The 72,089-nt window shown below is 32.0% G+C and overlaps 1 protein-coding gene and 2 long non-coding RNA genes across 4 annotated transcripts in view; 2 read left to right on the forward strand and 1 right to left on the reverse strand.

Moving 5' to 3' along the window:
- Positions 1-11,435, reverse strand: part of LOC134686045 (uncharacterized) — a 21,437-nt gene extending 10,002 nt beyond the window's left edge. Inside the window, exon 1 of the long non-coding RNA XR_010101513.1 lies at positions 11,362-11,435. This is a non-coding gene — a long non-coding RNA (uncharacterized LOC134686045). The remainder of the gene's footprint in view (positions 1-11,361) is intronic.
- A 5,860-nt stretch (positions 11,436-17,295) lies between these two features.
- Positions 17,296-51,089, forward strand: LOC134686893 (ribosomal protein S6 kinase 2 beta-like). Its single transcript, XM_063546728.1, has 21 exons — positions 17,296-17,443; positions 18,663-18,698; positions 19,194-19,313; positions 19,750-19,831; positions 20,582-20,662; positions 20,995-21,074; positions 26,866-26,972; positions 27,477-27,657; positions 28,235-28,305; positions 28,706-28,794; positions 29,579-29,746; positions 31,098-31,228; positions 33,658-33,708; positions 35,529-35,603; positions 36,332-36,421; positions 36,870-37,028; positions 37,896-38,057; positions 40,708-40,784; positions 41,201-41,318; positions 44,887-45,021; positions 45,510-51,089. The coding sequence occupies exons 1-21, from the start codon at positions 17,384-17,386 to the stop codon at positions 45,633-45,635; spliced, it is 2,199 nt and encodes a 732-aa protein (XP_063402798.1). The 5' UTR covers positions 17,296-17,383; the 3' UTR covers positions 45,636-51,089.
- Positions 51,090-54,729: 3,640 nt separating this feature from the next.
- Positions 54,730-68,415, forward strand: LOC134686894 (uncharacterized). 2 transcript variants are annotated; one of them, XR_010101686.1, is made up of 4 exons: positions 54,730-54,853; positions 65,960-66,009; positions 67,570-67,619; positions 68,088-68,414. It is a non-coding gene; the product is annotated as an uncharacterized LOC134686894 (long non-coding RNA). The 2 variants fall into 2 exon arrangements; XR_010101687.1 differs by lacking the exon at positions 54,730-54,853 and adding an exon at positions 63,477-63,498 and having other exon boundaries at positions 68,088-68,415.
- The last annotated feature ends 3,674 nt before the right edge of the window (positions 68,416-72,089 follow it).

Raw genomic sequence — 72,089 nt, forward strand, 5'->3', positions numbered from 1 at the left:
TTCTCACTTTTCTGACCTTAACATTATATAATATTCAAATGGCTTCATCCAAGCTGGACATGCAGAGAGTGAATTTCTGAAGTCGTATCAGCTTAGGGTTTGTTTTCCTATCATATCCTCTCAAATGTTTTCAAATGGTAAAATTCACTACTGTAGAATTGCTGACTAAAACAATTATTAGATGAAATAGGTGATAATTAATACTTCAAAGACTTGCTTAAATTCGGGGGCTCTTATGGATAGTAAGCCCGGTAAATTGTAACAAACCCCTGTGTTTGATCGTTTTAAGATCATTATTTGTTTGTGGGGCCATAAAAATAAAATAAAATGGAAATACCAACCTACCTACCCTATTTTTATAAAGTATGTAACCTTAAATAGACATATATATATTTTCTTTGGCCTTACAGTCATGGTTAAAATAAATATCAATAAACAGTAACTTAATTATCAAAGTAAATTTACAGCTACACATCTCAAGAGAATTATCACTTCCTTAACATATTAATTTTCAAGCAGTGTAAGGGAGGATATTAATTTTCAAGCAGTGTAAGGGAGGTAATCAAGTAATCAAATATAACTGTATTCTTTAAATTTCAATTGACCTCCCTTACACTGCTTTTAAATTGTCTAAATTGTCATTTAACCAGAAAAACTCTTTTTTTCCTCCTTTTTTGCCCCTCATTTATTGAAACCACCCTTGGAGCAAGAACCCCAAAACTATTTCAGCCTTTGCTTTGAAGTAAGAAACCTTGTAGTATATTTTCATAGAGATCCATACACTTAAACACAAATTATTGTCTGTAAACTAAAAAATGCTTCTTTTTGGCCCCTTATTCCTTAATGTTCAGGGATATAAACCCCAACCGGACACTAAGCCTTCCCTTCACTATATGGAACCTTGTGGTATAATATCAGAGTGATCCATACAGTTAAACATAAGTTATTGTTCCAAAACTTTAAAATGAGACATCTCTCAATCAAAGTCACAATTTGTAAAAGAACAAGAGTGCACACGCTGAAATGTCTCGCCTTCTTTACTAATCATTAATATTATGTTGATAGTCCTGAAGTATAAAGCTTTATTACAACTGTCACATAAACTTAACATTAACCAAGATAAATAAAGATAAATTAACTAAATAAAGACCAATGAACCATGAGAATGAGGTCAAGCAGACATATACAGCTAACAATGCTTCCATACAACAATTATAGTTGACCTATTACTTATAGTAAATTAAATTATATAAGTGTCTAAGAATGTAACTTTAACACTAATGAGTGTTATAAAATTAGTTGTTTTATTTTATATATTATTCACGCAATATTTCGCTAAACAAATTGGCTTCATCTAGCTGGCGTGTGCATCTATCTAGGTGAAATCGGATGCATGACAAAAAAATACCTTTGTAGCTTAAGCTACACAAAATTTGTGTAAAAGTTTAACATATATTGATTGATGGGGTATATCAAACATATAAATTATAAAGTACATGTATTTCTATACAACAAATATTGTTGACCTATTGCATAGTATCAAACAAGAATGTGTCCATAGTACATGCCCCATCCCTCTATAATTTTCTATGTTCAGTGTACTGTGGAAATGGGATAAAATTTCTAATTTGGCATTTAAATTTAAAAGATCATATCATAGGGAACATGTTTACCAAGTTTCAAGTTGATTGGACTTTAACTTTATCAAAAACTTTATCAAACTAACTACATCGATCAAAAACTTTAACCTGAGGTGGGACGAACAGACACAGGGACAGTTGGACGCATTCACAAGACCAGAAAACATAATGCCAATAAACATGATAAATAGGGCATAAAAAGACCAAAACGCAAAAACTTAATTTTGACCACTGAGTTACGATGAAAATGAGGTCAAAGTCAGATGACACTTGCCAGCTAGACATGTACACCCTGCAATCATTCCATACAACAAATGTAGTAGACCTATTGCATACAGTATAAGAAAAATAGACCAAATCACAAAAACTTAACTTTGACCACTGAACGATGAAAATAAGGTCAAGGTCAGATGACACCAACCAGTTGGACATGTACACCTTTAAATACAATCATTCCATACACCAAAATATAGTAGACCTGTTGCATACAGTATAAGAAAAACAGACAAAATCACAAAAACTTTATTTTGACCACTGATCAATGAAAATGAGGTCAAGGTCAGTTGACACCCACCAGTCGGTTGATCTACCTGTACAAGCTCAGGTACAAGTGATTAGCGATCTTAATTCGGATATCCCTCAGGCGTTGGATTATACTATAAAAAAAAGCCTGAGGGTGATGCAATTACATGCATTTGATTGTAATTGCTAAAAATATGGCGTCAGGCTATAAAAACGATCACAGTTTTTAACGATAGCTAAGACAATTGAACAATGGCGCGAGTCATTTGACGATGGCGCGAGTCATTTGACGATGGCGCAAGATATTTGAACGATGGCGGGGCGCCATTGTTAAACAGGCCATGAAGATCCCTGGTCATGAAGTCATATTTGTTTTGAATTGCTCGGGATTTATCATAACACACATTGAATTCAAACGAAAGTTAATGTCCGGTGAAGATGTTGAACAGAAGCAGGTTTTCTGCTTCTTTTGAAAAGCTGGGGGAAAGTTCTGATGATAACAAGACCCAACCAGTTTTATTAGGAAGAGTCCATCGAACGCAGGGGCGTGTATGCATACCTTAAAAAGAACATTGCAATCAAAGATCAAGTTTCGTCAAAAACAAAATCAGTTGGAAAAAGTGAAAGGCCAAATCAATTATAACATGATAAAGCACCAGAAACCTAAAGTTCTAATAAAAGACAACTAAACCTAGATTTATGTAAATTGAATAAAACAAAAACTTTCATGTATAATTAAAGAACCTTAGTGAGCACGCTCACATACCCCACGTCCCGTCATTGTCATTGGAGAAATTAAATAAGTGAAAGAAAAAAAAATTGTATAAGAAAAATTAATTTCCTGCTAATATGCACATCTAAATAGTGTGTCCTTATTATCTACAAAATTTCAAGAAATTCTGTTGTGTGGTTTGAAAGGAGTTGCGATGACAAACTGTTGCAGTAGTACATTTAAGTAAATAAGTTCAAAGGGCGTAACTCCTAGAAAAAAAATTGAATCGCAATTTCCTGACTATATGCACAACTACATAGTATGTCCTTATTATCTGAAAAGGTTTCATGAAATTCTGTTGTGTGGTTTGAGAGAAGTTGCGATGACAAACTGTTGCAGTAGTACATTATAGCAAATAAGTTCAAAGGGGCGTAACTCCTAGAAAAAAAATTGAATCGCAATTTCCCTTCGATATGCACAACTACATAGTATGTCCTTACTATCTGAAAAGGTTTCATGAAATTCTGTTGTGTGGTTTGAGAGGAGTTGCGATGACAGACTGTTGCAGTAGTTCATTATAGTAAATAAGTTCAAAGGGGCGTAACTCCTAGAAAAAAAATTGAATCGCAATTTCCCGTCGATATGCACAACTACATAGTATGTCCTTATTATCTGAAAAGGTTTCGTGAAATTCTGTTTTGTGGTTTGAGAGGAGTTGTGATGACAAACTGTTGCAGTAGTACATTAAAGCAAATAAGTTCAAAGGGGCGTAACTCCTAGAAAAAAAATTGAATCAAAATTTCCCGTCGAAATGCACAACTACATAGTATGTCCTTATTATCTGAAAAGGTTTCGTGAAATTCTGTTGTGTGGTTTGAGAGGAGTTGCGATGACAAACTGTTGCAGTAGTACATTATAGTAAATATGTTCAAAGGGGCGCAACTCCTAGAAAAAAAATTGAATCGCAATTTCCCGTCGATATGCACAACTACATAGTATGTCCTTACTATCTGAAAAGGTTTCGTGAAATTCTGTTGTGTGGTTTGAGAGGAGTTGTGATGACAAGAAACAGGACTGACGGACGGACGGACGGACAAAAAACATTATACCCTCCGCAACTCGTTGCGTGGGGTATAATTAGAGTTCCTACACTATTTTCATTTCATTTTACAGTTAATTTATGAATACACATATACAGGCACTGTCACTGGTCTCAGAATTTATTATGTAAAGGTACAAGACGAGTTCCTGTGAATACACATATCCGTTTTTGTGAGAAATCACAAAACTGGCAGAAGGTTTAAAACAAGACACACATTGAACCTACAATTGCTCCTCAGTGAATAAACCAAATAAAACAGCTAGCAAATAACCCTAAACCAAAAAAACAGCTGAACAAAGAAAGAAACATATATTTAAGATGGAAAAAAATCTGGGGTTGATATTGTCTAAATATTCAATATTGTGTTGAGTGAAAAACCCAATTTGATATTAACATGAGGGGTGAACTGGAATTGATAATGCAATTAAAAAAACTTTATCACCAAATTATATAAGAAAATGGTGGGTAAAAACCCCAATTTTTGAATCCTTATCTGAGGCTCTGAACCCAACAACAGAATGTTCAATTCATCTGAAATTTTCAGGGCAGATAGATCTTGACCTGATAAACAATTTAACCCCGTGTCAAATTTGCTCTAAATGCTAGATAAAACTCAATGATGATTGTGGCCAAGTTTGGTTAATTTGACCCAGTAGTTTCAGAGGAGAAGTTTTTTGTAAAAGCTTACAACAGACAACGACAGACGCCAAGTGATGGAAAAAGCTCAATTGGCCCTGTTGGCCAGGTGAGCTAAAAAAAATTAAAAATCTGTTTTAAAAAAAAAATGTGCGGGCGGGTCCGTCGTACAAGAAATCAAATTGGTGTGGCCTAACCATCCCCTTGTAGTATGGAAACTTTTGGTATAATTTCAGAAATTCATACACCAGTACACTTAAGGCAAAAATAAAATATATATATGTGTGTTTATGGTTACCAGACCTACCCTATTTTTTAGTGCTGATCCTAAGTCATTTTGTTTTCCTTTATAAAGTGATAAATAAACTGAACTCATGTCAAAAGTGAAGATAGTGTTGCCAATAATATAAATCAATGATTGCCCGATACATCCCAATGTTCACAATCGTGAATATGATAGCTGTATTGAAATTTGTGATGAAATGAACATTAGCCGCCATTATTTTCCCCCAACAAATGTCAAACAGAAATAATCCAATTATAAAAAATATGGGTAAACTCGTCCTATGATCAACTCAAACCATGGCAAGACAAAACCGCACAACTCAAAATCATGTTGTAAAAAAAGAAATTAAAAAAAAAAATTAAAAAAAAAAATTGGAAATACCAACCTACCAACCCTATTTTTGTAAAGTATGTAACCTTAAACAGACATCTTTTTTTTGGCCTAAACAGAAGTTATTGTCTGGAAACTGAAAAAAGCTTATCTGGGCCCCTTGTTTGACCCTTATTCCTAAACAGTTGGTACCAAAAACCCCAAAATCAACACCTGAACCTTCCTTTTGTGGTTTAATTAAAACCTTGTGTTAAAATTTTATAGATTTCTATTTATTAATTCTAAAGCTATCTTCAAACAATGCTGACCACAATGTGATACCAATATCTGACAATTTGTTTTGAAATCTATGCAGTCATATAAACTAGAGCCTGTGTCGCTCACCTTGGTCTATTACAATTATCTCTATCTTGGCCCAGTAGTTTCAGTGGAAAAAGTTAGTAAAAATTTACAAATTTTATGAAAATTGTTAAAAATTGACTATAAGGGGCAATTACTCCTTAGGGGGTCAATTGACCATTTCTGTCAGGTTCAATTATTTGTAAATCATACTTTGCTGTACATTATAGCTGTTTACAGTTTATCTTTATCTATAATAATATTCAAGATAATAACCAAAAACGGCACAATTTCTTTAAAATTACTAATTAAGGGACAACAACCCAACAACGGGTTGTTTGATTCCTCTGAAAATTTCAGGGCAGATAGATCTTCACCTGACAAACAATTTTAACCAGTCAGATTTGCTTTTAATGCTTTGGTTTTAGAGTTATAAGCCAAAAACTGTATTTTACCCCATATTCTATTTTTAGCCTTGGCATCCATCTTGGTTGGGTGGCCGGGTCACTAGATCCATTTTTTAAACTAGATACCCCAAAGATGATTATGGCCAAGTTTGGATTAATTTGGCCCAGTAGTTTCAGGAGAAGATTTTTGTAAAAGATTACTGAGATTTACAAAAATGGTCAAAAATTGACTATATATATATATATAAAGGGCAATAACTCCTAAAGGGGTCAACTGACCATTTCGGTCATGTTGACTTTTTTGTAAATCTTACTTTGACCTTTTAGGCCAGGTGAGCTAAAAAGTGTCCATATTAATAATCAAAAGAGCAGATTGCTCTAAGGGATACCATTGTCATTGTTTTCATTGATACATGTAATAGTATTATTTTTAAAAAATAATTGAACTGCACATGAAAAATGCTCTTAAAATGTTATTTACTTCTGAATAGTTATTTAACTTTAAAAATAGCCAATCCTTGATACAAGGGAAGTGTATGAACAATCTGTTTTATTTTTGCTCTATCAATTCCAAGTTTACTTTCATCAGCAGTCACTGAGAGTGAGAGAAGGTATTTCACTTCGTACCCCTATTTTCCTACATGAATTCTAAGTGGAACCCCATTCCTAACTCTTTCAATATTTAATTTCCTATGGGTCAGTGGGCACGACTCCTTTCCATACACATCCTCTGTTAAATTGCAATTGGTTTTAATATAATACGATGTCTATTGACAGAACAAGTTAATTTTTCTCAAAGTATTGTCTTTTAAAAGTTTGACGAAAGTTACTTATGTAAGGGAGACAACTTATAGCGATAACATGGAAGACTCCGTTTTGGCTGAAGGGGTGTTCTAGTTACACCTTTATGTTGTGGACTACATTAATTTAAATTCAAATGATGCATATGCTAGTATATATGATTTAAAATTATGCAACAACAATAACCCTCAATAGCAGACATACATAGAAAGGATTCCACGAGTTTCAAATTAATCAATGGAGTGGGGAATCCAGAGCAACCATTCAATCTGATACCCCTTCAAGTCAAGAAAACTGTATGCATGCACATACTTACAACCCTAGACTTGTAATTTGTAGCAAGGACATATATTAAATGTTAATTAAACGACCTCCATTTCTTTATGGAAGTACAATATCAAATATCAGTTTCATAACGGTGACATAAGAAAACTCCAAACTTTCAGTTCTTATATAACAGAAATAGATTTATCGATTGGAATTCAGAGAACTCTCGCATGTTATCAAAACTTGGGAATTCCCTCAACATGTTTCTAAATTTATAAAAACCCTACATATAAATATTGCTTGATGCTGAATTTCCGTGTTGTTAAAAACATGCATACAATGATAATGTCAAGGGGAATATCGAAACATGAAGATTATGAGAAGGAGATTATAGGACAGTTGTTTAAATTCAATCCTTTTGTTTTTTATACCTTTTAAAGCAAAACAATCACAAAAAACTGAGATGTTCCTTGATGTTTAGTCAATGGTATAAGTCTACAGATTGCTTTAAAAAAAGCAATTGTATCTCAAAAATGATGCCCCATGCATGCATGCACACACAATCATTATTTGCACTGCATAAAATAATGCTGTCTATCAAGCTTTGAAACACCAAACTACAAAAAGGGTACGTATATACTCCTTAAAGGTGTCACAACATCAAATTAAAAGTCCCTATCTGTTTAACCAAATTTTGCAATTTTCACAGCTTTCTAAATATTTTACCTGAAGTTTAACTTCATAGAAACTAGGTATATCCTGAATGTTCAAGTGTCACCTTTCTGCATGCCAATTTTCAAAATACATTCAAAATCATATAAGAAAGAAGAGAGCTCCCGAAAGGAGGTACCACTTAAAATAACCCATGGTTTTCTTGAAATCTTAAATTAGTATACAATGGAGCGCATTAGTCCTCAATTTAAAATGCAAACTACTAGACAGGTAAAATTTGGCTCAAAATGGTCTTAATATAATTCTCTTTCAACAAAAGTTTCATTTCTGCAAATTTGTTGGTTAGTTTAGGTGAACAGTGACATCAAATGCACTAGTTTTTGTCTGAGTAGGCCTACTTTCACATACGCTCAAGATTTGAGGGAGTAATTGGTGGTATGACACCTAAAGGAGGCTCACGGGTTTTTCAGATTTCAGAAAAAAAATAAACATTTATTTTTCATTACAAATTGTTACTTTATCATGTGGTACAAAAATCATTCCAAAAAATCAATTCCTGTTGGCCCTAGGTGACTTTTAAAATGTAGATATCATTGAAAAAAATCGAAATTATCTCCCTTTGGTGAAAAAATGCCTTTTTTTGGCATTTAAATTGAAATATCTTTTTTAACTCATCTGTGACCTATATTTTTTAATATTGTTTTCAAATAAGCTGTATATAAACTAAATAATTGCAAAAATTTAAGCTATTTCTGTAATTTAGTTCTTTTTTTTTATTTCAATATTACTGCTTTTTCTCCAATTAAATGTAGACCCCATTTTGTTATTTCATTTTTCTCTTAAGTATAAGATAAAGTTCATTTATAGAAAATATAGCGAAATCTTATATTAGATAAAAAAAAAAAAAAAGACCTGCAAGGCCCCTTAAAGGAAGTGAAAAACAGACCAAAAACACAAGTTAATAGTAACATGGTGAATTGTCTCGCCTTATTTAATAATAACTATTGATTGTATGTTGATAATCCTATAAATAAATCCTTACAAATATCACATTAACTTAACATGATCCAAGAAAATGAAAGCAAGGTCAAACTAGAGGCTCTAAAGAGCCTGTGTCGCTCACCTTGGTCTATGTGAATATTAAACAAAGGAAGCAGATGGATTCATGACAAAATTGTGTTTTGGTGATGGTGATGTGTTTGTACATCTTACTTTACTAAACAGTCTGCTTACAATTATCTCTATCTATAATGAACTTGGCCCAGTAGTTTCAGTGGAAAATGTTAATAAAAATTTACAAATTTTATTAAAATTGTTTAAAATTGACTATAAAGGAGAATAACTCCTTAGGGGGTCAATTAACCATTTCGGTCATTATGACTTATTTGTAAATCTTACTTTGCTGAACATTATTGCTGTTTACAGTTTATCTCTATCTATAATAATATTCAAGATAATAACCAAAATAAGAAAAATTTCCTTAAAATTACCGATTCAGGGACAGCAACCCAACAACAGGTTGTGTGATTTATCTGACAATTTCAGGGCGGATAGATGTTGACCTGATAAACAAATGTATCCCATGTCAGATTTGCTCTAAATGCTTTGGTTTTTGAGATATAAGCCAAAAACTGCATTTTACCCCTATGTTCTATTGTTAGCTGTGGCGGCCATCTTGATTTGACGGACGGGTCACCAGACACATTTTTTAAACTAGATACCCCAAAGATGATTGTGGCCAAGTTTGGATTAATTTGGCCCAGTAGTTTCAGAGGAGATTTTTGTAAATGATAACCAAGATTTACGAAAAATTGTTAAAAATTGACAATAAAGGGCAATAACTCCTAAAGGGGTCAACTAACCATTTCGGTTACTTGAATTATTTGTAAATCTTACTTTGCTGAACATTATTGCTGTTTACAGTTTATCTCTATCTATAATAATATTCAAGATAATAACCAAAAACAGCAAAATTTCCTTAAAATTACCAATTCAGGGGCAGCAACCCAACAACGGGTTCTCTGATTCATCTGAAAATTTGAGGGCAGATAGATCTTGACCTGATAAACAGTTTTACCCCTTGTCAGATTTGCTCTAAATGCTTTGGTTTTTGAGTTATAAGCAAAAAAACTGCATTTTACCCCTATGTTCTATTTTTAGCCATGGAGGCCATCTTGGTTGGTTGGACGGGTCACAGGACACATTTTTCAAACTAGATACCCCAATGATGATTGTGGCCAAGTTTGGTTTAATTTGGCCCAGTAGTTTTAGAGGAGAAGATTTTTGTAAAAGTTAACAACTATGACAGACGATGGACGACGGACACAAAGCGATGGGAAAAGCTCACTTGGCCCTTTGGGCCAGGTGAGCTAATGAAGCAAATGAGAAATACATATTACACCTTACAATCAATCATTGTACCGGTATATATAAACCGAATGTATAGTTGACACACTTATTATAGTTTCTTAGTAAACTAAAAATAGACCAATGAACCATGAAAATGAGGTCAAGGTCAGTTGAACCTTGCCAGACAGATACTACATGTACACTGAAGTTCAGAACAATCAATAGATGCATTAAACATAGGTGACTTATCTGCTTAAAGTATCTAAGAAGACAAACTTAACCATGAAAAACAGACCAACACACAAAAACTTAACACTGAGATTTATGAACCATTAAAAAGAGATCATGGTAAAATAAACATCAAATAATTCCATACACCAAATATAATTGACCTATGTCAAATAGGATACATCAAAATAGACAATAACTGAGGGACGGGGCCAAATAATCTCCATGGCAATAAAATGTGCCAATACTAATACAACTGCATACCAAATAGCTTTGACCCACCACTAGTGGTTCACCATAAACTTGACTGGGCCAAATCACAAACTAATACATTGTTGACACCGTCATTGCTGACGCCAGAAACAGCATACCTATGTCTCACTTTTTGACTCTGTCAAGCAAGACAAAAATGAATGATCTATTGACTGTTGGTGGCTGCTTAACGTATAGTGGCAAATAGTTCATGCATGTTGAATATTTAGAATGAAAACAAGTCAACAAATACAACAGACATTGTCTCAAAAAGAGGCCATCCGGGATGATGGTCATGGTCAGTAACAGATCCAGAGGTAGGGTTCAGGAGTTGGAACCCCCCTTCTGTTTGGACAATCAATGCATTTGAATGGGGACATAAAGTTGTCCCCCCCCAAAAAAAATCCCTTTATCCTGTGTTGGGACCTATTTATAAAACTGCGAAATTTTCAGGATAAATTCGAATTAACCATATTAGATAAAACAACTCTTCTATGGCATAATAATTCAAATCGATTCGCACATGCATACCGGTCAACTCGAATCGAAAATCCAGAGTTCAGTCGAATTCTTTGGTTGAACCAGAAACTTAATACGATAGCATTTAATATATATTAAAAGATGAAATCTTCTCTTCTTATCTTTATTATAAAATATGTTTAAACTGTTTTTATAAAGTGAATTACAAAAAGTTTTCTACGAAACTGAAATTAACATTCCGATACTGTGTAACTTTTAAAACTTGACTATTTATACTGCGTAACAAAATATACTAGGCCATATATTATTTACAAATCTAAAGAAAGAATACAACCTACCTTTTAGACGAAACTTTCAAATCAAATGTGTTAACAGCCGTTCAGAGCACCATTTTTATACCAAAATGGATCCTTCCGCCAATTGTAGCCCACAATGCACGTGGTTCGATGAAGCGTGAAGGAAATGTCTTGGGGGGTTTACCGAATAGAGAATAATTAATAATTTTAATTGGCAAAAAAATAAAAGATAGAGAAAAATGGGCAAGCATTGTAGAAAAAAGAGAATAATGGATTGTTAAAAAGGATTCCGCTAAATATAAACTGAACGCTAAGAAAATGGAAAATTAATTAAAGAATTGGTAAAATTTGTAAAATTAAATAATTTGATGAAAATATACCGATTACAGAAAAGAACATGAATAGCTGCAATTTCACCAAAAAATAATCAGGAAGCAGAATAAAGAATAAGGTAAAATTATACTGATAACAAAAAAGAGTAATATTCAGCCGGAATACGGCTATCAATTAACTATAGTTATAATGAGCGAATGTTTACAAAAAGGGTAAACTGGCAAAATCATAATGAAGGACCCGGCTTATTTAATGGCGGGTCAGGAAATTGTCATAAGGGGGCCCACTGACTACAAAAGTGGATGCATTTTTCTTGAAAAAAAAGGCAGCGGGGACTCAAACAAAAAAGTAGGATGTTGTTTATGTTAAAAAAAAAAGTCAGAATAAACTGATTGATTGATTGATTGTTGGTTGCTTTACGCCGCATTAGCACAACATTGATAAACTGAGACTAGGACAACATTTTCCAGCCTAGCCCCCTCCCCAATACAAATCGATTGATTGCTCCGTAGATTAGTATTAGCTAGCATACTGTAATTTCTGATAAAAAAAAATAGTTGAACTTTTTATAAAGCAAAGAGTATATATGTTTTCCGCATCAACACCAAAAATATCGCCAGAAAGAAGTTTCATAAAGATAAAAAATTTAATAGCGTTTGTTTGAGCTTTATATTTCATCGTGTACAGGGTTGTCACAAAAGGAACGAATGCTTATTGTTCAAATGTAAGAGCTAGATAAATTATTCCTAATAACTGTGTCTGGACGGCGGATTTTTCACTAGTATTAAATGTCTATGGTGAAAGAATTTACTAGTATACTGTTAATTTGAGTCCAATATGTCAGTATTTATGTCCTCGGAACAATTTTCCTGGGAATTCATGTCCAGGTCATCAATATTCCTAAGTTAAAACGTCAAGGGCGGACCCTGAACCCCGGTGTCTGGGGGAGGGGGCAACATGAAACCAAAAAAAATATTATGCGAGTGTGAGTAGGTTTTTCTCGAGGCGGGGTGTCAGATTATCGTTTCTATATTTTGATATCTTTTATTTTTTTCCTATTTCACTTTATTCTTTGTTTTCCTTTCAATTGATCTTTATTATATTCGTCCTAAACATGCATCAAATATTTGCCACTGGATGTTAAACAACCAACCAAGAAATCGATATTTTTATCCCTTCTTCATTATCTTATCATGAATGTTTTGCCTCGCTTCCAGACCTACTGTTTTGCATATTTTTTTCTAATATCTGTAAAACTCCTTCATATCCTTATTCGTTGACCTATTCACATAATGTATTGAAATAAGAAAAATAAACAAATATAACTGTATGCTTGGCCTTTTAGTGAAATGTATAAGTCCCGGATGCTGTTACAAGGTAGATCTAATGAAATTGAAATAGAATTTTATTAATGATTATATATTGGAAAATTTTAATTTATTTTTCATGGACCAGGGGAAAAGGGGGATACAGAAATTGTCGATTTACCTTGAAAGTAAAAGGTGAGGAAATACGACAATCTCTTTAAAAACAAATTCCTGCGCCCCCTGTAAATCCGCCACTGAAAACGTTCATGTCCTCCTTCGTCAAAATGATCTCCAAATTACGACCAGTGAAGTCGGAAAAATGGAAGCCATTATAAGGACAAGACGCTACAAATTTTGCTCTTGGAAACCGACTTTATCCACAAAGCGGCTATAACAATCCTTGCATTTACGTTGTACTATTTTAAAAGACATTACTTATATCTACTAATTATTGAGCACTAATTAATTTACTTTTCTGACTTAAGTCAACTTCATTTTTTCTTATCCAATCGGTTCTCAGATGTAATTTTTGAAAGTTCAAAAACATAAAAAAAATCAAATAAAATATTTCGTGGGATGAATGGCAGACTGAACATTTTCTGAAAAAAGTTTTTTAAGTCGTGCATTTTTTAAGATCCACGTCAAAAGTCTGTCAGTCCAAATTTGTTATTCGAACACACCTTCTGTATCATCATGACTCATTGGAAAGGTATTTCACTTGACCAACATATTTCATTTTTAGTACTGTACATTTGTACAGATATTAAATCAACCTGTAGCCTAAATATATTAAACTAATAGAATCTGGAGCGAGACATTTTTGCTTTATACGTTTCCAAGACAAATCTCAAACACGCCCGAACATAAAAGGGTGCATTCGACTCTCCCTTTTAATGAAATTATTGCCCATTTTTAACTAAAAAATGTACCCGAGGGCAGAAATGCAAATTTAAGGATGTATTCCTCTGCAGTTACAGTCTCATTGAATCTTTTTCTATTTTTTTTTTATCTAAACTTGTAATATAAGTGGAAATTATCAATCAACTTATCAAAGTTTCATCTGTGGTATTTTTTTAAACAATCAAAGTACTGAAGTACTGAACATCGGATGACCGCAAGTTTTTGTGAATGGTCAAAAGCACATGTCACAAAAACAAATTACATCTCTATACCTGAAACCGAGGTCAATGTACAGAACTATATTTGTTCTAGTGCAAGTTCGTACGTGGATAATTAATAAATGACAGCAAATTCTACCGCACCTTAATAACTATTGTATTTTAGTGATACAAATCAATACACCTGGAACAGTAATACAAATATAATAATATTCCCAGAGTATGCATTTGGTTGTTATAATATATTAAATTAAAATTAAGGTTGCATGTATATATAATTTTCATCTGTATGTCACTCTATTCTACTATTCTAGTTATAGTGCAGTGCAAGTGCTTGATGGAAGTCTTCTGTAAAAAACAATCGTTTTTTCTCAAAGATTGGATATTAGAAGCCATTCATATTTTACCGCAAAAACAATAACAAAGTTACCAGTCCTTGTCGGGAGTCTTGATCGAGATATTCTTCCACAAGCTTTAAACCTTTTTTTGGTACGTGTGCTTTTGGTAATGTTGGTCCTCAATGCTCTTCAACTTCGTAATTTATTTGGCCTTTTTATTTTTTTTGGAGTCGAGCATCACTGGTGAGTCTTTTGTAGACGAAACACGCGTCTTGCGTATATATACTAAATTTAGTCCTGGTATCTATGATGAGTTTATTTAGATAGTATGAATGATTTTTTACCTTTGTATATACACATAACGACAACACATTTTCAATTTACAAAATATCAAATATGAGTTGAGAAATGAACCAATGGCAACCACTAAACAAGTTCATAATGAATATGGCAGAGGTTGATATTATAACGAAGATGTGGTATGATTGCCAATGATACAAGTCTTGAAAGATACCAAATGACACAACGTAGGTCAACATACAGCCCTCAACAATAAGCAAAACTCATACCACATAGTCGGCTATAAAAGAATCAGAAATCACAAATGTAAAACCATTTAAAGGAGAAAACTAAAAGCCTAATAAATGTAAAAAATTAAGTGAACGATCACAGTAACAAACGACAACCACTGACTTACAGGCTCCTGACTTTTTGTTTTTTAATATAAAAAAAAAATATAGGAGTATTCATTGAAAAAATGAATTTGAAACAAGCGATACGTAATGCTGTTTTGCACCAGACAATGACCGCGGATCTATTATCTTTATGAATCGGTTGAAAACTTCGAACCAAAACTGGTTTGCCGTTTGTTATTCTCAAACCCAAACTGGTTCCAGAAACTATTCAAACCATGTCCAAGGGTGGTTTGTGGTTTCGGTTTAGGGTTTACAATGGAGGCATCGTTGATGCTGTGTAGTGGTCGCAAAATTTTTTATGCAGAGTCTATGGTCAAATTGATCTTTTTAGTGGATTTTCAATACTAGTGTTCTAGTATCATCTTTTTGTTTTTCGTGTTTTTTAACTTCACATAGTTTTATATAGATAATTAATGTTAATTCTCAATACTACATGTATTTGTTTGGACATTTACTTGTTTCTGTTATTGCTATTTTTCTCAGTCTGTAATTTTTATTTATTGTAAAATGGAAAATACTGAGATGACGATTAATGTTTATAAGATAACAATCAGATAAAAAAAAGTGTAAGCATTACTAGAATTCATAACTGAAATAAATTGAAATAGCCTATGAGAACAAAAGCTTATGAAATTGTTAGAATTGTTAAAATTTGTGATTAAGTCATCATTTCTAAGTCAGTGATTTTTGGTATTTATGTTGTTGCATTAAGATAAGCACAACTCATTGTGAAATATAAAAAAAATTGTTCCATTCTCGAATTGGTATGAACACTGAAACATTTGACAGGTACCATGTTGAAGTTTTAAATTGTGATTAGGTATGGTGAACTACCATTGATAATGCATTGATATTTTATACAGTGTGCCCATCTCAGAGATTGTTATAATTTGACTGTGTGTGTCTGTCAGTATCTTACCAATAATTATGAAGAGAACAATTTACAAAATATCAAATATGAGTTGAGACATGAACCAACGGCAACCACTAAACAAGTTCATAATGAATATGGCAGAGGTTGATATTATAACGAAGATGTGGTATGATTGCCAATGATACAAGTCTTGAAAGATACCAAATGACACAGCATAGGTCAACATACAGCCCTCAACAATAAGCAAAACTCATACCACATAGTCGGCTATAAAAGAATCAGAAATCACAAATGTAAAACCATTTAAAGGAGAAAACTAAAAGCCTAATAAATGTAAAAAATAAAGTGAACGAACACAGTAAAAAACGACAACCACTGACTTACATGCTCCTGACTTGGGACAGGCACATACATACAGAAAGTGGCGGGTTTAAACATGTACATAGCACTCAATCCTCCCTAAAGCTGAAACAGTAGTGTGGTAGTATAAAAAGAAAAGAAACCAGCCAACTAACATTAAGGCAATAGACTCAAAGCATACAAATAAAAGTATTTGCAATTATAAGAAGTTTGTTCAAAGCTAGCTGCAAGTGGTACTGAAATAAACATTGTTCCCCAGATTGAAGCGTCTGCTGTACGTTGTATCCTAACATATACATTCATATACAATAAAAGACTTTGAAAAGTCGTAGTGCAAAAAACAAAATTTTGCATAAGAAATAGTAAGGATCGAGCCCCACTTAGGACTAGAAGACTTTCTAGGACCCCCAGAGAAAAATGATTTTGAGAACTTTCTGATATCTTGGCTTTATACAAAAAAAAAATCTCTTCGGTTACTTGAAAAAAAATGGATAAACTATATAAGATGACCTCAGTTTAAACTTTTGATCAGTCATTTTCACAGGCACTTGTCTCAGTTTCATGTTATCGAACATAACACAATTTTATTTGATCTTCTATAGAATATCTTCAGAAGAGGCCCAAGTTATTTTTTTTGGATTCTTCACCAAAAGACATTCTGGAGATGTACAGAAGAGACCAACCGTGATGCCCAAGTAGTTCAGTTTGGCATGATCATCATGTTTTTTTAGATAAACTTTACATTTGTTGAAAAATATCTCAACGAAAACCAGTTTTGAAACCTAAACCAAAACCAATCAAAACCAGTTTTAAACCATCACCTAAAACTAAAACCAGTTTTTCTGTAACAAATTCGCCTTTTAAAAAGCGAAAAAAATACATATTGCCCAATATTTAATTTCCCGCCAACTGTCACTTTTCTTTCTCCGCATACCGGAAGTGTGGGTGGCCTCTATCTCGTGTCGGAAGCCGCCATTTTAATGGAAGAAAGTTGACAGGGGATATTGTATTAATCAAAATTCCTCTTTACAGCCCAAGCATGCCACTGGCAGTAAACGCTGATCCATGGAAGCCCATGGAAGTGGCGGACAATGATGTTGTTAGTCAATTTATATAAAATCTATATCGCATCTATTTTATTTCTCCCCAAAACCAAACGGTTGCCATCCAAATGATTTCCAAACCAGTCTGATAAATGGCCTTAGGCATTAACATATTTATAGAGAGATAAGTCAATGGTATTTTTATAAGACCCTCTATTGTGCCCTAGCATTAAATAAAATAAAGTTTCAACAAATCTGCGGAAAGTGTTCTGTACATGTTGTGACCTATGACTGTATCCTATGTAACAATCCAACAAGATGCTTCAGAACATCAGGTTGGGACCACTCACTTTGGACCAACAAATAATCAGAAAAATTACCAACAAAATAAACAGAGAAATTTGAGACTAAAAATTAATGATCACATTTTCTGAAGAAGTATGGTATAACATTTTTTAACAGATTTATTCCAATTATCATCCTTATTGTCAATATTGAGAAATGTTTAAATGATGACACAAAGCTTTAATTAATACTATTGCAACAATGCATCCCTTGATAAAAATTTACCTGTATTATTTCTATTGATTTGCACACTGGTCCAAAACAATTTATTATAACTGTTCAGGCCGAGAAAAAAAAGACCTGTGTTTCCCGTAACCCAACCGACCCTGTTTTCTGATAGATGACATAATATTTTTTCTCTCTTGCTTCCTCTTGCATAGAAAGCCAGTAAAACATTTTATTAATGTCAAAAGGTATTCCAAATAGGTTAAAATCCCAGAAATTTGCACAACAGGTGCTTCAAAAACATTGCAAATGGCACACTTACGGTTTTTGAAACTAATTACGGATCCGGACTTGGAAAAACCATGATAATTTTCCGGATTTCATTTACGATGTCAAAAAAAAAGAATTCCGACCTACCGACCCTATTTTTCAAAATGATGTTATCGGAAACACATATCTTTTTTTTTTAGGCCTCATGAAGCTGTCTGTTTTGAATACCCCCTAATGAGTAATATTTCTTAAATTAGGAACTGAACTTCTACTGTGCAAGGGGTCATTTTACTGTTGTAGAAAAACTGAAAAGGGGAAAATATTCAATATATTTGGAACAACTTTTCTGAAAGAGGGGTCCCATTTAAAATTAAAAAACATAAATTCAGATCATAAACATTTTATATGTCTTTTTCCAATAAATTAGCATTAGAAATAGCCATTCATATTATGATTATTTGTTAAGAGATTTTTAAATCTCGTTTTCTGTTACAGGAAACAGGATCAACAGAAGATATGCTTATAGATGAGGTAAGACTGGTTTCATTTTCCACAATTTGTTCTGTTATACTATGTTTTTGACTTCAAATCATGAAATTTTTGCAATAATGTTTGTTAAACAATTAAAATGTGATCTGTTAATTCAAACCTAGGATATTTATTATTCAAATGTGTGTAGTAAAGCTTTATTTCTAAAGAAAGATATATGTATGTTTTTATCCACAGAATGACAATGATCCACACATGAAAAATATATCAGTTTTTCAGAAGTCAATTAAACATATTAACCAAAACTAAAGACAATAACTGTTTTATTCTAGTTCCGAGAGAAATGTATGTTATGGCAATTATTTACCAAAACAAATTGGTTTTTTTTACCCAAATTATGGACTTAAAAGCACGAGGTGTTTTGTGCGGTGAATACACTTTTTCTGCAGGTGAATATGCTTATTTATTCAAAATCCCATTCATATAGAAAAACCTACTAAAATTTTATCAATGTGGAATAAATGTTTTTCTCCACAGAATGACAATGATCCACAGATGAGAAATATCTGTTTGACTGAATTAACAAAGGATGGAGAAAAGGTGGATCCATCTACATTTGATTTGCTCAAGGTTCTTGGCCAAGGATCATTTGGAAAGGTACAATATATTCTAAAAATATTTTGACTACTTAGGATTTGGTCGGAACAGATAAATGTTTGTTGGATTATATGTACTGCAGAATTTACTTTTTCACATATTTCTTTGTATGCCCCTCTATAATAAAGAAATAGATTAGATATCAGAATGGAGTTCTTATTATTGCCATTCTCACTCAGCTGCATTATTTGCAATTTTAAAAAACCTCCTACATGTCATAGTACTTTCTGAATTTACACAGAATATTTTTCAGCAGCAGCATTCTCAATTGAGGGTTCCAATTTTTAAGCCCCAACCACCTGCAACAAAATGTGAAGGAACATAATTACATTTAAATCCCAAACCCCAGTCTGTCATTGCTCCTTTAACATTGATCTTTTTTATACATGTTACCTCAGCCCGTCTAGACTCCTTAACACTGATTTATAATACACAGGTTTTCCTGGTGAGAAAGATAAAAGGAGCTGATGCTGGCACCCTGTATGCTATGAAGGTTTTGAAAAAGGCAACTTTAAAAGGTATTTTATTGTTAGTTGAATAAATTTGATTTGAGAATGAGTATATTTTTTGTTGTATTTTCTTTTAATTGAATTGATATACAGAATTATTTAAACACATCACTTATACCGGGGTATTAAGTCGATAAGGCATTCCATTTAGTATACAGTCCGACTAAAAGAACAAATTTGGTATCATGATTTTGAAATTGATAATCAAGGGTTTTGGCTGTCAGTCTTTTAACAAACTTTGTTTAAAGAATCATAAAGGTGGGACGTTGTCCAATGTGTTGATTATTTCGGGCTTCTCTGACCTTTTCCATTATCAGGCAACACTCTGCATTTTAACTTGAAATTTGTTTTTTGGTGCCAAAAAGCAGACCCAGGAGAAACCCTGATAATTACACTAGATGTGCTATCTCAAAAACACCAATTAAAGGTTTAATTAGATTTTGGCGACTATTAGTGTGGATATCTTTGAATTAAATTACATTTAGGATTGATAATAAAGTATGCATTGTTAAATTTTGTTAATATCATTGGACACTTCTTTCAATGCCTTGATTTCATTTTAGTAACTTCAGTTTGTAAGGGAAGCCAAAATGCCTTTGGTAAAAGAAATACACCCTACCAGAAAAATCTGATCAACTCTAATAGTTGATTATATATTGAATATTTATTGCAATTAATATATTCCTAAAGAATTTTAAAGATACAATTTAGTTAAAGCTTACTGAATGATTTAATTTTATTTCTTATTGTGTTTTTCAGTTCGTGATCGCCAAAGAACAAAAATGGAACGTGATATACTAGCTGACATTAATCATCCATTTGTAGTGAGACTGCACTATGGTAAGCAAAGCTTAAGATTGTTACTATTTTTTCAACACATAGTATTTTGTATTAAGCTTGAACTAATAGAATTAGAAAAATGCTGAGTTCTTGCTAAGCCACCATTTTATGAACAATGAACCTATGTATTAAAAAGTTTTAAAAAACCAAACAATTTACAATTTATAAAAAACATATTACACATACTAGAACATTTATATTTGTATATTTAAATTGTTTGCATTCTAACTCAGTATTTGTTGCTGTGATAAAAATTAATTGTACATTGAAACAACTGTGTTTGAATTAAGAAGCAGTCCATTTGTCAATTGCTCTTCTATTATTTCTTGCAGCATTTCAGACAGAAGGAAAGTTGTACCTAATTTTGGAATTTTTAAGAGGTGGTGATCTGTTTACAAGATTGTCTAAAGAGGTAGGCCACATTAAAAATACATGATGCCAATTATAAAAATCATATCATTTCAAGAGATAATTAGTTTAATAGATATCTACTTTTAATGGATAGTTTGTTGGTACATGTACATTGTAGGTATTGAATAGAATTATGAACTTTTTAAAATTCATCTTCATTAAATTTGTACAAAACTTATATGATCATATTGTGTCTGATTTAGTATTTTTAGATATTTCTACAATAAATTTTCATTTTATAATGTTTGGTTCATAATGATCAGGGATCAGGGCTTGCAGTATTGGCTTTGCTCCTTGTTGAAGGTTTATGGTTACCTATATCTGTTAATTTCTGTGAATTTGGTCTCTTGTGGAGTGTTGTCTCATTTCCAATCATACCACATCTTCTTTTTAGCTCACCTGGCCCAAAGGGCCAAGTCAGCTTTTCCCATCACTTGGCGTCCGTCGTCTGTCGTCTGGCGTCGTTAACTTTTTACAAAAATCTTCTCCTCTGAAACTGCTGGGCCAAATTACACCAAACTTGGCCATAACCATCATTGGGGTATCTAGTTTAAAAAATGTGTTCGGTGACCCGGCCAACCATCCAAGATGGCCGCCATGGCTAAAAATAGAACATAGGGGTAAAATGCAGTTTTTTGCTTATAACTAAAAAATCAAAGCATTTAGAGCAAATCTGACTGGGAAAAAATTGTTAAACAGGTCAAAATCTATCTGCCCTGAAATTTTCAGATAAATCAGATAACCTGTTGTTGGGTTGCTGCCCCTGAATTAGTAATTTTAAGGAAATTTTGCTGTTTTTGGTTATTATCTTGAATATTATTATAGATAGAGATAAACTGTAAACAGCAATAATGTTCAGCAAAGTAAGATTTACAAATAAGTCAACATGACCGAAATGGTCAATTGACCCCTTTAGGAGTTATTGCCCTTTATAGTCAATTTTTAACCATTTTTCGTAAATCTTAGTTATCTCTTACAAAAATCTTCTCCTCTGAAACTACTTGGCCAAATCAATCCAAACTTGGCCACAACCATCTTTGGGGTATGTAGTTTCAAAAATGTGTGCGGTGACCCGGCCATCCAACCAAAATGGCCGCCATCACTAAAAATATAACATAGGGTAAAATGCAGTGTTTGGCTTAAAACATAAAAACCAAAGCATTTAGAGCAAATCTGGAGTAAAAGTGTTTATCAGGTAAAGCAGTTGGAAGGCAGACGCCTGAATCTGACAGATAAAGGTCAATTTGTCGACAAAAAAAGGACCCGTATGTAAAAGGTTTACGCCCACAAACAGCGCCACCTATAATTTTGTCTACGGCATTTTTGAGAACGATGTCCCGTTCTATAGTAAATTAAAACATTAAATTAACTAAAACATATAAAAGTAAGTGTAAAAAACATATTGAAAGATATATTTGCAGATGACTGGTTATGCATGATACGCTGGCAATGTGCGCAATGTCCTTTAATCGAAGATTGAAAATTAGTTTGTTTCCTACGTCAAAATGGCGGATTTCAATGTTTACATTTTTTCCTCTATTTATAATCTGACACAATTTCATATCCAATCATTTATTAGCAATTTTATTATTGATCTTTGGAGATCATCCAATTAGATTTGCCGTTAGAAAGTGGCTATACGTTACCAGCCATCGTTACAAAGTAGCCATGTGTTTTGTGGGGATACCTTGGGAATGTTGTGTATTCAAAAGTTACGGTAAAAATCAATGTTTTCTTCATTATATTTCCATGCATACACAAGTCATACCACCAAATCCATTCTTTACAAACCTCATAAGGTAAACAGACATATTTAGCTGTCTGCTTTAGCAAAAATTCGTGTAAATAAGGCCTGATGGGTCGTTTTGAATTCAAGTACAGCCGACAAACACGTGGTAGATTGTTTATGTTTGACAGTTTGCTTTACCTTAATTGCACGTCGATGTTACATATATACTTAGCAATAACCTTTATCGTGTTATACTTTCAAGAGTTATATAAAACATCTTGTCTAAGAAACTGGTCTAGCGAGGTGCAGGGACTTCCTTTACTAGGTCTTTAAATAGTGAGGGTGTAATATGTGATGTTTACAAATTACCATATTTACATTACAGCATTTTTTTTTGCATTTGATATATTTCATATACATGTACATTTTATGTACACAAAGAACAATAGAGTAAATAAACATGCATGGATTTAAGACATTTAATTCCCACCCTAGGTATAAAATTTTATACTCATTATACATTGGAACAAATAGAGAAGATTGCAATTGACATTATTATGTATTAAATGTCTAAAATCCTGATTGATGGGGCCAAATCCTCAACATATTTTTTTCTATAAAGTATACAGCAGCTCTTCCAAGGATTAGTAAGGGAATACTTTACATATAGTCAAATGGCTAAGTCCTGTCTTTTTTGTCTCTGATTATTCCTTATTTATATTATCATTTCTATTATTCTCTTGTACATGTAGTAAGACAAAAGCTATTGGTACTCTTATTTTCCTCATTTGCCTGAAAACAATGGAATGTATTCATTGTTGATGTATGTAAATTGACTTGTAATTTAACTGTCACTGCTAACAGGTACTTGGACTCTGGTGATAAGTTTCTAGACTGTTATCTTATTGGCAATTATACCATATTTAAATGTCAGTTTCCCCTTTATAACTTTTAAAGAAAAGAATTAAATGACAGTATAATAAGTTGTAAAAAAATTGAAATGTTTAGCACAAGTGCAAAATTTAATTGGCATATTCAAGAAAATCTAGAGATATTGAAAAATGTTGCAATTAAAAATAAATGTTTTGCACTCAGAAAACTATAAATACAGTACAGATATTGTTTTAATTAAGACTTTGAGAATATTTGCCTGTTTAATAATCATGATAATAGAAGATATAATTGTTATACCCTTTTTTCTAATATATGTGTGGCCCTGGTCTGGCTGTGGTATAAAATCTAAGAATGGAGTTGGTTATATTCATGTTTATCTGATTTATATCAACATTATTGTGTCAATTATATAAATCATTGTAACACATTACTTTGCTCTTCATGGCCTTTTTTAATTGGAATAAAATATCTTATCTTATCTTATACCACATCTCTTTTATTTTAGTACTAACAGGTTAATTTTAAAAGCATTTGAAGTAAGTGAGATGTTGACAAGCTTTTATATAGTCCATGATTGTTTATACAGATAATATCATGAGTTTTTTTTATAAAAGTAAATAATGTGATTAAATTGATTATCTCAATTAAAAGAACTGACATTCTTATTTGATACTATGAGATTATTTCTGATATCAGAATAATAAATATCTTATTGTTGTCCTTTTTACAAAAAAACATTAACATACTTAATTTAAGTCAGTTTTATTTTTGTCTATGACTACTATAACATGGGAAGTGGCCCTGCAATCTCTATGTTATACATTGTAGTGTTCTCAGGTTTTTGTTTTTCAATTGATTATGCATTTTAGAGCAGGTAAGTATGAATTTGGATTAAATTTGAAGTTGATTCAGTATATTTTATGATATAATACCACTATTGTATTTCAACAAAGCATTTTCAAACTTTATTTACTGGTCAGCTTTATAGCTTATTATTCAATCAATAATTTAATTGAATGCACTCAACAGTTGGTTGCAGGACTATTGAATTCAAATATAAGAAGAAGAAAAATAAAGCAAAATTTGAAATAATACATATAATAGGAATTATGATGAGAACTGCATGATATCAGGTTGCAATACAGCTTTTGCTCAGTTATCTTTGTGTTGATTATTATGTTCTAAATCCCTTTCTGGTTCTTTGGGTTCAGATATTTTCTCTTGATTAAGGCAAGCAACATAACTTGTACATCTTATAAAGGTTCTTATCTCAGGGTGAATCCAGACAATTTTAAACATAAGTGGTGGTATTCTCAACCAAGGATAAAAAGGAGAGTTAACTATATAATCCCTGAATTCAAATGCATTAATCTTCCATAAAAGAGGAGGTCACCAGAACCCCTGGGATCCACCACTGTATCTTAAAGCAGGTACAATAAAACAAGCATTGTACATGTACTTCTGTCCTCTGCAAATTCATATTATTTTCATTCAAAAGTATAAATGTTCACAATTTTAAAGACTATATTTCCTTTGTTTCCATATTCAGTTTGCTGTCATGCAATGAAAAGTTCAATTCTATTGTAACACAGGTTCTACTGACAACTGATAAACCCCTCTTGTATCCTTCTATCTACCAAAAGGGTGTTTGAGAAAATACAATAAGTCCAAGTTCAGAATTTTCTTCTTTGGAAGTGTTCAATAACCTGTAAGTACTTGAAAAAAAATGTCATATTCAACCTTCCCATGACTATTTTAATGTTACAACAGTAGAGGAACATGTAATATTGAAAATTTACTGAAGAAATTGTCGAAATATATCTGCAATCATTAATTTTACTCGAATTTACTGTTGTGAACTTGCAATATCCTACGATGCGCGTACCGAGTTATCTCCCTTTGATCTCCGCTTCGCAACGAATAATCTGACACAATTGCGTATCCGGGGTTTTTGTGATCTGATAAAGTATTATAAGAAGCAAAAATTGGTTTTACTTCATATTTTATACCCCTCAACACGTTACCAAACCTATTTGAGGAATTATAAAGGATTTTCCGTGGACCTACGCAAATTTTCAGAAAAAAAGTTTCACTTCACTCGTGAATTTATAACATTTTTACAACACTTTTTAATGATAATTATATAAAATAAGGAAGCTTATTCAATCTAGAATTGAACTCTTTGGTTTTTATCAATGTACGAGTACAAATAAGACAATACGAGTCCAAAAACCACGAGGCATGCACGTTTACCAAAAAATCGTAAACTCTGACCTTTTATCACGTGACCAATGTCTTGACCTTAGAAGCCATTAAATCGTTTGCCGTTCAACTGAAAGATTTATCTGCTCTGAAATTTTTGGATGAATCAGATAACCTGTTGTTGGGTTGCTGATCCTGAATTGTTAGTTTTAAGGAAATTTTGCTGTGTTTGGTTATTATCTTGAATACTATTATAGATAGAGATAAACTGTAAACAGCAATAATGTTCAGCAAAGTAAGATTTACAAATAAGTCAACGTGACTGAAATGGTCAATTGACCCCCTATGGAGTTATTGTCCTTTATAGTCAATTTTTAATCATTTTCATAAAATTTGTAATTTTTTTTTAACATTTTTCACTGAAACTATTGGGCCAAGTTCATTATAGATAGAGATAATTTTAAGCAGCAAGAATGATCAGTAAAGTAAGATGTACAAACACATCACCATCACCAAAAGACAATTTTGTCATGAATCCATCCTCTTCCTTTGTTTAATATTCATAAAGACCAAGGTGAGCGACACAGGCTCTTTAGAGCCTCTAGTTATATTAGAGTATCTTTAATGTTTAATACTTTGTGTGATGATGTTTTTATACAGACCCTTATTGAGCTACAACTCCCTAAGCTGCATGAGAATTTCTTCACCATCGATATAAATTTTTCAATGACACTTTCCAGTATTGTTTCAAACAATGGTCATACTACATAGTTTTTTTTAACAAATTCTGATTTTTAGTAAAGCAATATTTAAAACTAAATTTTATTTTTTGAGACATCAGTCATCATTTTTCTTATTTCATGATTTGTCAGCTAAACAAATCTAATATTATTTTTTTTGGTCCTCTATAATGCAATTTAAGTAAAATGTTGTGTAAAAATGTAAGGTTAATTTGTGTATATATTAGGTGATGTTTACTGAAGAGGATGTGAAGTTTTACCTGGCTGAGCTGGCTATGGCCTTGGATCATTTACATTCAGTTGGTATTGTCTACAGAGATCTGAAGCCGGAGAAGTGAGTTGAGACCACCTTAAACTAATTCCTGTACATTGCCTATGTCATAATGCTAAGGCCAAATAAAAGAATATGTGTGTTTCTTATTTTCCTACCTACTCTATATTTTAAGCTTTGAAATAGCCTCCCTCAAAGTTTCTATGGTAATTTTTCGTTAAGCACTGTTCAAGTCAGAATTTCTCCTCCACAGACTCGATGTAAAAAAAAATGTAATATGAAACACACACACATTATTTTATTTGGCTTTATAATATTATGTCACAGTAAGAACAGATTGTTTATTGATGTAATTGGAGCTGATTGATATCATGCTGGTGTTTCAAAGTAATGTACAATGTAGGAAGGATATTCATTATGTTAGTATAAAACATCACAGAGAAAAGTTGAAAATCTTAATATTTCACCGTTTTCTGCATATAGAATGATAATATTCAAGTTGGTTCATCTTTCAAAAGTTATACAATGAAATCTTTGATTAAGTATAAACTTTTTTTTGTCTTTCAGCATTTTACTTGATTCAGATGGTCATATCAAATTAACAGACTTTGGACTGAGTAAAGAATCTGTATTTGAAGAAAAGAAGACCTATTCTTTTTGTGGTACAGTGGAGTATATGGCCCCTGAGGTTGTCAATAGAAAGGGTCACGGTACTGCAGCAGATTGGTGGTCATATGGTGTTCTTATGGTGAGTTGATAGCTTTTTTTGTTACAGTAATTAGGTGTTAAGAAATCTTTCTGGTATAGAGTGATTCACATTGAAAGAAAGGTGATTGATAATACGATTTAACTAACCTATGATACAATACCAGAGAAATGTGTTGAGATATATCGTGAATATTTAAGAGTGATTCACCAGCAAATATGAATTAAAAAGATTTGTATTATTTCCTGTAACCCTTCACAAGTGGCTAAGATCACCCCCAGTTTCTGGTGGGGTTTGTGTTGCCTAGACTTTAGTTTTCTATATTGTGTTTTGTGTCCTATTAATTGTCTGTCTGGCTTTTAAATCTTCTTTATAGTTTTATAAATACTTGTTGATTAAATCAGGTTTAAGGGGACCACTTTTTGGTATGCCAATGTTCTGTGTATGTATGTTTAATACAGATGGCAATGCTACAACATGTAAACTATGCAAACAAAACAGTCAAAGTGTATGAATCATTATGAATCAGCAGCGTTGATTGTCTTTATGTGAAGAAAATATGCAATTATTGACTATATATTTCTGGGAATAATGATTATTTTTATTTATTTTTTTTTAGTTTGAAATGTTGACAGGTGCTTTACCATTCCAAGGGTCCAACAGAAAGGAAACTATGACTCAAATATTGAAGTAAGCTCAATTTAAACAATTTCTTGCAAATTGAAAACTACAATGTCCCTAGTTCTGCTTGAATTGTTTTATTGAAAATAACAATTACAAAAGGTTAAAAGATGAAATCATTCATCACCAAGAAATTATAGAAGTGATTGATTTTTTATGCTCATATTGTCCACATTATAATTTTTGTTGATTTTAACCGCTACCAAAATATATTCAAACAAAGTCATTCCTGAAAAAATGTGATAAAATTTTTTACATTCAAATTATAGTTTAATTCGTTAAGATTTAAGACACCATTTGATGTTTAAGGATTGAGACTTTAACACTAGTGTTTATTTCATACTCTGTTGTACAGTATACAGTATTTTTTTTTAATTTTCAACTGAAATATATATTTGAATATTTTCAGAGCCAAATTAGGTATGCCACAGTTTTTAAGTCCGGACGCTCAAGGATTACTGAGATGTTTATTTAAAAGAAATCCAGCTAATAGATTAGGTAAGATATTACGTACAAAATTCTACCCATTTAAAGGACTGTTTTAAGAATATATCTTTATGCCCCACCTACGATAGTAGAGGGGCATTATGTTTTCTTGTCTGTGCCTCCGTCTGTTCGTCCGTCATGGTTCAGGTTTAAGTTTTTGGTCAAGTTAGTTTTTGATGACCCACCTACGATAGTAGAGGGGCATAATGTTTTCTGGTCTGTGTCTCCGTCTGTTCGTCCATCCGTCCTGGTTCAGGTTAAAGTTATTGGTCAAGTTAGTTTTTGATGAAGTTGAAGTCCAATCAACTTGAAACTTGGTACCCATGTTCCTTATGATATGATCTTTCCAATTTTAATGCCAAATTAAAGTTTTGACCCCAATTTCACGGTCCACTGAACATAGAAAATGAGAGTACGAAGTCAGGTTAAAGTTTTTGGTCAAGGTAGTTTTTGATGAAGTTGAAGTCACATCCACTTAAAACTTAGTACCCATGTTCCCTATGATATGATCTTTCTAATTTTAAAGCCAAATTTCATGGTCCACTGAACATGGAAATTGATAGTGCGAGTGGAGCATCTGTGTACTATGGACACATTCTTGTTCAGATATTCACTACACATTATGTCCAGTCTGCAATTTCTGAAAGAAAGCATCACTTATTTTGATGAGGTAGCAGCTAGACATCGCATTTTCTTTTTCTCATTGATAACCTTTTGTCATTCTGATCAGAAATTCTTACATGTTTTCTTATACCACTGATATATCAATTTTAATGTTGACAACATTTTATTTTAGGGACAGGTGCCAATGGCATAGAAGATATGAAGAAACAACCATTTTTTTCCACCATAGATTTTGATAAACTGTATAAAAAAATATTAAACCCACCTTTTAAGCCAGCAGTAGTACAAACAGATGATGCTTTTTATTTTGACCAAGAATTTACATCCAGAACTCCAAAAGGTAATTTATTTAGACTGTACAACAAACCTTGATCATTGAAGAAACAACAGATGCACCCTGCCATATGCGCTATTTAAGGAATAAATAATGTCTACGAACTTAATTGAGTAATTATAAAAAAAAGATAAATCTGATGATTTTTGTCGAGCCTTCGACTTTAGTCGAAAAAGCGAGACTAAGCGATCCTACATTCCGTTGTCGGCAGTGGCGTCCACAAATATTCACTCTGTGGTTAAAGGTTTTGAAAATTTAATAACTTTCTTACACTATACTGGATTTCTACCAAACTTGGACAGAAGCTTGTTTTTGATCATAAGATAGTATCCAGAAGTAAATTTTTTTTAAATAAAATTCCATTTTTTACGTATTTTACTTATAAATGGACTTAGTTTTTTCTGCAGGGAAACATAACATTCACTCTGGTTAAAGTTTTTAGAATTTTAATAACTTTCTTAAACTATCCTGGTTTTGTACCAAACTTAGACAGAAGCTTATTTATGATCATAAGATAGTATCCAGAAGTAAATTTTGTAAAAAAATAAATCTCTTTTTCCGCATTTTACTCTTAAATAGACTTAGTTTTTCTGCGGGGAAACATCACATTCACTCTGTGGTTTAAGTTTTTATAATTTTGATAACTTTCTTAAACTATCCTGGTTTTGTACCAAACTTGGACAGAAGCTTATTTATGATCATAAGATAATATCCAGAAGTAAATTTTGTAAAAAGATAACTCCATTTTTTCTGTATTTTACTTTTAAATGGACTTAGATTTTCTTCCAGTTAACATTACATACAGTCTGCAGTTAAAGTTTTCAAAACATTTATTAGATTCATTAACTATCCTAGATTTTTACCAAAATTTTACAGAAGCTTCTTTCAATCATAAGATAGTATCAAGAGGAATATTTTTATTGATTTTTTTCCTCATTTTTGTTGAGCCTGCAATTTACAGCAAAAGTAGGCAAGACACTGGGTTCTGCGGAACCCTTACAAATTTTTTTTAACAAAATGTCAAGAGCATGAAATTACAGAATAATAAGTTATAAGTTATATTTTTATGTTTGGTCTCATTTATTTGTTGAAAATAAAGTACGTTACAGATTAATACTGTAAATTCAGAAATTATTGTGTACATTTATTACTGCAATTTTGATATTTAAGACTACAATGCGATTAAACTTTTTTTTCAAAATTGAAAAAAATCATGTTAGATTCCTACAAAAAATTTCAAAATGCGAGTTTAATTTATTGTGATGACAACCCTTTCGCATTAATAAAAACATCTCAATAGTTTCTGAATTTACTGTCAACTGAAAAACAATTAGTGTAACACAGAAATGTCTTGCAGATTCCCCGGGTATCCCACCATCAGCTACAGCTCACGAATTATTCAGAGGCTTCAGTTTTGTGGCACCAGCTTTATTAGATGACAACCATGAGGTTAAGAATCCATTATTGGACAATCATAATCTGAAAAATGTAAGTTTACAGTTTTGAAAAAGAATTAAAACCTATGTATGGTTGTGATTCACAACTTGTTATCTAGATTTTGGACTTATCAGAGCTTCACATGAAAAGCTCTATATTGTTAGCTCACCGGGGCCAAAAGGGCCCCATGTGAGCTTATGCCATCACTTGGCGTTTGTCGTCGTAAACTAATTCAAAAATCTTCTCCTCTGAAATTATTGGGCCAAATACCTTCAAACTTTAACTAAATGTTCCTTAGGGTATTTAGATTATAAATTGTATCCGAAGTTTTGATCCATCGACAATCATGGCCACTAAGAAGTTATTGCCCTGTATAGTCCATTTTAGCTCACCTGGCCCAAAGGGCCAAGTGAGCTTTTCCCATCACTTGGCGTCCGTCGTCGTTAACTTTTACAAAAATCTTCGCTTCTGAAACTACCAGGCCAAATTTTACCAAACTTGACCACAATCATCATTGGGGTATCTTGTTTAAAAAATGTGTCCGGTGACCCGGTCAACCAACCAAGATGGCCGCCATGGCTAAAAATAGAACAAAGGGGTCAAATGCAGTTTTTGGCTTATAACTCAAAAACCAAATCATTAAGAGCAAATCTGACCGATGTAAAATTGTTCATCAGGTCAAGATCTATCTGCCCTGAAATTTTCAGATGAATCAGATAACCGGTTGTTGGGTTTGCTGCCCCTGAATTGGTAATTTTATGGTAATTTTTCTGTTGGGTTATTATCTTGAATATTATTATAGATAGAGATAAACTGTAAACAGCAAGAATGTTCAGCAAAGTAAGATTTACAAATAAGTCAACATGACCGAAATGGTCAGTTAATCCCTTTAGGAGTTATTGCCCTCTATAGTCAATTTTTAACCTTTTTTCGTAAATCTTAGTAAACTTTTACAAAAATCTTCTCCTCTGAAACTACTGGACTAAGTGAATCCAATCTTTGCCACAATCATCTTTGGGGTATGTAGTTTGAAAAATGTGTCCGGTGACCTGGCCATCCAACCAAGATGGCCACCCTGGGTTAAAATAGAATATAGGGGTAAAATTCAGTTTTGGCTTAAAACATAAAAACCAAAGCATTTAGAGCAAATCTGACATAGAGTAAAATTGTTTATCAGGTCAAGATTTATCTGCTCTGATATTTTGGAATGAATCAGACAACCCGCTGTTGGGTTGCTGACCACGAATTGTTAGTTTTAAGGAAATTTTGCTGTTTTTGGTTATTATCTTGAATATTATTATAGATAGAGATAAACTGTGAACAGCAATAATGTTCAGCTAAGTAAGATTTACAAATAAGTCAACATGACTGAAAGGAGTTATTGTCCTTTTTTTCATAACATTTTCCACTGAAACTACTGGGCCAAGTTCATTATAGATAGAGATAATTTTAAGCAGCAAGAATGTTCAGTAAAGTAAGATGTACAAACACATCACCATCATCAAAACACAATTTTTTTCATGAATCCATCCTCTTCCTTTGTTTAATATTCACAAAGACCAAGGTGAGGGACACAGGCTCTAAATCTAGTTTACAATTTTCATAAAATTTGTAAATTTTACTAACTTTTCCACGGACACTGCAACTACTGGGCCAAGTTTAATATAGATAGATGAATTGTAAGCAGCAAGAATGTTCAGTAAAGTGAGATCTACAAACAGATCACCATCACTAAAACCCATTTTCGTCATGAATCCATCTGTGTCCTTTGTTTAATATTCACAATGACCAAGGTGAGCGACACCTGCTCTATAGAGCCTCAAGTTTGTTATTATCTTGAATATTATTATAGATAGAAATAAACTGTAAACAGCAATAATGTTCAGCAAAGTAAGATCTACAAAAAAGTTGAAAGACCATAATTGTCAATTGACCCCTTAAGGAGTTATTGCCCTTTAAAGACAATTTTACACAATTTGTTCATCAAGTTTGCTATCATTTAAAAATCTTCTGAAAGGTAGGTGAGCATTTCAGGCTATTGAGAGCCTCTTGTGAAGATGCTCAACTGGTATTATTTTTTTTGGCAAAATGCCCACTGGAACTTGATTTTTTTAATAGTTTAGTAAACATCTCTTTAATATTAGTAGGATGTTTCTATTCAATGACAACATTGTAAACTCTTGGTTTATAGATTTTGTGACTACTATCATTCAAGATAAAACTTTCATCATATGTTAGACACTGAAAGCTTAACACTGAGATGATATCTTCAAAAGAAAGAGAGTATTGTAGCTTTTATTACTATAAACATAATTTCCAATGAATACACAACATAATTTACAGCTGTCAAAGGTACCTCAAATTTCAACAATAATGATCCTAGTGTATGCATACTTTTAGCACTAAAATAAATCTCAGTAATGAACAAGTTATTACTGTTAATTTGTGTTTTTGTTATTTGTTTGTTTGTATCTTTTTAGCTACCTGGTGTCAAGGCCATATCGTTTTCTGAAGAATATGAAATGAAAGAGGTAAGATTTAGCATTGTAGTTCAGACCACTGTATATATTTTATGCCTTCTGCCAAGTGCATGTTTTTCTATAGGGCCAGTTTATTTGCTTCTGGTTAAATGCCTTCTATTCTATTAAAGCAACAATTTCAAAATGCGCAAATAAGGTTGTAGCATGTACTCTTGGTCACACTGCATATGATAACTCAAATTTGATTTAACTTAATCTCATGTAAATACAATACAACATGAGAATTTACAGAAGAAGGTCCCCTTTCAATTTGAGTGATAGGACTCATATCTTTTTGAATATGGCATTCACTCTATGAAGCCTGTATAACTTGAGTCAGATATATATCTTACTTATTTTTTTGACCCAGTGAAAAAACAATATTCATTTAAAAAAAAATCGAATATTTTATTTCAGAGTTGTGCAAGATTTCTGTCCTTTTTTGGCTTCATGTTAAATTACTTTATTTTAAGTTTTTGCAACAATTTCAATATGCACAATAAGAGTACAGTAGATTCCGGTTATTTGCATAGCCTAGACAAAATTATGCAATAAAGCGGAGTATGCTTATATCCGAAATGCCAAATGACAGAGTCAAATAACATTGATAGAACAGATCAGGAAATCCCTGGAGAAAGATGAACGTCTGTAATCAACATACAACATACTGAATGTTAATTTATTCTAATAAAAAATATTTATCTAGAGTCATATGTGTTATTTTATTTTGTTTCTTTAAATAAAGATTATAAAGACATTTTGTTTTAGTTTATTTTGGTTCTGACTTTCCTTTACCTGTGATACGAAAATAAACTGTTCTAAAAATAGATTTGTTTCTATGATCCATGTGTACAATGTACATTGCTATGCTTTTAATTAAAATATACTTTTAAACAATACTTCCCAGTTTACAATTATTTTAACAATAGATGTGTAATGAATTGCCTTTGATATGCAGTTGGACATTGAAGTAATACATCGTATATACGAAACTAACGAGGTGTTATATGCAAAGCAGTAATGGGGCCCTGTACAGGTTATTTGCTGGACACAAGTGTTGAAAGTGAGAAAATATAATAATTAAAAGTAAAAGCTCTTTTCATAAAATATCAGCAATAATAATTGATGTCTAAGATTCTTTAACCATATATAAATGCCCTACAATATTTAACATTAATACAGATCCCCCAAGCCCAATTACAAGAGTTCACATTGGTTATGTCGTGATCGATAATTAGCAGGAGTTATTGTTTTTAAAATTAACCCAAAATGTAATCAATGGACAATTGTTTCAATCCAATCAATTATTAACACCCTTTCAAGTTTGAGATAGAATGGTCAGTGTTTTTACAACAATTATCTGTTTGACATTTTTATTACCTCGAGGCTTAAAATAGAACATTGGAAACTTTACCTGTGTAGACATCGAGGTTTATTTATAAACCAAATTCCATAATATAAACACGATAGAAACTGTTTTAAAACTTTATTTGAATAACACAAAAGTAAATATATAATAATAACGAAAATAAGGATGCATTCAAGCAAATTTTACTTACCAAATTGCCGTTTCCGTTCAAAAATCTCGTCAGTTTTAACTAAGCATATCTAGACGGCAATAATTTTCTATGCAATAAACCGAAAGGCCACCTGTAGGGCTATGCATATAACCGGACAATTTAACATTAGATGAATGGGAAATGGTTTTGTGCAGGAGAAAACTATGCAATTAACCGAATTATGCTATTAAGCGGTATGCAATTAAGTGGAATCGACTGTATATCCTTCACTTTTGACACAGCTGTTTACATTAATATATGTATACATTTTAGGATATAGGAATAGGCTCTTACTCTGTATGCAAGAGATGTATCCACAAGTTGTCAGGGCAGAGTTATGCAGTAAAGGTAGGTCTATTGAATTACTGTGGATTCATAGATATTTGTTGGATACCAATTTTCGTGGATTTCATTGGGTACAGGAAACGAATTACAAATTTTCTAAAGGAATGACTGAAGACTTTGCCAAAACCACGAATTTAAATATCCACGAATATGTAAGTTTTCCTCAAACCACGAAAATTGGTACCCACGTAAATAAATGAATCCACAGTATAGGAATGCTTGTAAGAAATATATATGGCTGTTTTAGACCATCATTTTGTCCTTAGACTAACAATATCTAAATTACCACTGGATGTTAGGCAAGCACCCTTCAGTCAGGTATATTCACTAAACAACAGTCCTCACTCATCATATGATTATAATTCAGTATTTAGATTATACTCTTGGCAAAATTTTGTAAAAGTTTTCTTTATACATCAATAACTTTGTCAAACTTTCATGAAATATGGTCTAGCTTTATTATGACAAAAAGATAATATACAGAACAAAATTTTGATATATTTTATGATGTTTCTGTTATAATAAAACTTGAATATGGAATTATAGGAAGTCATTTGGCTTCATGTTAATTGTTTATGTTTTGGCTTTAAATGATTGTGATTTTTTATAAAGGCACACATTTTTGAGGCAAACAATTTCAAATCTACATTTCTACTGTGGAAGTTTGATATAGAATATTAGTTCCTATTCTAATAAGATCGGAATTTCGAATATGTTTATTTGTATTTCAGATCATGGAAAAAGAAAAAAGGGACCCATCAGAAGAAGTAGAAATTTTATTACGATTCGGTCACTATCGTAACATAATACGATTACGGGATGTAAGTATTTACAAAAGTCAATTGAAGGGATCGTGTACTAGATGATAGAAACAAAAACAACAACAGAAAAAGTGCAAATAAGTACATAATTGATTGCTTTCCTTAGAAGAATAAATTTAGGAGTTGTTTTTTTTTTTTTGGGGGGGGGGGGAATTGATAGTTCAGATTACCAAATCGTGCAGCTGCTAGACTATTGTTCAACTTTAAAGCAATTAAAGGTATAACGAAATTAAAAAGAATGAAATCAAGTGGCAGTCCTTATTAAATGTCTATAATAGTTCTTTTTTATCTGAACTTTTTGATGGATCAGGATAAAGTACTGAAAGTCATTGATTCAATGAAAACATGACCACAAGTCATTCATAATGAGATTTTTGAGAGCCTTTGTATGTTATTATCCATTATGTTCACCGTTTGTGATTTAAAGTTTGAACAAAATGTATTGTAGGTATTTGATAATGGTAATAAAGTTTACATGGTGACAGAATTAATGCAAGGAGGAGAACTTCTTGACAAAATATTACGGCAAAAATTTTTCTCTGAAAGAGAGGCCAGTGCAGTTCTACAAGTTGTTACGAAAACAGTTGAATATTTACATTCTAATGGGGTAAGTCTTGATTGTTGATTTGATATTTCAAAGTATCACTAAAGGCACTAAAACAATAATTTAATTGTATATTAAGCAATAAGCCAACTAAATCTTGTTCTAAAAAACTAGTATTAAAAAAAAATTCAAGTTAACTGATTATAAAAAGGGGAGAAAGATATCAAAGGGACAGTCAAACTTGTAGATCAAAAATATACTAACAATGCCATGGCTATAAAAGATAAAAACAAACAGACAAATAAAAGTACACAAGACACAACATAGAAAACTAAAGACTCAACTACACGAACCCCACTAAAAACTATTGGTGCTCTGGAAGGTAAGCAGATCCTGCTCCACACCTGTCGTGTTGCTCATGTTATTACAAACCTGGCAAATAGTCTTATTCCTAGGTCACATTGATGAAAAAGAAAGGAGATTGTAGTTACAAAGTAAGGAACATATCTGATATCATCTGTGAAACGGTTATTCCATAAAAGGTAAACCAACTTGTGATGGCTTCAGTAAAATTTACAATTTTTTAACTTCACCATTTGAACTGGGCTGTTGCATTGAGCATACATGGTAACCAGGGAAGGCAGTAATAAATTTAACGAAATTTCAGCATGTTACTCCATTAAGTCATTACTTTTGGTTGCCCTGTATAATGTGTACTTACAAGAAATAAGAAGATTATTTTTTACATTAAGGGGATTAGACAAAAGAGTCAAGTTGGAAGAAAATTATGTATTCTTTCTTCAAAAGGAAATTAAGATAAAAGTTTTATTATTTAGACCAAGTTGAGGTCAAAATTTCAGAACCAAAAAGAACTTCCTTCAGAAAACCCTTAGAAAAATGACATTATTCTTTTGTTGTATTCTTATTTAGGTTGTTCATAGAGATTTAAAGCCATCAAACATATTGTATGCAGATACAAGTGGATCACCCGATAGTCTACGTATTTGTGATTTTGGATTTGCCAAACAGTTGAGAGCAGATAATGGATTATTGATGACACCATGTTATACAGCAAATTTTGTAGCACCTGAGGTAAGGTTTTTAGACCAGCTGGATGGTCTCGTGGTTGAAAGCCTTCAATTTTATAGCTATATAGAGTGAAAACAGTTGTTTGTTTGAATTTTTTACATCAGGATTAACTTTTTCAAAGAAATCTACTATTGTTAACTCAATATATGTTTAATTTTAGAAATACATAATGCATAAAAATGACCCCGATTCAATAATTATCAATTGATGTTTTAAACATACAGTCAAACCTGATTAAACCGAACCCTGAATATACCGGTTTCCTGTCCATTCCGGCCGAAAATGAAAGTCCCATATTTTTCAATTCAAAGTCTTTGTTAAAATACCCTTTGTTAACCGGACCCTGTGTATTACGAATTCCGGTCTAATTATGAAGTCCAAATACCCTTAATTACATTAATCATTACCTGTCAAAACCGGTTTGCCTAATCAATTTCAATGATCCATATGCACTCAAAACATATTTGATAATCAATTAGTCAGGTGTCAAACTGTGAACCTACAATCTTACAGTAGTGAGCTGTATTATTTATTAAAACATTATAAACGTGTCAATTAAACGAAAAGACACACCAAATATATCTCGGGTTGAACTTACTTTTTAACTTGGATAAACAAATTAAAATAGCGGAGTAAGAAATTCACATCGTGATTTCGAAATCCTGGGTTCCCTGTTGTGAACCCCTTAACAAATTACCTTGATAATGAAAAACACTTGGATGAAAACAATCAATGGATATTATACACTGTATGACAATGTTTCGAAAGTGATGAAATTATGTTTGATAATTTTCTGGCTTTTTAATTGGCCATTCTAACATTTCAAATTATTGATCATGGGAGTAAATCGAAACTCTCGTCTTACAATCCATACAACGCGAGCATTATGATGCAAATGCAAACAATGAAAAACAATGTGAAAGTATTTTAATTTATCAGATATAATTTACAATCAGAGAGAACTTTCACATGCAAAATGTTGGACGTCACAAGTCATTAACTTCCGGTCAAAACGGAAACTTGAATAAACCGGCTCACTGTCCAAACCGGCCCTTTTTCATAGTCCCGTAGCCGGCCGGTTTATACAGGTTTACTGTAGTAGAAAACAAGTCTGTGATTTTATAAAAATTAACAAAACAAATGGTAGATTTTATTGAACCTCCAAAATTTTTCAGGATTTCAGTATCATCAGGAGCACCTGGTAATAGTTGTGATTTGTTTATGAAACCTGTCATATTTGAGCTGTAGTTTTATTTAGAAACAATTTTCTTATGTATAATGTACCTATAGAAACAAACATTTTCTCATCATCTATTGTTTCAACTGTTTAGTACTCACTTAACTTCTGTAGGTTAACCCTCTAGATATTTAGGGGTTTTCATTTAGAACAAAAGTAAAAGTACAAAGTCTTATGTCATCATTAGAATTTAAATTTGTTTATATGCCTCATGGGAGATACTATGTCTGTGAGAAATTAGGTAGTTAATCTGATGTCAATTTACTTAGTTAGTTGTTGAAAAGTAAGCATGTAAGTCTTGTGTGAGATCACCAGTATGTGAGGGAAATATCTGTCAGAGAACATCTCATGTCAAAGCAGAAGATATGAGAAACTAATTTAAATTACATCTTGTTTATAATAGATAAATACGGTTTCTGATTTATTTACATTTAAATCTTTGAGAATTTTAAAAAAAGAAATTATTTAAGGCTTTTCCAAAAATTACATAACAGGGACAAGAAAATTGGTGGTTGGGCAGTTTTTTTAGTCTGAGCCATTAGAAGAGTGTTCAAATTATATGCATGGTCATGGGCTACTAAAATAAGTGTGTGTCCAAACCCCCAAGTGTGTTTATTTTTAGAGTTACTCATACTAAATTGCACTGGTTACATTCTTTTTAGACGGGTACAGTTTCATATTTAACGTCTAAGGTAAGAGTAGACTCTAGTATAGTCACCCACCTGAGGATTGGGGAGTGTGTAATACACCTACAGGGAGAGTGATATCTTAGTGTGATGGGTCTGACATTGTGTGGTTTATCTACTCTTACTGTATTCAGTACTACATTTCTAAAGACTACAAAATTTTATACAAATACCTTGGAGAGGTCTAAACTGTCGTTATTCTATAATAATTATAAATCATAGTCTTTACATACAACTATATAAGTCAGAGTTGTATTATAATTATTATACAGTTCAATTGAAAGAAGATACTGTAGAAACATTAATTTTCGTGGGGTCAAAATTTTGTGGTTTGGTCTCTATATATCATTTGATGGGGATTTAATTTTGTAGTTTTCAGTAAATTTAAGGGATATAAAATGTAGGGTAAATTTTCGTGAGGGTTTTAATTTCATTGATATATTCTTTCCATGAAATGAACAAAATTTAATTCTCCACGAAAATTCCTGCTTCCACAGTATATAAATAAAAGTATGCATGTTTAATGAATAATTTGCATGAATAAAAGTTCAGGAAATACCCTTATGGTTTTAGATAAGTAGAATATACAATTAATTCTATAGACATCTAGTCCTGTTCTTTTCAAAATTGCACATTGCTAATGTTGACCAATAGTAATGTTGCTAAGTATAGACTTGTTTTTATAGTAATATAAATGCAATTATTACAGTTGGATGTCTTTATTTTTAAGGTGCTAAAAAGACAGGGGTATGATGCAGCCTGTGATATCTGGAGTTTAGGTGTATTGTTATACACCATGTTAGCAGGGTATGTACCATATGAACCATTATTCAACTGGAAAGTTTTACATGTTCTCTTCATTTCTACCAAAGAAAAATTTACAAGTTGAAGGTCAGAATGGTATCTGGAGTCTTATAATACATGAGATAAAATCCCCACAGTGTAATGGGGAAAACATGAATCAAGTAATGGCCATATTTCCATGAAAATATGATCAAACACTAGTTACACTGTATGTTTATAACAAGTGACAAAAGGTTTCGAAATTAAAGTGGCAAAAAAGGGTGTATGGACAAGGTTCCATTACCAATTAGATTATACATGGCCAATTATAGTATTTTTCTTCCAAAGAATATGAGCCTGTTTACAAAAGTCATTTAGTAGATGGAAAATTATATAATTATGTATGCTGTATTATTGTATTGTGTTTTTATTCATTACAGACACACTCCATTTGCAAATGGTCCAAATGACACACCTAATGATATCTTGTCCCGGATTGGCGTTGGAAAGTTTAAAATAAGTGGTGGCAATTGGGATAGTGTATCTGAAGGGGCAAAGGTAAGTTTATTATATATCTCTTAAAAATGTATTGTCTAATTTGATGTTCCTTTATAGCTTGCTGTTCTGTGTGAGCCACTGTTCCATATTGAAGGCAGTTCTTTGACGTATAAGGTATAAAAAAGAAGATGTGGTTTGATTGCCAATGAGACAACTATCCAGATAAGACCAAAATGACACAAACATTAACAACTATAGGTCACTGTAGGTTTACTTTTAACTAATTGTGCACTTTGATCAGAGTTGTCTCATTGGCACTCATTCCACATCTTCTTATATCTAACTATTAGTAGCCATTGAACCAAATGGAAATTTCACATTTGACCTAATGAAAATGAATTTCACACATAATTTTGCTAGCATTTATTTTTAATGCCTTCACACATGCATAGCCGTCAACTGACCCGTATTCTGCTGGTGTGACCCGAGATTTTCACAATTCTGAGGGATCACCCGGATCACCCGCCGGGTCATTGAAATTAACACTGAATTCCGAAAATGACCCGATTTCACCCGTATTTCTTAGCTTTGAGATTGATTTCATAAGTAATATTCAATTGAAATACCGGCAAATTCGTAATTCTTCCATGAACAGAAAGTTCATCTAGCTATGTAAACTGTCAAATTAAGTGACCAATTAAGTGCATGGCTTCACTTGACAGCTTTGGTGTCAAACACACTGTTAATTAACACCAATTACCTTAGCTTTAGGTCGTAAATAAATTGCACTTTTGGTTTACAAAAATATTTCAACCAAGATTTACTTCCCCTTATTTGTCACCATTCAAAATATTCCTTATGTTTACGTTTTATGGGTGAAAAAGATTTAAAAAAATAAAAATATTAAATTCAAATACATATTGAAAAATAACTTATCATTATTTCTATACCTTTATATAATTTTTTAAAAATAGTTGAAAATTATATTTTACATTTATACTTCCTTTAACTGTGTTACTATATTTTATCATAGTCTAATTTCCTTGTGAAATAAAGTCATAAGAAACCTCAAATCAAAAAAAATAATGCATATATGTATTTTTATAACTCAATGGATAGTTTTCATTATAAAACTTATGTACATATACTTTTTTCTGAAGAAAATTCTTTAATTTATTCATATTTAGAAGAAGTTTACTTAATTTAATTGCTTGCTTTCAGCAACCAATTCCCCCAACATATTATCCGTATGCAAAGTTACCTCAGTGTGACCCATCTTGTAAAAATCCGGTGATCCCAATACACATGGATGTCCTTAAAATAAACTATTATCTGAATTCACATGTTAATCATGTGCTCTCTTTCCATGCTTTTTTGTTTTATTTTTTGTCGATTGTCGAACAGGTGACCATCGTTAAACTTCGGCTTCAAAACACGAACTTTAATTACCTGCCATATTTACACAACAACACTCACCGATTGAAAAAAAAATTGACGATTATACGAAATTTACACGAAAAAAAATGATAAATTCGTGCACAGAAGACTAAGGCCGTGTTCACACCTAACGCCGTGTAGAGTAAACATGTTAACAATTAGTTTAGTGTAGTGTACACTGGTTTCACATTACATTTGTTCACATCTATACACCTTGTTTACCTACCTGTACATAAGATTTGTTCCCACTTGTAAATTATATGTCATTTAAATGTTCATTACGTAGAACTGAATTCAAAATTTTTGGACAATTTTTCTTGCGGTAAGGGAACAACTATTTAACTTCAAAAGGGGTGGTTGGGATGGGAATGGAAATATTTCGATCCCCAATTTGATTTAAAAAAATGGTCATACTGATGACAAAAAAAATATTCTGAATCAAGAGTTTCCCATACATTATAGTGCTAAATATTGGAAAAAAAGAATTTGATCACCAGCATCGAAAAAAAAGGAATAAAAACGTACACGCGGAAAAAAATCTGACTCAGATAAAAAAAAATAACCCTCCCCTTTTTTTTAAGTTAAGTGGTTGCTTCTTTATGAAGGCCATTTTTATAATTTGCAGTAGTTTGAATATACTAGAGATGTCTTGATTATGCATTAGAAAACGTTAGCTGCAGCAGCGTGCTTACAGCCGGAAAAAAGGATTGAGATATTAGGGATCACTATACATTTTTTTTATTTTTTCTGTTTGTTTCAAATGGTATTTCTTCTCCAAGGAGTATTTGGTAAAGGAATAGGGTAACAATTATTTAATTTATTTAAAATGTTATTTAACGGATCTAAGATACTAGACAAACATATCATTTACCTCACACTTTTTTTAGTCATGCATGTATGGGTGAATCGTTGTTTGAGTAAAGACCAGTGGCGAATATTTCTGTGTACGTCAAGTCTATTAGGGAAGACCTTTTCAAATGAATTAGGCAGCAACTATGTACTTCATTTTTTGGGGAGGGGGAGGGGGAGCGATGCAACTTGAATATTGGTTTTTTTTCAGAACAAATTTTGGTGACAAGTCCAAATCAATTTTAGCATTATATATAGTGGCAGCTGAGGGTGAAACAAACATATTTTTTTTCAGGGCCAAAAACTGGAAACATCTTTTATTTCCAAAACAAACAAACAAAATCCATAGCTCACCACACCACCCTCTTGCCTTTATGTTTTTGCCCCCCTCCCCCCCCCCCCCCCCGAAAAGCAATTGGTTGCTGCCTTATGGAATCGGCAATGATGCTGCTTTGAGTCTTGATCAGGGGTTAATAAAGTACGTGAATTTTTTTTAACAAAAAAAAATCTGTAAAATTTAGACAACACTTTACTAATAATTATCAAAAATATCAATTTTACTCAAAAATAAAACTAATGTCCTAAATGCCTAGTTTTGTGTACACTTAACCTACACACAGCCTACACTGACTATCGACTGTGTGTAGATAAAATATGATTTAAACTACATGTAAACATTGAGTTTTATTAATGGGAACGCAATTGTGTTTAGTTTACGTGTGAGTTACACTAACACAACACCGAACTTAGGTCAATGTGAACACGGCCTAAGTTTATGATGTGTGTATGCATTGGTTCAAGAATTGGGAGACCATAATTTTTCACCTGTCACTTGTTTCTTATGACTTTAAGGGATGGTAAGTTTAAAAGCTACATAGCCAGTAGTGTTAAACCTTTTAAAATTACATTTGAAAATAAATTGTATTGGTTCATAATCTCAAAAAGCAAACAACATAAAACTCAAATTAAAAAAAAAAATCTTTAAAAGTGCTATAAAATAATAATTAATAGAATTTAAAATGACTTAACCAAGTGAACATGCATGGATGTTTTGGTATCTTTGATTAACATTTTAAATGTACCATTAATACTGGAATTCTGCTTGAAAAAGTTTGTACGCGTTATGACCTGAGATTTGATTCTTCAATGCAGGTCATGACCTGCATTTTCATCCTCACAGGTTGACAGGTATGCACATGAAGGTTGGCAAATTGAAAGTAAATCTCTGCAACATGAGAAAAATATTCCCAGCTGTAAAGTGCTAAAAAGTGTACTTAGTAAAGAGAAAATATTTAAATTGGGCAACTTTATACATGATATATTGACATGTTTGTGGTTTCAGGATTTGGTACAAAAAATGTTACATGTCGATCCATCAAGGCGTCTCTCTGCTACCCAAGTGCTCAATCATCCATGGATTGCTCAGCGAGAAGATCTGTCAGATAAACAATTGATATTAAATGGACCTACACTTAAGGTAAGACATATAGCAAATCCATCCCATTGTGACTTTTCTCATTGAAGTACTGAAGGGTATTTTGCCGCTGAAACTCAAACAATACTTTCAGAAATAAATTTTTGTTCTAGAGATGATAAAATTGAGAATGGAAATGGGGAATGTGTCAAAGAGACAACAACCCGACCATATTAAAAACAACAGCAGAAGGTCACCAACAGGTCTTCAATGTAGCGAGAAATTCCTGCACCCAGAGGCGTCCTTCAGCTGGCCCCTAAACAAATACATACTAGTTCAGTGATAATGAACGCCATACTAATTTCCAGAGTGTACACAAGAAACTAAAATTAAAAAAATACAAGACTAACAAAGGCCATTCTGAATCAAAATAAAATATCAATATTAGAAAAAGATAAAAAAAAATTGTAATAAACAGTTTGATACATTAGCACCATTGTTTATTTAAGTAAGCAATGTTTACATTGTACTTAACCATTATCTATTTACAGGGTGAAGTAAGGGCTATGTTCAATGCTCTCAACAATTCCCCAAAGCCTGTTCTAGAACCAGTTGGTGCCTCCCGTTTAGCACAAAGACGAGGCAAGAATAGGTCCAACAGTTCTACAGCAGTGTGATTGTCTTCCTAGCATGGTCATACTAACCTTCAGGACTCATCATCAGATGTGTGTTGACCACCAAATCAACAACATTCTGTACTTTTATCAGCCATTTCAGTTAAAAGGGAAAGACAGGTCACATAATGTATATACAGATAGTGCCACTTCTCTCAGACTATGACATTTCTCTGCATCGTGTATATTGAACCCTGATATAAAACCTGGACATTTGTTTTTCAGGTGTTAATGTTTAATTAGATAAACAAATGTCTATGTATTATACAGGATAGTACTATTTGTAAGTGAAAAGGGACAGTATGTTAATTATAAGGCTAACTAAAGTCTCAAATTCATTGGTCACTGAAACATTTCCATAAATTTTTTTTCTTTTTCTTCAAAAAGTTGATTATATTTTTATCCAAAATTTTTGAAGCAACCATTCTTATCAAGGTCTACATGTCTTGTTCGTGTGTCATAGTACCTGATAAAATCAAGTGTATTTAATTCACTGGAATTTTTGTATTTGTAATTAGGCTTGTAGAATTTCAATTACTACCACATTAGAAATATGACAGTTTGTTAGTTTCTCCCATGTTATATGATCAAATATTTGTTCCAACTTTATAATTTATATGTTATAAGGTTTTTTTTCTCACAAAATTGTTATATTTTATGGTCAATTTTTTTGAAATTTTTCACATTGTTTTATATTAAATGCTTCCATATTTATATAACATTTATTTATTAGATAACACTATAGACATACTGTTACTAGGTTGCTTTAGGTTCTGGCTACGAGGGCCTTGATGGCTATCTGACGAAATCATACCTCATGACGCACATCATTCACAACAGGAGAGCAAAGCCTACTTCAAGTCTCGGATGTGATAACCTTGATGGCTGTCTACTCTGAAGAAACCATACCTCATGAAGCTCTCCATTCAGTATAGGGAGCAAGCATGTGATGAACATATATTACATGCATTATTTACTCAGATGCTAGTAGATTTACAACTTATACAAATTAGAAGTATTTGACTTGCATTGTACATTGCATTGATTGATTTATATGACTTCCTAAATACAACTTGCATAATAACCAGATAGATTTAAACTATGTGTTATGATGAAGTGAAAACATAACTGTAGGTCTATTCAACCGCTCTGCGTGGTAAACACTGAGTTTGTGGATCAGTGAAAAGACCTCTGAAACCATCAGTATATTTGAATCTTTCCAAGTGACAGGCCTGAATGTTTTTTGTACCATAAGCCATCTTTTCTTTAATAAGATAACAAAAGAACAAGCAAGATTATAGCTAGTACCTTAAGATAATTGAATAGTATCATGAGTATATTAAATAAAGTTTTATATTTCCAAAAACAATATATTAGCTTTTTTGTAACACTATACTTTTCCTGTTAATATAAAAGGTAGCATTCCTGAATACTAATTGTAAATTAGAAGATATAAGAATATTATATTATATAAGTTTAATTTTTGTATTGAAGATTTATTCTGTGACTGAATGGTTAAGAGTGTAAGATGGTACCGGTGAGAGAGAGATCATTAATAGAACATTTCAACATATCCCTTGTTTCTAATTTTGTTGTCTAGACGAGAAATATCAACGATAATGTATCTAACATTTATGAGTAACATACAGATTACACAACTTTTTCTCTACAAACTTCAGTTAGCTTAAATTATTTATAATTTCAAAACACTTGATTAATATTCAGAATGGATATGGGGAATATTTAACTTAATATGTGTGTTTGTGAGCATTTAAACAAATGTTATTAAACTTTGATGTGTTTATCAACTGCTTGTTATACATATTTTTTTATAAATTGTTTGCACATAGGTATTACCGTATTTTACCATTTTATACATCTTGGTACAGTTTGGATTTGAGTGGAGTTGTTAGTACTTAGAAGGAATGATAAAATATTTTTGAAACATTTTTTTAATATCTTCTTAAACCTTATGACTCCTATAATCTGAAACAATTGTATTCTTGTTTCATCTTACTGCTTTCTGTTATTTTTTAATGCATTTCATGTAGTGTTTTATATAGATTAGGAATCAACACTGTCTTATAATCTATCTGAAAAAAATCATGAAACATTTGTCACTGAACATAACTGCAAACAACAGTCAACCAATCCTATCTTTATATGAACAATAATAAAAGAAATATTCTAAATTTTCTTCATTTTCCATCAACAATTCTTTTTCAGTTTTCAGCTTATACTGAAAATCTATATTTCATTTTTCAAATATAGTGTGCCATCAGTTTTGACTCTTTTATCAAAATTCTTTTGCATAATAGTTATAAATAGGTCTAGAATTCCATGTTTAACAAACAACTCCCAAATTGTATGGATATGAAACATGTGAGCTTATTTTAACAGTACATGTCCAAAGTGATAGTGATACCATAATAGTATTACCATCATAAGCTTCACTTCCATTTTTGCCAAAATAATAATAAATTTTCAACTTGCTCAGAATTCCTTCATTAATGTGTGTTGTTACCATTGATGTATACATTAGTGCTATTTATATGTCGGTGAAGATATTAAAATGAATTACCTTTTATGACAACACTCTACGAATATAGAAGTTTTCCTACCAAGTGGTCAATTATTTTCCTTTTGTATTATAATAGGGGCTATTAAAAAAAAACAATTTGAGTTTGAATTTTAACTGGGGGTGGGGGTTTGCAACTAAATGCTATAAGAGGGGATCCCCTACAGTCATGCTTCAGTGATTCCTTATATAATGAAATAAACTACCAACAAATGCAAGAATAAAAAAAATGTACATCTAATCTAGAATATCCATGATTGCTATGATGAATTTAAATTATGTATTCTGAACCTTACACCACTGACCATATTACTGTAAAAGATAAAGATAAATTGTCTTAATTTTAGAAGGAGAACAAAAAGAGGTTAAGCCCTTTTTTTGGGGGGGAAGATAATTCATTTTCTCATAAAATCTTGACAAAATGTAGAAAAAAGAAGCTAAACAAAGGGTCTGACCGAACACAGAATTATAATTATTTGTTTTCTTTTTTATTACAACTTATCGAAACCCCTTAAAAACCATACATAGACTGTTAGAATTCCTACAACCATATCTCATACTCCACAACCCTGCATCATTGATTTGTTTGTCCTTATCTGTTGTTTCTGGATCTAAACCCAATAAACTGACTTCAAATGGACCTTAACTCTTAAGTATGATTAAACAATTTGTCTATTTATTTAAATATTCCTTTTAACTCTGATGTTCCTTGTCAGACAACTAACTGTGCCATACAAATATTATAAATCTTTAAATTGTTGAATGGTTAGTCCTCTTGAGAGCATGTGACAGTCTTTAGTAGGTACAAGAGGAAGCTCAATGCTGTATTGAAGGCGTTTGACAATAAAATGGGTTGCTACTGTTTTAGAAATGTGAAAACATAACCACCAGCTTTTTTGGTTGAAATAACATATTTTTACATTGATGATTGCTTGTCCAACAACACTTTTATAAAGTAAATTTTAAGTATGGAAATTGGTTGTAAAGTATTTAAACGATATTACTTACCATATCCAAGTTAACTAGGAGCTGATCCAATTTAATCAGGTCATTTTGAGAGTTATATTGTGATTGTCCAAACTCTAATTAGGTAACTTCATCATATTTAATTTGATTTCTAGCAAGCCATTTTGGATTCATCAGCTGATTCATCAGCTAATAGCTCCTGTGAAAGGAATAGAATCTGGCAAGATTTGATGAATGATTGAAAGAAAGTTTAAATGAGAATTGATATACATTATGTCAAGTATGAAAGACGAGCCTGTGTGAGTGAATCAGTTGACTTGAGCATAAGTGATCATATTGTTTTCTCCACATACATGTATTACATTTAAGACAACTATTAAGCAGGGCTTTTGAATTAGCAATGATCACTTAGCATATGATAAGATTTTCATTTTTTTTTTTAACTATTGTATATTTATACAATCTTCATTCTTTATAAAATACATATCTTGAAAAAAGGAAATGCCAACATTTGAGTGAAAAAATTGAATCCGTTTTCCGGCAGAATTTTTAGTAATCTAGGTCTTTAACCACATGATCTGTCTTATTTACGCTTCCAACAACAAAAATCTTGAATTGACAATAGTATTAAAATCATTTGCATAATATTGGTGGGAAATGAAAATGTCTTCATTATTAGGATTTTAAAAAAAAGGTGTTTATAAAAGAGAAGATAATTTCATGTGTGTTTACAATTAAGATGTTTGGTATTTTTTCACTTACTTGCATTTATTATATATTTTTTGTGTATCTTTAACCTATCTTCTAGAATCTTTAATAAATCGCATTTTGTCTCTTTATATCCTAAAAACATTTTTTGGCACTTGCGTTTTCTTTTGAATCGTGTTTTTTGATAACTTACATAATGTTACTAGTATATTTGTTTTACTTACATGCATCATATAGTGCTAATATTAAGTGCTTTTTTGTTACCATGGCTCCCATATATGATTTATAGAACAAAACATATTTATAGGTGTATTTTGTGCTGTCTAGTATTTATAGTTTTTGTACATGTATCTGTAGATTCCCCATCACACGGAGCTGTATTTTGGTGTTTAAGCGAGAGAAAAAAACTTAGATACAGCTAAGAAATATATGAGTGGTAATTGCTGTAATAATTTTTGATGAATTTCCTTACACTTGAAAGTAACTGAGTTCTGTATGTAGAATATATAGACCTTTAAGTATGTAGGTAATTGTTACTTATTTTCAATTTTGTTACTTTGAATTTTTGAAACTACTTTTCTATTGATTTTGGTAGTTAAGTTATCTCTTACGTGTATGGATTTTCTTCTCAATATTTTTGGGCACAGCCAATATTTTTATGTTGGGAATGTTTTCAGATTTTTTTCTGTAAGAAAATACTGCAAAAATAAAGAGATATTGAATAAGAAAGTGAAAATTGTTTTGCAAAGTAAGCGTTTTTGTTTAAAATTCTGGTTAAATTGGTATATTAAGTTATAAAATTATATAAATATAAATATCATTTATTCTTGATTGATACGCTTAATATTGAAAATGACTTTGAAATGCTGTATTTAAAACATTTTGAGAGAGTGAGAGAAAAATAAGGTTTTGTAAGTATTGGAAATAACATGAACAACTTTAAGAATTTATGATGGAGATGTTTCAATAAGTCAGAAGATGATAATTTTTAAGCTCACATTAATAATTAAGTATAATACCACAAGCATTGAGAAAACATTGTATACTCCTGCAGAATTACAGCCCAGTGTGATGGTCAGAGAAGATGCTAAGCTCTATTTTTGTAATAAAATATCATTGTTATTCTGTATTTGTTATTGTAAAAATATCATTCATTCAGAGGACGTATCAATACTTACTAAATAATAAAATAGTTCTCAAACGTTGGCTAGTATTTTTTTGGCAATTTTTTTTTACAAAACATATTAAGAATGTTTTGATTATCAGGTTAGCTGCATATTGATACTATAAAATATCAGTTGTGAGTCAAGTTCAAAGGCTTCATTATACATATGGTGATTGTATTTGTCTATTATGCATGATAAGAATACGTGCTTTTCTTCCTTTCACCAACAAACCAGAGGAGGAATTCATAACTTTGGGTCAAATTTATCAATGCTAGTTAACATATTTGAGGTCACAAAGCTGTGATTTGTTAATTTATAAAGAGCTGAGCAAAGTGATTCAAATAGTGTGAACACCAATAATGTCTATTTAGGTAAATTTGTTTCATACAGATGTCAAAGTTTCATACAAATTTTCTGAGTAAGTGGACAGTTGCATAAGTGTTGAAGTTATTTAGGTCATGCAAATACACTTGCAATCACGTCGTTGTCCAAAGACGGATGGTTTCCAGATAATAACAGTAGTAAAAGTAAATGGAAATGAATAAAATTTTAACACAATGTCTATAACCACAAAAGGAAGCTTAGTATTGATTTTGGAGGTTATTGTCCCTAAGGTTTAGGAATTAGGGGCCAGACGGGCCAAAAAACAATCATTTATCTACTAGTAGTTTCAGGACAATAAATTGTGTACAAGTATTTCAATTGCTCTGAAATTGTACCCCAATGTTTAATACCATTAGTAGAAGGTTTGGGTTTTTAAGGGTTATGGGGCAAACAGTCTAGGAATAAAGGGCCAAAAGCAAGCATTTTTGTAGTTTCAAGACATTAACTTATGTAAAAGTGTGAATCTTTTTGAAATTATACCACACGATTCCATACTACTAAGGGATGGTTAGGATTTACTTTGGGGGATTATGGCTCAAACCATTTATGAATTAGGGACAAAAAAGGGGGAAAAACAAGGGGGTATTTTTGTTAAAGGACAGCTAAGACAATTTGAAAGAAGTGTAAGGGAGGAAATTCAGAAGTAATATTTGAACTACTTCACACTACTTTTAAATATGAGCGTTTGAAATTTGCAAATATATATATACTTTCAGTATTAATGAACTGCCACGCTGGAAAGTCTCATCTTCTTTACTTATTATTGGTATCATCTTGATAGCTTAAATATAAAGCTTTACTACAACTATCACATAAACTTAACAGTGATCCAAGTAAATGAAGGGTCATATACAAAGTAAACCAAAAAAAGGAATACATGTACACCTAACAATCATTCAATACACTAAACATAATTGACCTCTTGCTTATAGTTTCTAAGAAACAAACATAAACAAGAAAACTTAACATTGACCATGAAAATGAGGCCAAGGTCAGATGAACCATGCCAGACACACCATTTTTTCCATACAACAAATATAGTTGACCTATTGCTTATAGTATAGTAAAAACAGACCACCACACACAAACTTAACACCGAGCATTGAACCGTAAATATGGTCAAATAAAACCTGCAAGACTGACATATGTATCATAAAATATTTGCATGCACCAAATATAGTTGACCTAATACACATGTTTAACCCGCCAGATTATTGATGTATGTGCCTGTCCCAAGTCAGGAGCCTGTAATTCAGTGGTTGTCGTTTGTCTATGTGTTACATATTTGTTTTTTCATTCATTTTTTTACAGTTTTCTCGTTTGAATTGTTTTACATTGTCTTATCGGGGCCTTTTATAGCTTACTATGTGGAATGGGCTCTACTCATTGTTGAAGGCCGTACGGTGACCTATAGTTGTTAATGTTTGTGTCATTTTGGTCTTTTGAGGATAGTTGTCTCATTGGCAATCATACCACATCTCTTTTTTTTATAGTATTAGAAAAAAAAATACCAAAACTCAAAAACTTAACTTTGACCACTGAACCATGAAAATGTGGTCATGGTCAATGACATCTGCTAGCTAGACATGAAGAACTTACGATTATGCTGTACACCAAATATAGAAGACCTGTTGTATAAAGTATAAGAAAAACAGACCAAAACACAAACATTGAACTACAACCACTGAACCATGAAAATGAGGTCAAGGTCAGGTGACATCTCCACGTTGTACACCTTACAATCCTTCCCTACATCGAAAATACTAGACCTATAGCTTATAGTATCTGAGATAAGGTCTTGACCATTAAAACTTAGCCTTATTCACTGATCCATGAAATGAGGTTGGGGTCAAGTGAAAACGTCTCACAGTGACGGGCACGAGGACCTAGCAAGGTACGCACATACCATATATGGTTATCATATTACTCAGTCACAATAATTAAATAACATCACAAAAAATCTTGACTTTTTTTTTCAAATAGTCACTAGACCGTGAAAATGAGGTCAATGGACATGTGATGTATCTGCTTAATGCACAATTATATACCAACTATTCTACATTATCCCCTAGAATTAATGACGAATATGCAAAACTGTCATTTCATGAAAAAGGTCAGATCAATTGCAGGGTCAAAAGTCAAGATGTCACATATTGCAACATTCAAATATACTAGAACGGTATGTATGTATGTACTCGAGATTCCGCCAATGTAGACGCACCCCTTGATTGACTGCAAGGGTACAGCGGATCCATGTACACTCCCTAAGGATTAATGGAGATGTGATATGTACCTCAGCATTTCACTATCGCAATGACAGTAAAAAATTGCACGATCAAGATGGTGGCTGATTTGCGTCCAGTTTAAAATTTAATGCATATTCAGGACAAAAACAGGCGAATGTTCATTTGATATCAATATGAACCTTGCTTCTAGACCAACACACACAGTCAGATTTGTCACCCAGAACACATTATTCTTGCTCCGAGCCGACCAGTCATTGGTTTTACTTATTAAATGTCGAGTGCTTATTAAGAAATGGCAAATATAAGATGTTCGGGATTGTCAATGAAACCACTCTTTCAAGAAACCAAAATGACACAGGCATTAACAACTATAGATCATCGTACGGCCTTCAACAATGAGCAGCTGAATGAGAAAATACGTTTTCAAGTCTTTGTTTGACCCGGTCGGGGATTGAACCTACGATTTCCTGTAGTTAATGTTCATATACCGGTATTTATGAATTGCAAAGCTTTACTATAAAAAAAAATGCAAATGGACTAAATATCCTTTATTTACCAAAATCTTCATGATCTGAACTACCGCATTCGAACTAAAGAAATGATGTAACCTTGTTTTCAATTTTGTCAATAAATCTAGTCAGCAAATCTGAATGCATGTATCGGAATAAACTTCACCAGGTTCAGTGGCGGGTTCAAGACACAGGCACTCGTCTCAAAATTTGTTTTCTTCTTGTATACCTTTATAGTAACACATATAGGATTTTTTTTTCTGAGACGAGTGCCTGTGGTTCAAGGGGGGAAGGGGTGGCAAATAATTTGTTTTATGAAGTTCTATGCATTTGAGTGTGGGACGTACTTGTATGTTGTACCTTCCTATAATTCTTGGGGAAATGACTGGATCCGCCGGAGGTTCACTTTGCAGGTATATAATATACACGGTTCCTGATACAATCACCGTAACTATCACCGTGGTTTGTGCGCATGCGCAAGAAACGCCCACCGAATTTCCTACTTTCATTTTTGAAAAATCTTCTATTTGGAGATAGATTTGTGCGCATCTATTTACATTTTATCTGCGAAAGAAAATACACTTGCTCAGTTGCTGAAGTGGCTCTCTTTCTCGTCCTTAAGAGCACACATAACTTCTAAAACGTAAAAAAAAACGTGTGAAAGGTATGAAAAATAATGCATTGTAACAATGAAAACATACATCATCTTTAAATGCAAAATAACATTTTAAAGGAAAGGAGGCTTCACCCCCCCCCCCCCTTTTCCTTTTCCACTACAAAATGTGATCTGGTTCAAAAGAGCCGGACAATTAATACTTTTCATGTGAATGTGTCAGGTCAGTGTTCATAGGAGGTGGCCGAAATGTTTTCTTGGGGAGTCCAGAAAGTTTTAAAAAGATTGTTATGGATAGTGCATGTATGAGGGGGATAGGACCTTTATCAGGGGTCTCATTGGGGTGTTCAGATCCCGGATCCTGCTTACTGTTTTATCAGATTCCCGTATCCTGCTTACACTATATACGTAAGCAATTCTCATTTTTTTGTCATTTCCCTGGTCCCGCAAGACCTCACTTCCTGTTTTCATGACAAAATAATTTGACTTTCACGTGGCATGCTTACAAATGAATTGGCAATCCCATGTCACGCTTAGACATCAATGAGAACCACTTTATCGGGACTCCAAGATCAGGTGTTTTTCGGGATTGACTATTTAGGGATCCAGGAATTCTTTTTTTGAATTTCGGGATGTCGGGATGTCAGGATTTAAATTCGGGAATTCAGGATTTCATGTTTTTAAGCCCAAGATTTTGGGATCAGGACTCCTCCTTCCCCCGGTCATGTATGAGGGCGATACTTGTAATTCCGGGAAATCTTGGTACCTCTGTCTTAATGAATAACCGTAAAAAAAAATTGCCAAATGACAATTATAACAGTAATCACCACTCTATTCATCTATCAACACACTGTATATATTTATCACCATTCAGTATTAATCATCATTCTGTATTAATCACCACTTTGTACAACACAATATATCTATCACAATGCTTTATATTTATCACCATTCTGTATTAATCATCATTCTGTATTAATCACCACTTTGTACAACACAATATATCTATCACAATGCTATATATTTATCACCATTCTGTATTAATCACCACTTTGTACAACACTGTATACATCTATCACCATGCTATATATTTATCACCACTCTATAAATCTATCAACACACTGTATATATCTAAAACCACAGTATATATTTATGGCCACTTTGTACGACACTGTATATATACCTAACACCAACAGTGTTTAATTTAGATCTTTCTGTATATATTTTTCATTATTGAGCACAATATATATCTATCACCATCTACAATATCTATCACCTAACTTTATCTCTCTATCACCAAACTTTATCTCTCTATCACCATACTTTATCTGTTTATCACCATACTTAATATATATACCACTTCAGATATATATATTTCTCTAATTCTATGGGAATTTTTCCCTTTCCGAACCCATTGTATAAAAAAATTTAATCAACGTGTGGTTGCTGGTGATCTCAAAAGATCATTGGATGATTTTAAGGGTCATGACCTTTTTAGCTAACTGGATGAATCAAAATTTGATAACAGGTGTTCATGAAATTGACAACCTCGTGCAATGTGAAAGGCATTCGAAGGGGATTTTCTGTTAACAAAAATAGAAAATGTCTTTTTAATCATTAGAGAAACAGATTCTTACATAGTAACTCGTGGATTATCGGATTTATCCAATCTCGATAGTTAAATTATAAATTTTAAAGTACTCGCCGAAGCGGCTCGTACTTTAAAATTGATAATTTAACTATCTCGATTGGATAAATCCGATAATCCACTGGTATCAATGTAAGAATCTATATATATATGTTTACATGCACACGTATAAAAATTGTGGTTTTTATCCATCACAATCATAGGTTTGAACGTAGTTTTCAATTTAGACTTGTTTATATAATTTGCGAAAGCAAATTTACAGATCTAACATTGTTTGGTTGATGTTTAGACGAGTTGTATATATATATATATATATAAACGAGTCTAAATTGAAAACCACGTTCAAACCTATGACTGCGTTGGATAAAAACCGCAATTTTTATACGTGTGCATGTCAAACAAATTTCGTTGTAGAAGGGTCTAAAAACAGCACAAACAACATTTTCCAAAAGACCAAAAGAGTGAAAAGTATATTTAAACAAAACGCATTTGACTAACAGGTCGAACAACTGATGTATATATATATATCCACTAACTATCCACTAACTATATATCTATGTCCTTACTATACATCTATCACATCACGTAATCTATCACTACACTTTATATCACCAATCACCACTTTATATTAATATCACCACACTGAATATATATATATATCACCACTTTATAAATCTATAACTGCTTTATAATTCAATCAACACACTATATATAACTAAAACCACTGTATATAACTATCACTGCCGTGTTCTGTATAAATATCAATTTGTACAATACTGTATAAATTAACCACCAAAAGATGTTTATATTTGTATCTCTCTGAATTTCTTTCCATACTATAGACCTCAACTGCCTCCCTTTATATGTTTATGGCTTCACTATTTATATTCATTGCCTTGCTAGATATCTTTTAGGTAGCTTCACATATCTCTTCCGACAATTCATATATCTATCACCAAACATTATACACCAATCACCCCACTTTATATATCTATCACCTCACTGTTGTCTTTCACCATACTATATATATGCATCACCACTCTTTATAAAGCTGTCACCACACTTTATATCTAGCACCGCACCTTATTTATCTATCACATCACATTTTTACCTATCATCTCTCTTTATATTTGTATCACCATACTGAATATATATAGCACCTCTCTCTATATATATGACTTTTCTACATTCTTGTAATCATGCACATGTTCTATGTACATGAAAATAGGAATATGGTATAATGAATGTTGGTAAAACAACCTTATTGAATACATGTATATATCCTTTAGTAACACATCTTTATAGTGACTATTTTAACACATGAAATTTCATTTTTATCATACCACACACTGCATATCTATTGCTACAGTCTCTTTATCTATTACCATACTCTCAATATCTATCACTACATCCCTTTGTGTATTAACACATTATAAACACCTATCTCATGGTATATATCAATCACTACACTCTATAATTATCATCATACTGTTTATATCTAAAACTTAATTGATATATCAATGACCTGAGTAAATATTTAACACCCCAATTGATACATCTTTCACCTTTCTTCATATATCTATCATCTTACTTGATACATTTATCACCTCACTTTATATATTGAGCACTTCACTATAGCTATATATATTGATATCCTCACTATATATACATATGTTTATCAATCACATCACTTTATTTATATATCTATCACCTCACTTTATATATCTATCACCTCACTTTATATATCTATCACCTAACTTTACATATTTTCCCCTTAACTTTAAACATCTGTCACCACAATGTATATCTATCACCACACCTTGTATATCTATCACCACACTTTGTATATTTATCACCTCATTTTATATATCCATCACCACGATTTTCATATCTATCATCACACTTAATATATCTATCATCACACTTAATATATTTATCACCTCACTATATACATCTATCACCACACTGTTCATATGTCACAACACTATATATCTATCACCACACTTTGTATATCTATCACCACCCTATATACATCTACCACCACACTGTTCTTATGTTACAACACTATATATCTATCACCACACTTTGTTTATCTATCACCACCCAATATACATCTATCACCACACTGTTCATATGAAACAACACTTTATATAACTATCACCACACTCTAAATATCTATCACTACACTTAATATATCTATCAGCACACTTTATATATCTATCACCCCACTTTATATATCTATCACCACACTATTCATATGTCAAAACACTTAATGTATCTATCACCACACTTTGTATACCTATCACCACCCTATATACATCTATCACCACACTGTTCTTATGTCAAAACACTATATATCTATCACCACACTGTTCTTATGTCAAAACACTATATATCTATCACCACACTTTGTTAATCTATCACCACCCAATATACATCTATCACCACACTGTTCTTATGTAACAACACTTTATATAACTATAACCACACTTTAAATATCTATCACTACACTAAACATATCTTTCACCACACTTTATATATCTATCACCACACTATTCATATGTCAAAACACTTTATGTATCTATCACCAAATTAAATACATCTATCACCACACTGTTCATATGTCATAACACTTTATGTATCTATCACCTCATTTTATATATCCATCAACACAATTTTTATATCTATCATCACACTAAATATATCTATCATTAAACTTAATATATTTATCACCTCACTAAATACATCTATCACCACACTTTGGATATTTATCACCACCCTATATACATCAATCACCACACTGTTCTTATGTCAAAACATTATATATCTATCACCACACTTTGTTTATCTATCACCACCCAATATACATCTATCACCACACTGTTCATATGTAACAACACTTTATATAACTATCACCACACTCTAAATATCTATCACTACACTTAATATATATATCACCACACTTTATATATCTATCACCTCACTTTATATATCTAACACCACACTATTCATATGTCAAAACACTTTATGTATCTATCACCACACTTTGTATATCTATCACCACCCTATATACATCTATCACCACACTGTTCTTATGTTACAACACTATAAATCTATCACCACACTTTGTTTATCTATCACCACCCAATAAACATCTATCACCACACTGTTCTTATGTTACAGCACTATATATCTATCACCACACTATGTTTATCTATCACCACCCAATATACATCTATCACCCCACTGTTCATATGTAACAACACTTTATATAACTATCACCACACTCTAAATATCTATCACAACACTTAACATATCTATCACCACACTTTATATATCTATCACCCCACTTAATATATCTATCACCACACTATTCATATGTCAAAACACTTTATGTATCTATCACCACACTTTGTATATCTATCACCACCCTATATACATCTATCACCACACTGTTCTTACGTTACAACACTATAAATCTATCACCACACTTTGTTTATCTATCATCACCCAATAAACATCTATCACCACACTGTTCTTATGTTACAACACTATATATCTATCACCACACTATGTTTATCTATCACCACCCAATATACATCTATCACCCCACTGTTCATATGTAACAACACTTTATATAACTATCACCACACTCTAAATATCTATCACTACACTTAACATATCTATCACCACACTTTATATATCTATCACCCCACTTAATATATCTATCACCACACTATTCATATGTCAAAACACTTTATGTATCTATCACCACACTTTGTATATCTATCACCACCCTATATACATCTATCACCACACTGTTCTTATGTTACAACACTATATATCTATCACCACACTTTGTTGATCTATCACCACCCAATAAACATCTATCACCACACTGTTCATATGTAACAACACTTTATATAACTATCACCACACTCTAAATATCTATCACTACACTTAACATATCTATCACCACACTTTATATATCTATCACCCCACTTAATATATCTATCACCACACTATTCATATGTCAAAACACTTTATGTATCTATCACCACACTTTGTATATCTATCACCACCCTATATACATCTATCACCACACTGTTCTTATGTTACAACACTATATATCTATCACCACACTTTGTTGATCTATCACCACACTGTTCATATGTAACAAAACTTTATATAACTATCACCACACTCTAAATATCTATCACTACACTTAACATATATATCACCACACTTTATATATCTATCACCCCACTTAATATATCTATCACCACACTATTCATATGTCAAAACACTTTATGTATCTATCACCACACTTTGTATATCTATCACCACCCTATATACATCTATCACCACACTGTTCTTATGTTACAACACTATAAATCTATCACCACACTTTGTTTATCTATCACCACCCAATAAAAATCTATCACCACACTGTTCTTATGTTACAACACTATATATCTATCACCACACTATGTTTATCTATCACCACCCAATATACATCTATCACCCCACTGTTCATTTGTAACAACACTTTATATAACTATCACCACACTCTAAATATCTATCACTACACTTAACATATCTATCACCACACTTTATATATCTATCACCCCACTTAATATATCTATCACCACACTATTCATATGTCAAAACACTTTATGTATCTATCACCACACTTTGTATATCTATCACCACCCTATATACATCTATCACCACACTGTTCTTATGTTACAACACTATATATCTATCACCACACTTTGTTGATCTATCACCACCCAATAAACATCTATCACCACACTGTTCATATGTAACAACACTTTATATAACTATCACCACACTCTAAATATCTATCACTACACTTAACATATCTATCACCACACTTTATATATCTATCACCCCACTTAATATATCTATCACCACACTATTCATATGTCAAAACACTTTATGTATCTATCACCACACTTTGTATATCTATCACCACCCTATATACATCTATCACCACACTGTTCTTATGTTACAACACTATATATCTATCACCACACTTTGTTGATCTATCACCACCCAATAAACATCTATCACCACACTGTTCATATGTAACAACACTTTATATAACTATCACCACACTCTAAATATCTATCACTACACTTAATATATCTATCACCACACTTTATATCTATCACCCCACTTTATATATCTATCACCACACTATTCATATGTCAAAACACTTTATGTATCTATCACAAAATTATATACATATATCACCACACTGTTCATATGTCAACTAACTTTATGTATCTATCATCACATTTTATATACAGTCTCTTTATCTTTTACCATACTCTCAATATCTATCACTACGTCCCTTTGTTTATTACCACATTATAAACACCTATCACCTAACTATCAGCTCACGGTATATATCAATCACTACACTCTATAATTATCATCATACTGTTTATATCTAAACCTTAATTGATATATCAATGACCTGAGTAAATATTTAACACCACAATTGATACATCTTCCACCTTTCTTCATATATCTATCATCTTACTTGATACATTTATCATCTCAATTAATATATTAAGCACTTCACTATAGCTATATATATTGATGTCCTCACTGTATATACATATATATATCTATCACCTCACTTTATATATCTATCACCTAACTTTACATATTTCAACATAACTTTAAACATCTGTCACCACAATGTATATCTATCACCACACCTTGTATATCTATCACCACACTTTGTATATTTATCACCTCATTTTATATATCCATCACCATGATTTTTATATCTATCATCACACTTAATATATCTATCATCACACTTAATATATTTATCACCTCACTATATACATCTATCACCACACTGTTCATATATCACAACACTATATATCTATCACCACACTTTGTATATCTATTACCACCCTATATACATGTATCATCACACTGTTCATATGTCACAACACTTTATATAACTATCACCACACTCTAAATATCTATCACCATACTTAATATATCTATCACCACACTTGATATATCACTTTATATATCTATCACCACACTTTATATATCTATCACATTATTCATATGTCAAAACACTTTATGTATCTATCACCAAATTATATACATCAATCACCACACTGTTCATATGTCACCTAATTAATGTATCTATCTTAACATTTTGTATATCTATCACATATCTTTGTATATCTTTCACCTCACTTTATCAAATATCACCCACTGTGCATTGTCACCACACTATGCATATCTTTCATCTCACTTTATATATCTATCACCTCATTTTATATATGTATGGCCTGGCTGAAAATATCTCATTGACTTCACTGTTTATACTTTTTCACCACATTTTATATATGTATCTATTACCTCACTGCACTGTTTAAATCAATTACAACACCATCAATACTTGTCACCAGCCAGTATATATCTTAATACTATTCTCACTCAGCAATAGTGATGGTAAAGTTTTTTTAGAAAATGATACTCAATAAAAAATATATATAGTGTGCTGGTTGATATATTCCACTATTGCTACAGTCACTGTATTCATCACCACACTCTCCATATCTATCCCAACACTCTCAATAGCTATCCCAATACTATGATTATCTATCACTACACTCTCCATTCCAAAGCCAACAGTCGTCATTATGTATATCATAATTGTCTGTATTTATATCATAATAGCCTCTATTTTTTTTTATTAAGTTAAGCCTGCCAATTGATATTTTATCGTGCGTTTTGCTATGTTGTGATGTCATGCTATTGTTTCAGAAAAAGGGAGAAGGTTTGGTACCATTAAAACTTTTAATCCCGCTGCAAAATTTTTCACCTGTCCTAAGTCAGGAATCTGATGTACAGTAGTTGTCGTTTGTTTATGTAATTTATACATGTTTCTCGTTTCTTTTTTTTTTATATAGATTAGACTGTTGGTTTTCCTGTTTGAATGGTTTTACACTTGTAATTTGGAGCCCTTTACAGCTTGTTGTTCAGTGTGAGTCAAGTCTCCGTGTTGAAGGCCCTACATTGACCTATAATGGTTTAATTTTTTAAATTGTTATTTGGATGGAGAGTTGTCTCATTGGCACTCACACCACATATTCATATATCTATCTATATATATCATAACAGTCTCTATGTATATCCCCACATAATAAACACCTATCATCTTACTTTATTTATCCATCACCTCACTTTATATATCAATCACCACAAACTCTATATATCTATCCACATACTTTCGATATCTATCCCAACACTCTCTATATCTATCCCCATGCTTTTGATATCAATCCCCACAATCTCTATATCTTTCTCCTCAGTCTCTATGTATATGTCCTCACTATATAAAACCTACTCCATTACTTTATTAATGAATCATCTTACTTTATAAATCAATCACATTCTCTCTTTGATTATCATCAGACTTTCTACATCTTTCCCACAGTTTCTATGTTTATTGCCACATGATATTTAATCTACCACCTTAATAAACATACATATCACCTTAATTTATTTATCAATCACCTCACTACATATATCAATCACTACACAATCTCTATATCTATCATCATACTCTCTATCCCCACAAAGTTATGCATACTTTCAAATAATAAACACTGATCACCTTATTTTGTATACCTATTACCTCACTTTATATATCAATCACCACATTCTCTATATCTATCCCCATGATCTCTGCATCTATCACCCACTCTCTATATCTACACCAACAGTCTCTATGTATATCTCCACATATTATATACCTTTCACTTTAATTTATTTATCAATCACCTCACTTTATATATCAATCACCACACACTCTCCATATCTATCCACATACTCTCTATATCCACCACAAATGTCTCTCTGTATATATCCACATATTAAACACCTATCACTTTACTTTATTTATCAATCAACTCACTTTATGTATAAATCACCACACACTCTCTTTATCTATCCACATACTCTCTATATCCACCACAAATGTCTCTCTGTATATATCCATATATTAAACACCTATCACCTTACTGTATTTATCAATCACCTCACTTTATGTATAAATCACCACACTCTCTATATCTATCCACATACTCTCTATATCCACCACAAATGTCTCTCTGTATATATCCACATATTAAACACCTATCACCTTACTTTATTTATCAATCACCTCACTTAATATATAAATCACCACACTCTCTATATCTATCCACATACTCTCTATATCCACCACAAATGTCTCTCTGTATATATCCACACATTAAACACCTATCACCTTACTTTATTTATCAATCACCTCACTTAATATATAAATCACCACACTCTCTATATCAACCACAAATGTCTCTCTGTATATATCCACATATTAAACACCTATCACCTTACTTTATTTATCAATCACCTCACTTAATATATAAATCACCACACTCTCTATAATTATCCCCATAATCATTGTATCTATCCCCACAATCTCTATGTATATCACAACATTATAAACACCTATCACTTTACTTTATTTATCAATCTCCTCAGTTTATACATGTTATACATCAATCACCACATTTGTTTATCCCCATATTCTATATCCACCCTAAAAGTCTATGTTTATCTGCACATAATAATTACCTATCACTTTACTTTATTTATCAATCACCTCACTTTAAACATGTTATACATCAATCACCACACTCTCTTTGTTTATCCCCATATTTTATATCCACCCCCAAAGTCTATGTTTATCTGCACATAATAAACACCTATCACCTTACTTTATTTATCAATCACCTCACTTTATATATCAATCACCATATTCTCTATATCAATCACCTCACTTTATATATCAATCACCATATTCTCTATATCTATCTCCATGATCTTTGTATCTACCCCCACAATTTCTATGTATATCACAACATTATAAACAGCTATCACTTTTCTTTATTTAACAAACACCTCACTTTTTTGTTTATCCCTATATTCTATATGTACCCCGAAAGTCTATGTGTATATGCACATAATAAAAACCTATCACCTTACTTTATTTATCAATCACCTCACTTTATATATCAATCACCACATTCTCTATATCTATCCCCATGATCTCTGTATCTATCCACCACAATCTCTATGTATATCACTACACTATATACACCTGTGCCTTTAGTTAAAATACCAATCACCTCACTTTGTAAATCAATCATTTCATTTTATATGTATCACCTCACTCAAAATATCTATCACCTCACTGTTTATATTTTTACCTCAATTTGTATATTATGTCTATCACACCACTGGTTATATCTCTCAAAGCCCTATTTATACCAATTTCAAAGTGGATATGAGCATAATAATAATCCACTTTTCTGTACAGAAATCTGTTTATGTGTTTTTAGATTTTAAACTAGAAATTACTCAATGTGACACCTATCATTGTTATTTTTTTTTTTCAGAAAAGGGAAACTAGATATTTGAGAGATAGAAAATAGAAGAAAAGGAAAAGGTAATCTTCATTGATATTGATAGTATTATACATATGAATGTAAAGAGTTAATTAGCAATCAAACAATCCTGGTTGAAATGAAATAATTGAAAAAAAATGGTTTTTTAAAGAATAACTGCTAAAAATGTCATGCAATATTTTATATAAATATCATGTCAGGTAACTTTTCAATAAAAGTAGCAAATATGGTATACTAACTGTGGGTCAATGATTCTAACATTCAAGATGAGTAAACCTTATAAATATATTGCTTCAGTGTTATTGTACTTGTAGCATTGTCTACATAATACATCTGCTGGAACACACATAATGTATATACCACCACATATTATGTATCTACTACATCACATGATATAATTATGGCCACATATAATATAGCTACCGCCACACATAATCAACCACCACACTATTTTGTTGATCACCACACTGTTTGTCTATCAACTCACTGTGTTTATATATCACCACACTATGTTTGTCTATCATCTCACTATTGCCTATCACCACACTATTGTCTATCATCACACTATATTTGTCTATCCCCACACTTTGTTTGTCTATCATCACACTGTGTTTGTCTATCACCACACTATGTTTGTATATCACATGTTTGTCTATCACCACACTATGTACATATAGCACCACACTTTGTTTGTCTATCACCACACTATGTTTGTCTATCACCACACTATGTTTATTTATCATTACAGTATGTTTGTCTATCACCACACTATGTTTGTCAATCACCACACTATGTTTGTCTATCACCTTACTAATGTCTATCACCGCCCTATATGTTTGTCTATCACCACACTATGTTTTTCTATCACCTCACTATTGTCTATCACCACTGTGTGTATATCTATCACCACACTATGTTTGTCAATCGACACACTTTGTTTGTCTATTACCTCACTATTGTCTATCACCGCACTGTATATCTATCACCACACTATGTTTGTCTGTCACCACACTATGTTTGTCTATCACCTCACTATTGTCTATCACCACTGTGTGTATATCTATCACCACACTATGTTTGTCAATCGACACACTTTGTTTGTCTATTACCTCACTATTGTCTATCACCACACTGTATATCTATCACCACACTATGTTTGTCTATCACAACACTGTGTTTGTCTATCACCACACTGTATATCTATCACCACACTATGTTTGTCTATCACCACACTGTGTTCATAAATTACCACACTATGTTTTTCTATCACCACACTATGTTTGTCTATCACCACACTACACTATATACACCTGTGCCTTTAGTTAAAATACCAATCACCTCACTTTGTAAATCAATCATTTCATTTTATATGTATCACCTCACTCAAAATATCTATCACCTCACTGTTTATATTTTCACCTCAATTTGTCTATCACACCACTGGGTATATCTCTCAAAGCACCCTATTTATACCAATTTCAAAGTGGATATGAGCATAATAATAATAATCCACTTTTCTGTACAGAAATCTGTTTATGTGTTTTTAGATTTTAAACTAAAAATTACTCAATGTGACACCTATCATTGTTATTGTTTTTCAGAAAAAGGAAACTAGATATTTGAGAGATAGAAAATAGAAGAAAAGGAAAAGGTAATCTACATTTTTATTTATTTGTCTATCACCACACTATGTTTGTCTATTACTTTAGTATGTTTGTCTATCACAACACTTTATATTTTAATCATCACAGTTTACATATTCACCAACACATTCTTATTATCAATACTAGATAAAAAGAAATAGTTATGATTAAGCCTTGTTTTCTCCCTATATTGACATTTCATAAAAAAGGTAAATCATGGTTCTTTGAAATGCATTTCTAATGAAAAAAATGATTTGAACTTTTCATTTAAATGATTGATCTCACAAATGAATTGTATTTCTGCATTACAAATTTTACAATTTGATACAATCTGGGGATTATTTGCTGTCTTTGCATTGATGAAACACTCCTATTTACTCTCAGATGGAAAATAAATGTCAACTGTTTGAGACATTTAAATTTTGTATTGTATTAGACTAATTATTTATTCAACTGAACCATATATTGTTTTGTAGGTTAATCAAGATTTAGTGCTGGCCACACAATTAAGAAAGAATAAGAACAAGAATGTCTTTACAGAATAGGGGAGACTATTTTACTGCACTTAGATTTGTGTTTTTGTTATAATTAACTGATATTGTAATTTGTCCTTGGATAAAATATCTGCAATGTGGAGGACAACTGAACTGTGTTCTTATATATTGAAGACCTACAAAGATTTAAAATGCATGAACTTTATACTACTGGAAAATGGTTATCATTAAAGTAACAAACACAGAATTTATTTACATGTATAAAATGTTATCTGAAAGGTGAAAAGTGAAAGTAAACAGATTCCTGGTTGTTTGAATACAAATCAAAGCAGTTGTATTGTGTAATTAAGAATATATTGACGTTGTTTATGCATTTATATATTGGAATATTTAGAATTGTACAATATGTTTAATTTTCTAAAACCTTCATTCTATGTTATGTAGGTTTGATTTTCATGAAATAAAAAGTTCTAAAATTTTATTATTACTTTTACTTAATATCAATGTGATTATTTTCCAGCAACAATTGCTATATGATTGCTTTTCTATATATATAATGAAATTCTTCATCACTTTATTGACAAGAACTAAATATTGTGTCTATGATGATAATAAGAAATTGTAAACAGTCTTATGATAGGGAGACTTGGAATATCTTGAAAGGGTTGTATATTAAACTCATGAAATAGAGTTATTGGTTTCCGAAATTTTTCAGATTATTCCGGAGGGAACATCTACAATCTTTTATGAACATTTTATATATTACCGACTGTAAGACATAGGTACTTTAGTCAGGGTGAAATATCCAAAAGACACTTGCATAGTAGGGTGCATTATTGATATTTGAGCGGGAACATCAACAATGCATCATACACAGTTCTATGGTATTTTTCTAAATGCAGGAGAGATATATATATATAGGTACACTATTATGGATGATATTCTCCATGAAAATTTATTCAGTAGCTGCAAGTGTCGAACTACGATGACATCTACAATGCTTCATACACATTTGATATTTACTTACTAACTGTAAGGGATATATAGGTTTATTAGTAAGGATGAATTTTTTCCAAGAACATTTATACAGTAGGCTGCAAGTGTTGATGTTTAAGAGGGGAAATCTACAATCCTTCATACACATTTTGTATTTTACCGACTGCATGACATATAAGAAATGACAGAAATATGAAATATTCCCAGAAAAATTATAAAGCTGTGGTTTGTGCTCATAGTTGAAGTCCGTACTGTGACCTTTAGTTGTTAATTTCTGTGTCAATTTGGTTTCTTGTGGAGAGTTGTCTCATTGGCAATCATACCATATCTTCTTTTTTGTCGAGCCTGCAACTTTTGTTGCAGAAAGCTCGACATAGGGATAGTGATCCGGCGGCGGCTGCGGCGGCGGTGATAGCTAACTTCTTAAAAGGTTTATATTTTAGAAGGTGATAGACCTGGATGCTTCATACTTTGTATATAGATGCCTCATGTTAGGAAGTTTCCGTCAGTCACATGTCCAATGTCCTTGATCTCATTTTTATGGTTCAGTGACCACTTGAATAAAAAGTTCCACTTTTTTGTAATGTTGAATTCTCTCTTATTATAAATAATAGGATAACTGTATTTGGTATGTGCTTCCCTTGCAAGGTCCTCATGCCTGTCAGGCAGTTTTCACTTGACCTCGACCTCATTTCATGGATCAGTGAACAAGGTTAAGTTAGGTGGTCAAGTCCATATCTCAGATATAATAAGCAATAGGGCTAGTATATTTGGTGTATGGAAGGACTGTAAGGTGTACATGTCCAACTGGCAGATGTCATCTGACCTTGAACTCATTTTTATGGTTCAGCGGTTATAGTTAAGTTTTGTGTTTTGGTCTGTTTTGATAACTAATTTCTCATACTTTATGCAATAGGTCTACTATATTTGTTGTATGGAATGATTGTAAGGTGTACAGGTCTAGCGGGCAGAAGTCATCTGACCTTGACCTCATTTTCATGGTTCAGTGGTCAAAGTTAAGTTTTTAAGTTTTGGTCTTTTTATCTAATATTATATGCCAAAGGTCAACTTTATTTGGTGTATGGAAATATATTATGATCTATATGTCAGTCCCGCAGGTTTTATTAGACCATGATCCAATATCACGGTTCATTGCACAATGTTAAGTTTTTGTGTTTTGTTTTATTTTTCTTAAACTATAAGTAATAGGTCAACTATATTTGTTGTAAGGAAGCATTGTTAGCTGTACATGTCTGCCTGGCATGGTTCATCTGACCTTGACCTCATTTTCATGGTTCATTGGTCTTTGTTTAGCTATCTTGATTAATGTTAAGTTTATGTGACAGTTGTAATAAAGCTTTTTACTTAGGACTATCAACATAATACCAATGATTAGTAACGAAGACGAGATATATCAGTGTGTGCACTCTTGTTTATAATTAGGAGGATGTAAGTGGTGATATTTGCGAAGGAACATCTACAATCCTTCATAAATAGATATAAGAAGATGTGATATGAGACAACTCTCCATCTAATAAACAAGTGGTAAAAGTAACCAATTATAACATTTTATAAATCAAAGTTCTGTCTTCAACACAGAGTTTTGGCTCACACCGAACAGCAAGCTATATAGGGCCCCAAAATCATTAGTGTGAACCATTTAAACAGGACCACAAACGATCTTATTTAAATGGAAAAAAACGTGAAACACTTATGAACCACGTCAACAAACAACAACCACTGAACATCAGGTACCTCATTAGGACAGGCGAAAAAACAAATGCAGTGGAATTAAATGTTTTGATACCAAGCTACCAAGCTTAACCCTTAAATGAAAGATAGTGTGACATCACAACATATAAAACCTCTCTATAAAATATGAATTAAAATGGGTTAACTTAATCAAAGGACATATTACCACAAACGTGAATATATACACTGAACGAATGAGTTTGATATATGCCACAATGATAATACAAAATCATTAAAATAAGGGATTATATGTTAAACAATTTCACAAGGATAACCACAACCTTTATTGTAAAGGTACACATTTGGGAGTTTACCGACTTCAGGAGCTATATAGCTATATAGCTACTTAGGTATTTACTTTTGTGGTACATGCGCTTCATCATATCTGCTCATTATTTTACTCATTGTAATGATCACCATCTGCTCCAAAACTCCTAACCGAAATGTAATAATCTTTTTGGCATAATATTTACTCTCTAATGTTGTAGTGCAATCTATATGCTAGTAGAATTTTGGGTCAGAACTGTATGTGGGTTTCTTTGCCGAAGCATGAACGTATTTTGCAATAGGTTTATTTGAGAGATACATATTGTTAAGGATTTTTATAGTGAAAAGGATTTTGCGGTTTATACAAATTCTTGCCAATTTTTATCCACAAACTCTAAAAATCCTTTATTACAATGATTTATACCTTCTTATAATCTTAACCATATTATATGATATTTTACACCTAATTTTCTAAAACCATATATTACAATAAATTAAACTTTCTCATGATCTTAACCATATAATCTTTTAGCATCCCATTTTTTATCAGATTTGTTATAGCGTATACTTTACACTTGGAGATACAGTAATATTCCCATGAAAAGCCAGAAATTAACTGGCACGCAAGCTCAAAATATAATTGTAGTTATCTTTAAGGCAAATTCGTTTTGGCATTACTTGAAAAAAAAATCTGTATGCACTTAATCTGGTTAAACTTGGATGTAATTTTTTCTAGTTATCTTACTCAAACCACATTTTCTTATATAAAAATGATTTATAAACATTAACAATTTAAAATGCATGCAGTAGGACATATCTTTTGATAAAAGACAACTTATAATTGCAAGTCTCTTAAAACACACAACAGCAATAAACTATATAACAATTAAATATTATACACTGAATGGGCACTTTACACGAAACATGCGTCATAGGACGTTGAACACATATACAGCAATCCCTAAATGA

This window comes from Mytilus trossulus, chromosome 10, assembly GCF_036588685.1.
Source record: "Mytilus trossulus isolate FHL-02 chromosome 10, PNRI_Mtr1.1.1.hap1, whole genome shotgun sequence".
Taxonomy (NCBI): domain Eukaryota; kingdom Metazoa; phylum Mollusca; class Bivalvia; order Mytilida; family Mytilidae; genus Mytilus; species Mytilus trossulus.

What these genes read in the sequence shown, in the direction of transcription:
- LOC134686893 (XM_063546728.1), top strand. Translation starts at nt 17,384, where the DNA reads ATGCCACTGGCAGTAAACGCTGATCCATGGAAGCCCATGGAAGTGGCG. An exon ending in AAGTGGCGGACAATGATGTT is followed by an intron (nt 17,444 to 18,662) that starts GTTAGTCAATTT and finishes TTTCTGTTACAG; the next exon opens with GAAACAGGATCAACAGAAGA. An exon ending in GCCAAGGATCATTTGGAAAG is followed by an intron (nt 19,314 to 19,749) that starts GTACAATATATT and finishes TATAATACACAG; the next exon opens with GTTTTCCTGGTGAGAAAGAT.